Source organism: Dreissena polymorpha, chromosome 6 (assembly GCF_020536995.1).
Source record: "Dreissena polymorpha isolate Duluth1 chromosome 6, UMN_Dpol_1.0, whole genome shotgun sequence".
Classification (NCBI taxonomy): Eukaryota; Metazoa; Mollusca; class Bivalvia; order Myida; family Dreissenidae; genus Dreissena; species Dreissena polymorpha.
Genome location: NC_068360.1, coordinates 40217050 through 40289138, shown reverse-complemented (window position 1 = coordinate 40289138; position 72089 = coordinate 40217050). Strand labels below are relative to the sequence as shown.

Here is a 72089-nt window from a genome sequence, read left to right as displayed (position 1 = left end):
CTTATTGAATGACTATACCCGATATCAACATTTCATCGGGGATTTGCAGATCACCAAGCTGTCCTGAGATTCAACATTGATTTCAAACTCTTTACTGGTTAGTACTCTTTCTTAGTGTTAGTACTTTTTTATCATTTTAAAGTTAAATGAACTGTGTCACAGTAAAAGAAACATTAAGCGAGTGTGGCCAGTTTGGATTTAGATCAGCCTGCAGTCGCGTGAAAGCTGTTTGCTTAAAGCGTTTTTCTGACAATAACAAATAATTTAATTGGATACTGATTTGACTGCGCTTTTCCTGTGACCTGGCTCAAATAATAGAATTGTCATTAATCAAATTATTTATTTCGAACATTAATCAATTGTTTTTCTTGTCCCTCGGGATCAATGACTCCAGCACTTTCCTGTTGAGAATTGAATACTGCTAAAGTAGATGCTAGGGGGCGTGAGAGATGTTGCACCTTCCAGTATCGCTTGATTGTTCATTGTCAGCTCGGGTACTACGTACATGTACCCCGGGTACTCTTAAGTATACTTACATGTATCCCGGGTACAGTGAATATACTAAAATGTACCCGTGAAATTTAACCCTAAATCAGTTGTTGTCGACTTTTTTTTAAATAATTATATATACACATCAGGGCTTAACACTAACTTTTTTTCAACTAGCCCGTTCGGGCTAGTAAATGCAGAACCTACTAGCCCTGACCAATCTTTCATGTGCCCTGACCCAAGTATTATAAAAACCTTTATATTTATCATTCAACTTGTATTTTCTTGTGCTTGGAGATGCGCAATTATGATTAAATCATTCTTATTAGCTTGCCTTACTATATAATGCTATTGAATTCAATATTCATCTATTTAAGACAACTATTTGTAATCTTCACGCCATTTCTGGAGAAATTTTGTTGTTTTTTTATTTCCTCATACTTTTTCTTACTTTCCTCCTTCCCTTTTCTTTTCGTATCCGAGGCACCCCCATGCCCACCCGTAAAGCCAAACTTAAATAACGACATGAACGATAAAACCTTTTTTACATAGATTGCCGGGTTACCGTCTTAAAAGAAATGGTAAGTGAATCTTAGCAAAATAACTAACGTGTTACGGTAGTTGTAACAATTGTACAGGGTTAACTCTCTACTAAAAGCCGGGATCGACCATTATTATTAGTTTTGCTAATTGAATTGCGTAAAAAATATTGTCAAAACACTTCTAATCTAAATAAAGTCTATATCTTCCTCTATATGGATTTATTAATCGTCTAAAGGATGGAATAACTTTTCCATAATGACAACAAATTAAAATTATTTAAAATTGATAAATAACTATTAATTTTATAGTTACTTTGTGTTAATGTCGAGTTTTATACCTTCATCATTCCGGACGATCCTGGGCGATCCCGGCTTTAAGTTTCAAACGTATTTTCATTGAGAAAACACGTCACTTCGAGGAAACCAATCAAAAACCGTGTCTAGCGGCATTCCGTTTAAAAATAGGTACAGACGTGTTTTACCAGGAAAACCGCCGGGGATTTTCTGAATTGTCGGCCTCTTTTTGATTGCAATCAAGGGGTTCCGAATCTATTTCGAGATACGATCCGTTCGTTGTCTCCGAACTCACTCTGGGATTTAATTGTCATCTGATCGTACTGAATCAAGATTTTTGCATCTTTGAAAAGCTTATTTGAAACGCAGTTTATTGATATAGAACATATAATCCCGCCCAAAATACACACGACCAGTCGGGCATGTTCCTGGGACATTGGCTAGCCCGGACCAATGTACAGGCAGTGAATGTTGTTCGGACTTGCCTTAGTGTTAAGCCCTGCACATTTATGTCAATTTTCTGTAGAATGGCCTCTATATTATCGGAACACATACTCAAAAAGCATGTTGATGCAGTGTTTTTTGAAGAGAAGTGTGTTTAAGATAATCGGTTGCGCGTTTTACGACATCGGATTTTGGGCGCGAATACAACTCGGGTACAGTCTAATATGGACCGAGTACAATTACGTTTATTTACCGTACCTGGGGTACATGTAAGTATACTTAGAGTACCCAGGGTACATGTAAGTATACTTAAGAGTACCCGGGGTACATGTAAGTAGTACCAGAGCCGACAATGACCAATCGAGCTCCATTATCCCTCATGAACCGACTCAAAAAACCGAGTCGGCAATATTTGACTTAATTTTTGGTTTGGTTGCTCTCGAGGGATCGAAAATTTCAGAATCTTCCTAAAAGCCCTACGGGTTTGATCCCAAGAAGCGACATTGAAAACTAGCATACTTTGTTATCTAAAAGGCTGCTAAACCTGATATACAATGATAATGTGAATTTTCTCTCACATGATGTTCATCAGTCATATTATATAAAAACTTACAGCACTAGTAAACAACTGCACAATAATTAATGAACGCATCTTTCATTTGTCTTTGACACTTTGATTTTGACATGGCCTAGATTTAAATATGTGACTGGACTTTACTAGAACTCTTGTAACAGAGCTAAAGTTTAAATGTACCATTGAAGATCACCTCAATCCAGATGTGCTATTATAGACGTGTGGAAAGTTTTAAGGGTGTGACAAGTAAGCAAAAATTGGACATTACTTAGAGGCCACAACTGATCTATGACTGTATTAAAACAAGAAAAATCAGTGGCTGATTTAGATTTCCTTAGATAGTTCAATAAAAACTAATTTCATAAGCCTGATAACAGTTTAACGGTAATGCTACCAATGTGTCACACCAGGGCCTTGAATTTGAAATCTAGGACATGCATGGTCATTTCTTCATGAAATCAGTATAAAAAAGTGAAACTCCAGCTGCTGGAGCAGTATTGAATTTTCATTAAAAACAATTAGTTGGCCCTTTATTTAAGGCAAGTGACCGATTGCCCAAACAGTACATTTATTTGGCGAAACCACCAATCTTATAATCACATTAATACACATTGCCAAGTCAACATACATAAAAGAGTAAGAGGCAGCTTGTCAGATAATGGTCTGTAAAAATTCAGTATAACCTGTAGAACTCTCAATTGATGAACATACACGTTTACTTTATAAGTACAGAGAATGTATAAGAATCTAAGTATAAGAAAGGTCTTAAACAAGGTTTCTTAAAAAATAATAAAAACACAATACCGCCACCAGCCTCTGAAGGCTGAAAATATAACAACATCAGGACACAAAATTGTATTTTAAGTCCCTAATTGACCTGGCTATAGTTCTCAGATTATTATAAGCTCAATCAGTATATTTATATCATTATTTATGCTAAATGTGTATTGTAAACATATACACAATCATGCAGTTACATGGTAGCAATAAATAATATCAAAGCTACCCAAACTATAAAGGTCATTGACAAAGCCTATGGTCAAAATGTGAACACATTGAGTGTAATCGCCCTCTCGTGCCAGCAAAAACAACACGTTGACAGGTTGTCATTTTTTACAGTTCTACTTTCACTTTCATTTTGTGATATCAAACTATTAACAATTATGTTGCTGAGAAAAATATCGCCATTGCTTTTTATGCTCCCGGTAGGGTGGCCTATATCAGTTGAACTGTCAGTCAGTCAGTCAGTGTGTCAGTCTGTCCGTCCGCCCGAAAACTTTAATGACCATAACTTTTTTAATATAGAACATAGCAACTTGATATTTGGCATACATGTGCATCTCATGGAGCTGCACATTTTCAGTTGTGATAGGTGAAGGTGAAGGTCATCCTTCAAGGTCAAAGGTCAAATAGAAAGCGTCTGTCTGTCCGAAAACTTTAACATTGGCCATAACTTTTTTCAATATTGGCGTGCATGCGTATCTCATAGAGCTGCACATATTGATTGGTGAAAGGTCAAGGTCATCCTTCAAGGTCAAGGTCAAAGGTCAAATTTTGCAATATTGAAGATAGCAACTCCACATTCGGCATGCATGTGTATATCATGGAGCTGCACATTTTGAGTGGTGAAAGGTCAAGGTCATCCTTCAAGGTCAAAGGTAAAATATATGGCTTCAAAGCTGCGCAGCAGGGGGCATTGTGTTTCACAAACACAGCTTTTGTTTAATATATTTTCTGCAAAAAACTTACATCAATACACGATTTTCTTCGTTAATTCAATCATTCCTGACAGACTTGTGTACATATTTCGCTTACATTTTGACGCACGTAGGTAGGACCGCATTACCGCTTCCGAAATGTGTATTTATACTATTGCCTTCGAGAAACTTATTTGATGTTTGACGGAAAGGACCGAAAATGTGCGAGTGTGGGTTAAGTTCCCCACAGGTACTACTTTCCCGTTCCTCCATTTTTTTTTCCGTACCTAAAATTTTTCGTACCTAATTTTTTTTTTCATCCCCAATTTTTTGTTCGTACCCAATTTTTTTTCGGTCCCAATTTTTTTGTTCCCAAATATTTTTTCGTACCCAAATGTTTTTTCGTACCCAAATTTGTTTTCATACCCAAATTTTTTCGCAATTTTTTTTTACCAATTTTTTTTTTCGTACCAACATACACAATTGTGGTGATTGTGGTGATGTAGATAAACTTAACTTGATGCTTTTATATCCATCCTCTCAAAAGCATCGTCACACCAGTACTGTCAGTAATTTGATTTTAAATCAGTGACAACAGTTTGTGTTCTGTTAAATATAATCAATGATCTTAAACGATTAAAAAAATAATGAAAAAGAAATAAATAATATTTGAAATGATAAACTAAACATAAAAGTGAATAGTAGGTAAGTGGAGAAGCATTATTAAAATTTAATTCGATTCCATTTTTTGTTCAAAGATATGCAATGTATCAATACTGAGGGCTATTTCTTTCCCAATCTGGATTTTTATTTTCAGACGATGTATAAAACAATTAAAATTTGGTATTTGTTTTCTGTATTTCATGTTAAAAATAAAACATTTCATCAATATAAGAATAAAATTCACAATAGTATTACCGTCTAATGACTTACATGAGTTAATTCAAAAACTTACACTTAAGAAGGATAGTTTAACATGTATTTGTTGTTGTTCTCGAAAGGATGTCAACTGATTCCAAATAGGCTAGATGTATCTGCAATCCAAAACTTAATGTTCTGTAATTTCGATTTTTTACCGCAGTAGTCACATAAATTAGAGTTAGATAATTTGCATTTAAAGAGATATTTATTGTTCGCAATTATTCGATGTAGGTATTTGAACTGAAAGGGTCTTGAAAGGAAAGTGTGATGTCAATTGTTGTTTTGTAAGACGAAATAAATATTTGTTTCCAGTTTAATTTACGCTCCTAACGTTTCACTTACTTAATATATTTTGCCATTTTATTATGAATATGGATGATTAGTTTAAACCTATTTATTTTAGCTCGATTGCATCGAAAGCTTAAGCCTAATGCTTTTATAAACGCTCTCGAGTCCGTTTCCTGGGCCTAGAACCAGTACTTGGTGTCTTTTGGGGAGATCTAAAGAAAACTCCCACGGTGGGGATCAAACACATGATCTCCCGGTCGCTAGGCGGATACCATATCCATTACACCACGGCGACCTCCCATTTTGGATGATTTGTTAATGATATTGTTTATTTGTGAATACTGTATAATAGTTCGCTGGGTTTTTGTTTCGTTTTGAGTGTTTCGAGAAATTGGGTTCTAATGTTTTTCGTGTTGTTTGTGTTTATATTAGATTTTATATGTGAAGGAATACTTTTTATTAGAGTGTAATACATCAGGAAGTCTTTTGTGGGGATTTAATACAAGTAGCATATATTATCAAAGGAATAAAAATAGTTTCTTCGGTAATCAAAAAGTTAATCGACATATGTAATGCTCTTTTCAAACCAGTTTGCTATGTTTGTGTTATGCCATAAAATTGTTTTACCATTGCTTTTTCCTTCTTACTTATTTGTGACTTGAGTCCATGCTGATAGTATAATAATGGACATATGTTGTTGTTTTTTTGCTATATCGTGTATTAAAGACGCAATAATGTTGCATTCAAAAAGTACCGACCCACCATATCTGGCTTGTATTTTATGACAAAACAATGCCAATTTACTTCTATTTGCGGTATCATATATAGTTTTACCCAGCTGGATTTGTTGAAATTTATGATGGAATAAATGTTGGATACGTCCCAGCTCTACAGGTAGGTAGTATTAACTGATTCGTTTTATTTTGTCGGCTTTTCCATCTCACAAGAAGTCAAAAATAGACGTTTTTATATCACCGATGATTTTATTTTCTGGGTGTGGCTGAATGGGTATTACATATATTAATATCGGAGGTGCGAATTTTTCAATACAGTTATTATTCAATTAAGGTTAGTTTTCGGTGTTGCCATGATTTATGACAAGTTTTAAATTTTTGTAGTTTGGGTAATATGTTTGTCAAGATTAGTTCATTGTCATTTTTTGTGAATGTTATGCCTACGTTGATGCTTCGCGATGTCTTCGGGTTTTCGGGTACCAGGCTGTATAAGGTCAGTTGTGTTTATTTGGCTCTGTATTTTTCTCACTTTTTTTTAAGTATTAGGGCTTATTTGGCTTTAAATTTTTGTTTCAAACCTGAGTCATATTCTCATTCTTTGCAATAGTAAATTAACCTGGTCTGTGGGATTTCTATTTAGTCCTTAACAAACATTGATAACTTCAGGTTTATAAAAAATCTTTTCAATACACATAGTCGCCATTAGTCTGTTCATGTGTGATTGATTTCTGACCATCACGGATATCTGCTGACCGATTGTCCCATTTAACTGACAATGCTCGAGCAACCGGATTTTGCTTTTCACGAGTTTCTCTCTTCGTAAATACCAGTCACTTGGTCTATCAACAATAATCTTTAATAATAGCGCTGTACATGTACAAGCACAACTTGACTGTTTTAGCTCAGCCGACACCGCTTACTGCCCTTAGTTAGTTCTTAAATTTATGCTAGAATTATGTTCAGTTGTTTTGATGTTTGATTCATGTCAGAGGGCTGAGTTCACACAGTAGTGACAGCACCCCATGTTGCTCGAGTTCATTGCGGAATAGAGAGCCAAATTACACAACGCTTACTATTAGATAAATGTCTTATCCAATTTAGCTGCTTGATGTGTATAAACAAATGTACTATATGAGCAACTTTGTCTCACTAGTTGTACATGTCCCCGTCTCTGCCTTCTTTTTGTGAAGTATATTTAAGTCAAGATGTCAGGTAGCAAGGTCGACGCCTCGACTCCCAAAACGAGCGACGGAGTGATGTCTCGCCAAGATCGGAAGCGCATAAGGCCGGCGATTGGGTCGGACTCTTCCGTCGACGGGGAGCTGTCCTATTTAGATCTGGAAACTGGTCGGGTGTTGTCCGAAAACAAAACAGGGAACATGATGTTATCCTCAACTGCATATGACATGATGATGAGTAAACTTCTATCGTTTGAAAAGGGCTTTGAAAAACTTCAGAAACTTGACAAACTTGACAGCATAGAAATATGTGTTAAAACTATGTCCGTGAAAATGCAGGACTTCGAGCAACGTCTAAATACCAATGAGAAAACAACCAGTGAACTGAAAGATTTTGTTTCATTCATGAGTGACCAATTCGATAAAGTAGCAGTAAGTTGTGCCCAGAACTTAATTAATATCGCCAAATGTGACTCTGATCTGAAAACTTTAAAACACGAGAACGACGAATTGCGCAGTGCTCTTTCAAGCCTTAATGCCTTGAATAAATCTTTGAAAGATGATCTTTTGGACTTGAAATGTAGAAGTATGCGAGATAACTTTATATTCACAAATATCCCAGAAAATTTCCAGATGGGTGATGGTGGCCGGAGATTCGAAGATACAGAAACAGAACTGACTAAGTTTCTAACGCAGAAACTTCAGATAACCGGATTACAGTTCGAACGAGTACATCGGATCACGCCCGCTAGAAGTAACACGTCGAGACAGGAGCCGCGCCCGATTGTTGCGAAATTTACACTCTTTAAGGAGCGTGAACACGTCCGACGCTCTGGCTACAAACTGGCGGGTACGAACTTTGGAATCAATGAACAGTTTCCGGAGGAAATAGAGCAGAACCGCAGGAAGCTCTATCCACTATTATGCCAACTACGACGTGAAAACGAACGTGCAGTTCTTGTTAAGGACAGGCTCCTCGTTAACGGCAAAGAAATCCGACCTGAGGACCTTCCGCATTCTCAGCCACAAGATGCGCCTCCCCGTCCCTTGAGGCAGAATGCGGTCCCCCGCCCCTAGGGGAACAGTGCGGCTCCCAGCCACCAGCGACAGTATACGACCCCCCGTACCGGCCAGAGTCCACAGCGGACTCCAGCTACCCAGCCCGGAAATAGCCAGCGCGAATCCGAACAGCCAGCGTCCATGGACACTCATTTATAGTGTTGCCACGGTGGTGAATATCCGCACAGTGTGACATTTTCCTTCCTTAATGTGTGCGGCTTAAAATCTAAATTACTTATACCAGAATTTTGTAACACGGTTTCAAGGTTCGATATTTTTGCATGCTCTGAAACGAATTTAGATGAATTTGACGTTATTAGTTTTAAGAACTTTAACTTTGTATCTAAAAATCGAAAACAGAAAACTTTAAAAAAAATCCGGAGGTATAGGTGTATTCATTAAAAATCAGTTACAACAAGATTTTAAATTAATTGATACAGATTGTGAATACGTGCTTTGGTTTAAACTCGATAAGCGGTTATTTAACGCTGACGAGGATTTGATCTTTGGGGTAGTTTATGTACCCCCTGACAACACAAAATATTTTTCTAGGGAACTTTATGATAACTTTTGTGATGAAGTAGAACATTTTACATCGAACCATAAGCATGTTATCCTACTCGGCGACTTTAATGGGCGCACTGGTCTTCTTCCTGATATTACTGTTGTTGACAATTTCCTATACGAACAACTTGATATCAATCCTAACGATGTTTTCGACATAAGTATTAACCATATATTAAATGCATCGCATATGTCATTGTTAAGAGCCTCACATGATCATAATGTCAATAGAATGGGTACAAAATTAATTGAGCTCTGTAAATCACATGAGCTTATTATAATTAACGGTAGGGCATTTCTCGATAAAAATGATGGTAAATGTACATGTAAAGATTCCTCTGTAGTTGACTATACAATTGCATCTAAGGATAGTCTCAAATTCTTTACCCATTTTGTGATTACTGAGTTCTGTCCATTGTTGTCAGACGCGCACTGTTGTATAAATTTTAATCTTAAATCACTTTTTTATGATGATGTAAATTCAAAGCCATGTGTTGAAAAAGTTAGACAATGGAATAATGATAAACGTGGAGAATTTTTATCGAATATAGATGTACAAAAAGTTAACTTGATCCAGAATTTGTTAGATAATGATACGATTGATAATGACAAGGAAGCTATTAACAACATAGTTAACCTGATTGGCGAATGCTTCGTCGATTCAGCTAAAAATACTTTCGGCATTTATAGTAATAGTAAAAACAATTGCAATGCTAAAAAACACAAGAAAAAGCCCTGGTTTGATGAAAATTGTAAGATATCACGTGCCGCGTTCCATAGAAATAGGAGAAGATTTATTGCATGTAAAAATGATAATAATAAGGCCGAAATGCTGAACGCGAGTAGACACTACAAAAAGCAAATTAGAGTTGCATCTTTAAGCTATAAACGTTCTTTTAAGAAAGACATAAGAAATATGCGCACAAAATCACCTAAGGATTACTGGAAATATATTAATAGCCTAAGTGGAAATAAAAGTAGGGCAAATTTGGATGAGAAGACATTTTTCAATTTTTTAAGGAGCTTAACTCAAATATAATATGTGATGACGAACCGGAGGCAGAATACCCATCCGAAGTTAATTTTGACAATAACCTTGATAATGAAATAACGGAAGCTGAGATTAAGAAAGTAGTTAAAAAACTTAAAAATGGTAAAGCTAACGGTTTAGATAATATAACTAATGAATATATTAAGGCTTCATGTGACATTTTTTTACCCATATATGTTAAGCTATTTAATAAAATCTTTAATTCTGGAAATATTCCTGAAGCTTGGCTATCTGGTGTCATTGTTCCAATATATAAGAATAAGGGCAGCGTATTATCGCCCGAAAACTACAGGCCCATTACGATTTTGAGTTGTCTAGGTAAATTGTTTACGGCTATTGTTAATGAACGCCTAACATTATATCTTGAAGAAAATGAACTGTTACTTAAAAATCAGGCAGGTTTTAGGAAACAACATAGCACCCTTGATAATATTTTTATATTACAGCTGTTGTCTGAATATTGCAAGCATAAAAAGACCAAGCTATTTTGTGCATTCATAGACTTTCAGAAGGCATTTGATTCAGTTTGGCGAGTAGGTCTATGGACTAAACTAGTAAAATACAATGTAAATGGAAAACTTTTCAATGTTATAAAAAATATGTACCATGATATCAAGTCCTGTATCCAGTTACACGATAAAACAACCGAATATTTTGCATGTGGCAGAGGCGTTAGGCAAGGTGAAAACTTATCGCCTGTGTTATTTTCGTTGTACCTAAACGATCTAGAACAATATATGTTAAGTCGAAATAATTGCAGTTTAAATATTGAAGACTTAGATCTAGAAATTTACTTGCAACTGATAGTTTTGTTGTATGCTGACGATACAGTACTCTTTGCGAAGACAGAACATGAATTGATCTCATTGCTAGAAAGTTTTTCTATGTATTGTGACATCTGTAAATAAGACATAAACGTTGATAAAACTAAAGTCCTTGTATTTGGTGATAGACCCAGAAGAGCTAGAAACATAACTGTTAGAAATCAGCAGCTAGAAGTTGTTGATAGTTTTAAATATCTTGGAGTTCTTTTTTCCAAAAATAGAAGTTTTTCAATGTCAAAACTGCATGTAATACAACAAGCTAGAAAAGGCTTATTTAGTCTATATGTTAAGATCAGAAACCTTAACTTACCACTGGATTGTCAGCTGAAGTTATTTGATAATACTGTTGTATCGATTTTACTCTATGCTTGTGAGATATGGGGCTGTGGTGATTTAAGCGGCATTGAGAAATTACATACAGATTTCCTAAAACATATAATACATGTTAAGAAAAGCACCCCACATGTCATGTTATATGGGGATTTAGGGCGGTTTCCATTAAGTATAATGATTAAGAAGAGAACTATTGGCTTTTGGTTCAAGTTAATTAATAATAATACTCTCTCTGCCATGCTGTATAAGTTTTTTTTTAAACGATTCATACGTAAATGATAACTCATATCCTTGGTTAAAAAATATCAAAAATATACTTGATGAGTGTGGCCTAAGCTATATTTGGTACGACCAATATTTCCTAGGTAGTCAAGAAAGTTTGCAAAATATGGTAGAAGAATCCCTAAAAACGCAATATATACATACTTGGACTAGTACAGTTAATGAATCGCCTAAATGCTATAATTACAGAATATACAAAACCGAACATAACTTTGAACCTTTCTATATGGATTTACCAGAAAATTACTTACAATCTTTTGTCAACTTTAGACTATGAAATAATTATTTACCAATTGAAAAGGGTCGTTGGCTTGGTTTATTTAGACATGAAAGAAAATGTCATCTTTGTAATATGAATGATGTTGGTGACGAATATCATTATATGCTTAAGTGTACTTATTTTGATAGAGATAGGAATAGTTTGTTATCATTTGTAAATTTTAACTCCTGTTATATACATACTTTTAAGAGCATTATGTGTGAGAAAGACATAGACAAGCTTGTTAGTATTTGTAAATATATAAAAAAAAGTTCTAAAATCATTCCATAATAATCACCCACCTGGCAATTCTTAATTAGTTGTTCCTCCCTTGTTTCCTTTTTTATAATAGCAATTTAACTTATTTTTAACCATACTAATTATCAGAGTTAGAAAATTATCCATAGCTTTAGCATACTTAGCATAGTAATTAGTATATATAATTCACTACATTGACCTATACAGCCTGGTCATTCAGTAGTTTGTATACACTTATTAGTACCTCTTATCACATATGTAATGTGCTGAGTGTATGAATAAACTGTTAAACTGTTAAACTGTTAAACGATGTCCAATTGAAGTTCATTTCCGTTTAAAGATGAATGTATGTAATACAAACATGCTGTTTGAAATGTGTGGGGTGTTAACCGATGATATTGCGAAAAAGCTGAATTACATTTGTTGCGACATAAAAATGCGAAATGTTTTGTTTCGCTACATTTAACGTTGGTTTCGACATTCGAATGTCGCATCGACAAGACATGCATTTGACGTTCATTTTTACAAGCCTGACGCAACTAACGCTAAATGTTGAAAAATATACTCGGGCGCATTGTTAGCATACATAACGTTTAGCGTCACAACAAAGGTCGGGCCGATATATGTCATAACATCAACGACCAATGCCCTTTAATCCTTTATAATCAGTTAAACTGCCCAATGGCCGACTTATATCAGAACAGTGATCCACAGTTTACGCCCTCACTGGTCTAGTCTTACGTTCTGTGCCATTTAGAGATATCGGTTTAACCCGGTAAGACTTAAATCACTTGAAAATAAATTTAAGCCCCACAGAAAGTATGGATTTGTGGCTAAAGCATTGTATTTGTCTGTCCGTCTGTACGTATGAAAGTACGTCCAAACTTACATTCGTCAAACATTTCGTGTGTACGAAAACCCTTTTTAAAAGCTGCGTGAATGTCGTCTCAATCTTCATTATTGAATGTTCTAAATGTGCAGGTGATTATGAAGCGAGAAAGTTTGGCTTCACTTAGTTTGGACAAAATTATTATCGTTTGCCTTTAAATAATTAGAATATAATTACGAGTTCCGCGCTCTTGTGTACTCGAGTTCTCTTTTTTATTTTGATGGATCTTGATTTAAATATGTTTTATTGATGAATAATGTACAGTTTGAATTTATAATACATTGTGTGCTTCCTAAATTGAGCCCTTTGTCGATAGTTTTCCAATATCTATAATTACTAAGAGCTGTATCCTAACATTTCGTACCACTAAAAGTTAAGTCTTTAATGTTGACTTACACTGAAATTTAATAGAAATACATTTATTGCAAAACACAATCGGTATCAGGGCAAATACAATACAATAAAGGTTTTATATATAAACCACAATAAAAGCAAATATTCGTTTTAAGGGATTGTCGACAATACATTAATTGAGATTACAAGATCAATAAAGCTGACTTGTAAATTGCTATTTATATGCAGAGAGGCGTAATTGCACTCATCACGGTTTTATTTGCAATTTTAAAAAATAATTAATTATTTATGTGTTGAATATTGTTTCAACATACAACCTAATCTCGTGATCGTAATAAATATCCGCACATGTTTGGTTTTGACAAACCCCATTTTTATTCCAGAAACGGAAAACATAATTCCTCTAATTCCTCTAATAAGAATATTGCTGTATTATCTACAAATTGTGTATTTTAATGTAACAAGAAAGACGGTCTGATGGGAAAAAGCAAACAGGTAATCACATTAAATGTTGCTGATTTTGCATAAAAAATGTCAAACTAACGTTTTAATTTAGGTCCACAGTTAATACATGCAAAAAATACCAAACTTTAGAATTTAAGTCTTGTTCAACGTTAATTAATAGTAGCAGACTAGGAATATTAAGTTTTTCTGTGATGGCATGATAGAAACAAAATTCGAGTAGTATGTTCAATTAAGCATACGTCGATTAAACCAATATTTCCTTTACGTATAAGAGTATTCATGCACACATGCATACTGTTTGCAATAACATATGTGCGTACTTTATAATCGGTATTGAGAAGATTTTGGTCTCCAGTTTGTAATAAGTAAAGTCTTGATTTATCGCCCTCTGTGATACATGCAATGCTTCATTGTGTTTAAGTAATTGTCAAATTCTGCAGGCAGCAGGCAGTTAATGGAGGGGATGCTTGTGATAAAAGTTATATTACATACAAGAACTCGAGCTTTGATGTCGATGGTGTTAGAAAAATAAAATTTTCAAAAATTTAGAAAAATCACAATCTATGCGTTCAATCAATTTAGAAAGAGGGTGTAAATGGAAGGATGTACTAACATTAAAATCAGGACCATATTTATCTTGCAGTTTTAAGTAGTTTTTCTGGTATATCATTTCTAAAGTCAAAACGTACTTCTAACATCAAAACTTATTAACGTTTCTGATCATCTGCAATATGTCTTTAATTATTCGCATTTCTAATTTTAATTTCTGTCTTTAAATTTTGTGCATGTTTTATCTTTTCCAATTGTTTTCTTTTCTTTTAGAGTTTTCATGTCTTTTTTCTTTCTATTAAATATACGATGTCGATTTGCCCCTCATTAGCATAAGAATAATTTTAATAAAAGTTGAAATCTTATTGTTAAATGTTATTCAACATATTAATACAATTATTAGATTTTATAATATATATTAATACAAATTCAAAATACATAGGGTTCTTTGATCTAAAAAATCATGTGATTTATTTCGTTTACATAGTTTTAATGATATAAAAGCGAGTTATTTTGCTTGTTCAGCAAAGTGCTTACAGACATTAAAAACTATAAATTCGTACAAGGTCAAAGTTAGTAGATTATAGCCTTCTTTGTATTGACTTGAATCAAAACTTGTAAATATTGTTGAAAAACCTTGTGAAAAAGTTATGTTTGTCGAAATAGATTAGATCTCCGCCATGTCTACCTCATTAAAGATCGAGTTTTCTTGCGGAAAACATTATTACGATTGTACTTATTTATATTTGTATAAGTATATCCCGAGTCTAAGGATAATGAATATTTTTAATATTATCTAGTCATCAATACAATTTATAAATCTCCTCATACTTTAAAAGATGTCCTTTATTCTTAAAAAAATGTGTATTAAGAACCTATCGTTTATGGCACTCACACATCAAAAAGAACAAACGCAGACCACAAAACGCAATTGATCGGTTGCTCAATGATTGAATTGACTGCCAATTGTAACGTCCAGGCCGTTTGTTTTTTAAATATCAAAGCAAATATGGAAGGCAGCTTTTATTTAACAAAGAAAAATTAATATCGCTACAAAATGTCTATTAAATATTAAATGAAAGTCCCATAAATGACGCGGAACTGATTTGTTTGAATAGCAAATATGCAATGCGCCTGACATTTGCTCGTGAACGAACAGTCTGTGCCTGTAAACGAGTACGCGTTTTGTCGCTGGTAACGACTGTTTGCTTGCTTCAAACATCAATATCACTTTTTTGGATTTATTAATATTCACATATTTCGATCTGATGTGGAGGACGCACTGAGGCAAGTGCAGTGAAATATTTCAAGAAAACACTTATTGGGGCCTTGTGGGCTTTATAAACGAGACTGACTTACGGTAAATAGTACATTTTAAATATTATTTAAATATATTTTCATAAAAAATGTTGGATAAGTATTTAATGTTGCATTTTCATTTAACTGTTTTTGTCGAACATTTTCATGTATAATAGGCTTAACAATTAATAACTTTCATTGCTTTATTTCATTAAATTTATTTCATTGGCCTTATGTATTTCCACTTGGAACGAAAGTAGCCATACACGCAACGTTAATTTCATAATTTGTATCGCTTAATACTTTATACCTTGATAGTAGTCTATAATACTTTGTAAAAGCTTACATTCATTATTTGTCTTTCAAAGACAATAAGAAACCATTATACCGATTCCAATAGTTGTAATTGTTAAGCACTATATAATTTTTGTGATATTGCTTGCGGGGTTTTGTCAAACGTTGAAATAAAATGGGTTAAGCAAACAGTCTCTCACTTTTTTTCCGTTTACAACTTTTACAATTCGAGGTTTGAGCGCGTGAGCATTAGATCGGTTTAAGGAAAACAGTTTTTTCAAAAGTGGCGTATTCTACATTCGATTTGTGTCTCATTATTTCTTTGAATTATCATTGTTCAACCATTTCTCACATGACAACAGTTAAGAAATGTTTAATTAAATGTATGTACATTTCAGATGAGGTATACGTTACTTCTATGTCTGCCGGTGTTTCTTTTCTCTGATATCGGTAAGTAAGTAATTAGTGTTAACCATATTATCTGTATCAACATTAACTATTCTTATTTTGCTTAAGAGAATGTTTGTAAACATTTAGTGTCCTTCTGGCTACGAAAACTAGACACCACATTGACATGTTTTTTGGTTTGAGATCATATTTATCTATTAACTGTACGTAATCCAATGGCAAATGCTCGTTGGATTTTTCTTTAATATTTGAATAATAACACTACCAATTTCATAAAATAATATTTTGATAGAAATATGTATATTCGAAAAATGATGGATTTCATAGATGTTCTATTTGATTAATATAGTTTTTCGCTTAAAATGTATTTTCATTTTGTTTTCCAAGACAATAAGTTAAAATATAAGGCCATCATATTTTAAGTGTTTGCTTTTTAAGACCCTTAGTTTTTTCAGTGGTTCGTATAAATTGACTTTAAATTCGAAATATTTTGTTTTTATAATTTATGTTTAAATAAGCTTTGGTTAAAGTTCGTATGTCACTTTTGTTGATTGTAAGACAGCATAAACTATTTTAAGGTTGACGTAAGGGCTAAATTTGGAAAACTTATTTTTGGGCACTTATACTTTAATGCATGCAAAAACAGACATTTTTATGTCTAACGTCAAAGCAGAATAATATAATCTGTTTTTAAATAATAAAAGTAATATATTTATGTAATTGCAGATACGATAATAGGCTTTTCTGGTTCGTTATAGCTTTGTCGGTCTTTTTCTTTTTATTATGTCTCTTATGTTGCTTTGATGTTACGGTTGTTTCAAAAACTGGTGGTTCTAAACGGCTATCGTCTGTTAAGAAAGTCGTGAAAAAAACATTGGATTATACAAAAGAGATAAAATTTCATCGATAATCATCATGAAATCGATGATCAGTACGTATTTCAACAAAATAAAAAAATACTTGGAAATAAATCAAGAACGTGCCAACTTATCGAAATGAAAGATCAATATGTCCATTAATGTTACAACATGTTAAAATTTAGTGAAATAACGTATTTGAGGAAATTTAAATGTTTTCAGAGTCGGATGCCAAATTTTCATGGACACTTCTTTTACCGATCATCTCAAAGACAATGGCACTTCGATTCCAGATAACTCGACACTTTGTACCAGATAAAACACACTCTATTTAGTGAATCAGAAATGCAGAATTCGCTGTGGAATATTGCTAAAGTAAGCAGGCAATAAATAAAAATGTATGTACTGACGTAAATTAAAAACGAAATACCAAAACATGTTCTTATCCCTTAGGAATATGATAATAAAAGAGAAAGGGAAGTGCTCCCTATAAGCAGAGCTCAATATAAAGGGAGTGTTCCAATCTCTTTTAAATTTTGTGGCTACGCATTAGTATCGTCTTCGTGATGCGATTCTAATGAGCACCAATGACAAAGGATTTTATGAGGTGTATTGGCCGCTTTACATGTAGAATCCTGCTATAAGTTTAATTGAACACAGTCGTGTTGATCCACATTATCCGTTGTATTTTCAATTCTCTAAATCTCAATTTACCACTTTAAAGGGACTTAAAGGGATTAAAGCGTCGTTCGACGCTAATCGATATTTTGGGAAACTACGAGGATTGGTTATATAGCTAAAAAAAATACCTTCTTTTGACGTGAGCGTGGATGGTCGAGTGGTAAAGTCGGGAGAAATTTTACGCCATGCTTCCATGACTCTAGGGGTCAGTGGTTTGAGCCCTGTGGAGGTTAACGTTTTTTCTTCTTTTTTTTTAAATTGTATTCTTATTTTTTACTGGAGATTTTTCGTTCGAATGTTTAAATTTATCAATATAAAGCATTTAAAGCAGTTAATGACAAGCTTTAATTCATGCCAAAATCTGTTGGACGGCCCCTTTAAAACCAGTTGATTATTTAGACAATTGTTTTCGGTCGTCACTTGAAATATATTATTCAACGCATAGATAGATCACTTACGACGTATATTCAGTAATAAGCATTTGAATCTTATTTAAAATTTGCACTTATAATATTAATTATATAAATTAATAGTAATAAGATTTTTTTAAACGAACAAAGCCATTGGTTATATTTTACATGTGTATGTAATTACGTTATGCAAAGGTTCCCAATGTGTCGGGCTTGATAATGCAAATTGATTCGTACTTCAAAATGTTTGGTAAGAATAGCCATAATATACATAAATGCATTTCAGGTAGAAGATAAAACTCGGTTATCAGAGTGCCCAATTTGTTGAAAGTCTCTGTTATCAGAAGTGCCCTATATCGGGAATCAAAGTATCCGCAACTTCATGAATACCACCTACTAAAACATGCTCTAGCTTCGTTTACATTTCATTGAATACTATCAAAATTTTAGTATTTGAAGCACAGTGTTGGAATATCATATATGTTGGAATATCACACAATTTCTTGCAATATTTCTAAGTAGTTTTATTTTGTTGAAATGTTAACTGTTCATTCAGTTTATGCTGTTTTCCGACCGAATTTTCTAAAAAAAAATTTTTTTTGGGGGGGGGGGAATCTACCATTCTTCCGTGATTTTTTCTTTGCAATAGAAAAGGATACACCATTTATAAACTCAACAATGCGCCTTGTCTAAAAAACTTATTTTCATGATATAACTTGTAAAAAAACCCTGATGAACTTACCTCTCGCGCGTGGCTTTTGTTGTTATCTGGTATCGAAGTGCCATTTGTAATCAAAGTATCCGCATACCCAGCGTGATTATACCGGTAGAGAAAAAAGTCTCAAACAAACTCTTAATGTCTTTATGATGTAACTTTCTTAATTGTCATACTTGCGTTTTGCTCTTTATCCTACACATTTATCCACTCGATATCACCATAAAATATCACTCAGATCACTAAAAAAACATTTTACTTCATCTTATTTTGTGTTTTTTTATACCACCGGAAATAATGACAATGATGATGATAATGATGATGATGATGATGATGATGATGATGATGATGATGATGATGATGATGATGATGATGATGATGATGATGATGATGATGATGATGATGATGATGATGATGATGATGATGATGATGATGGTGATGATTATGATGATGGTGATGATGATAATGATGATGATAAGTAACTAAACTATTATCACAAAAAAAAAAGTACTTTATGAAACATAAATGCTTAATTTATATGTCCAATGTTAGTTTTCAAGTTAAATATTCATACCGATGTTCATGAAGATTAGACAAACAAAGAGACTTCTGTGGTATAAACATGCTTTTTGTATATTCAATATATTAACTAATTTTTTAGCTCAGATAGCCCAGTTTCAAATTTGGCTGAGATTTAATTGATACAAATGTTCGGACCAAATTTCATGAAGATTTGCGAATAAATGTGTTAAACAGTGCCTTAGCAAGGTTTCACTATTGCTGTATAAGAAAACTGCCCCCCCCCCCCTCGAAGCCATGTTTTTTTAAGGAAGCGAAACAGTTTTTCAAATTCAACTTTTAAATTTGATGTGCTTTGCTGCATTATGCTATGTAGCAGTTGTACTATTATTACAGAGGAAGGACAGTGGGTCTCTAAAGTGTTAAACTTTTCGTCGCAGTATAATACCGACACGTAAGTACCGGCAGTTTGAATATTCATTAACTCGAGCAATTGTGTGCAAGCCGTAGAAGTTATTTGTATGGCTTCTATGGAGACAGGGCATTTAAATGAAAATATCATTGGAACCAATTGTGCCCTACATCTGAACATATTTTAAACACATACAATAAGAATATGTTATTCGATATATTATTTCTAAATAATATTACCCGTCTCGAATATACGAGTTTACGCAATTATGAATATTTAAGTGCATGCTATTTGAACTATCATATTGTTGTGTTTGTAATTTGTTGATGCGTGTCATTTATGCTGAAACAATATTTAAGCACAATATTCGATGCAAAATGTTGAGGTGCCATGTCCGACTTTGCGTTGTAACATTTACGAAAAACGAAACAAGCTGGTTTACAGGACGTAAAAGGTACATTAAAAATGTATTGCTGATCATCCTCGGTAGAGCGGGACCCTTCATCTGTTTTCATCTGTTTTCATAATCACCCTTCCCCGAAACATTTTTGTTATATGGACCTCACTCTGGGAAAAGGGTCTTAATACATGTGCTTCAATGGTCTTCTCGGATTAGCATTTGAAGTCCGCAATGGGTTATCGGGGAAACTGTCCGCTTATATGTAATTTGCGTTTAAATGAAGTCTCTTTTCTAAACGAAACGAGGTCTTTGCGGAAAGTGTCGTCCCTGATTAGCAAGTGAGAAATGCACAGGCTAATATTGAACAACAATGTAAGCGTATTTTTTTCCAAGAACGCGGCTCATCTAGTGTAATTCGTTTTTCAGGTGGAGTGCGCAGCAAATACTGGGTTTTCCAAATGTGTACCCTTCATACGGGGATCTCCATGGAGCATGGGCCTCAAAAGACAACGACGCAAATCAGTTCTTGGAGGTTGGGAAAGTACACTGTTATTGAGAAATTGTATTGTCCTCCTTTAGTAAGATTTATAAATCAATTTTAAACCAAAGTGGTAACGTCATAGAATAATACCGTTATAGCTTGGAAGTGCGAGATTCTTTTAATAAATCATCACTTTACAAGCACCTGTTTTTCTGCATTGTATTTCTCCGTTAATACAAAACTTACTATTTGAAACTATTACTGTGTCCTTCTTTAATTATTAAAGAAACGCATTATTCAGTGTTTGGGAACTCGTTATACATGTACCATCGTGAAATGTGGTGTTCAGTTCCAGTTCGCAACTCCCGTCTACGTAACAAAAGTCGACGTCTACGAGACTTACAATGCTGGCGGTGTCAAGGCCATTAAGTGCCTCGATGTCTCAGGCACGTGGATAACGCTATGGTCGACGCCCCAAGTATCCCGTATTCAGTATGCGAGGATATTTAGTCCATCGTTTACGGTAAAAGAACGAACAGATAATTTAGGTTAAGTAAGTTCAAACTTCTTAACCGGTTTATACCCGCAATTATTTGCATGGACCATTCGAAGACCCTTGACCCTAGACATAACCATGCTTATTTGCTCTGTCATACTGTTTGTATTGTCTTGTATCTTACATACGGTTAATTGATAACTTGCATTAAATAAAATACTAGCTTCCACTTATTTCTCTTCTAGTAGTGGAACATGAGTTTCATTGTTCTGTTATTTCGTAATAGTCGTGTAGAAAATTTGGAGACTTCATTACTTATCATTAAATTATCGGAAGGAACGAATTAACGTAAATCACAACTAACACAAGAACAGTACAAACTTTTAAAGCGTGGTATTGACATGAATAGGCCTCAATAGTTCGTGACGTCCTTGTGAGGTGGAGGACATGCGCGTGTAACGAACGCTGGTTTCATTATACTACATAATCGAGTCATCAAGGCTGTACTCTCTAAACAAATCAGCATATTTTACTTGAAGGCGTGTTTTACACTAAGACTGTTATTCTGGCTTTATCTTTTAGAGATATTAATGGGTCTGCCCTTCTTAATCCCTGATATATTAAAAAGTAAGAGACAATTCTTATAGTTTGACATTGCACTGAGTAAATTACTATCCACTACAAAACGGCCGGAAAAAAAGAAGGTGAAAAAAATACAGTTGAATTTAATTTGTGTCAAGTTCTTTCTTCGTTTGTGTTATTTGTGTACATGACATGTCTTTTTAATTTTCTTTAATCGATCGATTCAGCTTAGAATGACCTTTAAGTAAAGATATGGTAATTGGGATCTCTATGTACACATTGTTGCATTTTTTTTCGCTTAAATGTGTTGCTTTTACATTGAATTATATGGGGCAAATATTTAGTGTAATGTTACCTGTACACATAAGGCGACTTTACAGTAAGAGCGGTGAATTCAGTCGCCATGCGCAAGAATATCTATCTCACTGCGCTCTTTCTATGTCATCAATTACGTCAGTGCGTTCCGGACGCTGTGAAACCTTCCAGCATTACCGTCCCACATATCTGTCGGGTCACATCACGTTTTCGCAAGTCATCGCCGCATCCTTTGTAGACATGGCGGATGTAGTAAGCACACGCAACTCTGACGTGAAAGAAGTATCACCGCACTATTTTATGAATTCAATTCGACTCATACAAATATGCATGTGGTATATCTGATTTTCTCACAATAATTGTTGCTGTGCTTTCTAAAAACGCTTTGAAATAAATAAGCAGAAAATTCCTTCTCCACCGGTAAACGTTGAACGTGGTTCTATTTTCAGTCTACAATTCCTTGTGTCTCGAACCAAATTCGGCTGGATATAGACTGCACCTTGGCAAACACCTGGGTGGAGATAGACGCTGTGAGGCTGCACGGCTTCCAGGGTGAGTTCGAGATTTGTCATGTTAACAAATAACTGAAATGTATATGCTTTAGTACACGCTTTATGAAATGCTGTGTTTTAATGACATATATGATTGCTATGTGTTTTATGTTCTGCACTGAAACTATGCCAATCGGTTCATTTAAGAATTCAAAATTCACCTCTGACATATCGGATAGCTAGCTATCACCTCGGCAAGCAACAACGTAAAAAACACAAAAAAGCATAAAACAGCCAACATGCAAAACTATATAGAATATAATTGTCACTATTTCAGACGTCCGGCGCAGCTCTGCCGTTTTTTTTCGATTAAATCACAAATAATACTATTTTGCTCCTGCACTAACATTTTCTCAAAACCGGCTTTCCGTACTTTTATTTTTTATGCATCGGATTGCGCAATTTATGACGTATGTCTTGTGACGTAATTTCTCCGTGCTGTAGGTTATATTTATGACACTATTTCAGCTTTAAAAGGAGTCATTAAAAACTTAATTTAGACACGCTTACCTCAAGTTTAACTTCAATCAGATGCTTAAAACAATAAAGTTACAAGGATAGTCACTTTTTTTTTTAACTTTTTCCATCCCTTTCTGAAAATGTATATTAAAAAAGTACAATATTTTGTAATAACATTTGTATCGAATGCTAATCAGTCTGACCCAAGACACGATTAACGAAACCTTAATCCTGTCGCAGCGAGTTAGTGTTTGCCTATGGAAGTTTACATTATGCATGACAAACACACACTCCGAAATGCTTTTGGATTATCATTCGTTCGATGCTTTAAAACATATTTTACTGAAATAAAATAACACGTCCGACTTGTCGTCATTAAAATCCAGAGTTTAAATATTATTTTGTTACACGAGATACGTATTTCATACCATACAAGAGCGAAGGAGACATAAAAAAAAACAAATTGAGTATTAACGACACGCTTATCAAAATTTTAAAATTAATCCAACGCTTCAAACAATAAAGTTACAACGATATGCACTTCCATTTTCTCTTTTTTTTATTCTCTTTTGTTTTTCCCTTTCTCAAAATTTATTTAAAACCACATTATTTTTTAAAAACATTTGTATCGAATGCTAACCATTCTGACCCAAAACACGATTTACGAAACCGTAATCCTGTCGTAGCGAATTATTTTATTCCTATGGACGTTTAAAATATAACAATGAAACAAAGCAAACCAAATACTTATCCCTTTAAGGGCTAAACAATTAATTAATACAATATTAAACACATTTCCATTAAAATTATGCCCCGGGTGATGGTCGTTTCGTGCCACTACCAGAACAATAATTTGCCGCTTGGCCAAGTCACTTTAACACTATCAATATGTCATAAAACAATTTTTTTTTATCAAAAGACAAAATACAAAATTCTGATATATATATATATAATAAAAATTCAGATTTTGATTGTTTGATGAAAAAAGTTGTTTATGACATATTGATACACCCATATTTAAAGTACGGTACGGAATGGCCTTCTTCGTAGACTCAGTATGCGACGAGTCCATGTGCAGGTAGAGGTGCCGATCTGTTGGTTTGGTATATAGGTCTGAAACCAGCCTTCCTCTTCGAATAGACGTCATGGTGTCTAGGAATTCGAGCTGCTCTGTGGAGTAGCGGAGCTCTAGCTGTATTCGTGGATGGATTTCATTTGCAACCGCATGAAATGTCTTTAGTGCCTCCAAACCATGTGTCCACAAGCCCCAAACATCATCAACAAACCGGAAGTAGGCTATTGGATGTTTATTTGATTTTGAAAATAACTCTGTCTCCCAGTCGACCATGTAGGTCGATGCGTAATTCTTTCCTAAGTGCGATCCTATAGCAGTTCCTTCATTTTGCATGTAGTGGTCTCCATTGAATGAAATTGTGTTGTTATTTAGAACAGTGTCCATCATTGTGATCATGTCGTTGGTTGGTACTTCCGGTTGCACTCGCCGATTAAGAGCTTTAATTACTGCAGCACGGGCTTCTTCTCTTGGTACGCTGGGATAAAGAGCCTTTACATCCAAACGAAATATGATGGTACCGTCTGGTAACGGCTGCTGTATCTGTGTTATTTTGTTTAGGAAGTCGGTTGTGTCTCTCACATACGACGGAAGTGACGTCACATGATCGCGCAATTCATTCTCCACTATTTCCGCCATCTTCTCTGTCGGGTGATTGCGGCCGTTTACAATAGTGCGGAGAGGCATCCTAGGTTTATGAAGCTTCGGGTTGCCCTGAAGCTTACCGGAAGTTCCACCGCCGCTGGTGAGATACCTTTTAAGGTCACTGTCGATCGACCCCTTCTTGTATAGGGTATCGGCCACTTTTTTCACTTTGTTTTTCACAATCCTTGTTTTATCAACCGTCATCGCGACGTATGTCTCACTGTCCGACATTTCACACTTCAGCTTCTTGACATAGTCTTCCCTGGCCATTATCACTATCCCCGACCCCTTGCCGGCAGGGCGAATTACTATGTCATGGTCGTGGAGTTATTCTTTGATTGACTGTTTTTCCGATTTGCTTAGACTATACTTAAAGTTTCGTTTTAATCCGCAAATTATGTCGTCTTTGACCGCTTGTATATATGTGTCAAGCCATTTGTCGCGGCCAGCCTTTGGAGTCCACGTCGAGGTCTTCTTTTTGTATTGATGCTCATCTTCTCTGGTTCTATGTTCAGCGTCTTCTGAATATAAATATTCTTTAAAGTGCATACTGCGTTCCCACGCTGACAAGTCTGTAAGTAATTTTCCTTTGTCTATTGTTTTTCTAGTCGGTATGAACTTCAGTCCCTTCGACAGCAGGGATATCTGGGCATCAGTTAACGTCTTCTTTGACAGGTTGGTAACAATACTCATTTTATTTTCGTCATGTTTCGTCTTTGTTTTTTCCATGCACAGTGTGGTTTGCATTTCCTCCGAGGAGAGTGTTGTTTCTTTTGTAATCACGGACGTACGTCTTTCATGCTGCCGAATAAAGTCAAAGTGCTGGTTTTCAAGCCGCATACAAATGAACTATCGGTTTGGCGATTCTCTTTCGACAGGAAATCGCAGCCAACTAAAGCATCCATTGCTGTATTGTTTCACGTATATGTCTACGTCGTATAATGTGGAAGCCGCTAATATTTCCGCCTCTGTAGCCCAAGAGCGAGAGTTGCCATCGCTTTGTTTCATGCAGCTTATGTGTACACCGTAATCACCATCAATATAGTTCTTGTAAGTGGATTCGTTGTCCAGCATGTGATTAGTTACAGAAGTTCTTACAAGTTCATGTTTCTCGGGATCATCGAATATTCCTGCTGCAATACACCGGAAAAAGCAGTTTCATTCTTTTTCAATCAAAAGAAGACACTGCTCGTCTGCACTTATCTTCCGAGTTCGAAGTAATTTAAGTTTTCGTTTTTTAGTTCTGATGAGATCAATTTTCATTTTTAATGAAAAGTCTGTAAGTTCACAAAGTTTCTTGTCAAATTGCGGTTTACTGATAAGCGATGAAAGCTTATTTTCATAGTCCATTTTCAGTTGTTGAGTTTCTTTCAGAACACGGTCACAGACGGCGACACTTTCGGACATCAGAGAAAGCGATGCTTTGTGTAAAATGTCTGATACGCTGGCGGCCTCATAACTATTGGTTTCAAGATCCATTTTCCATTAAATGTCGAATCCCGTAGGAATTAGTTCTGAATTTATACAATCAAGCAGGAACTGTTTATGGCTTTCATATCGACAAATATTTCCAGTTTTTTCTTCAGTCGCGCAAATTCAATATCTTCCGTTTCGGGATATGCCATCACGTTGTTGCATATAATAAAGTCGCTTTTAGCCGTTTATATAAAATAAAACGCTTTTATTAAATTTGCCGTAGCTTTCGACCTCTCGGTCTTCTTCAGCGGCGTTTATTTGTGAATAAGCATATCATCTTTAGCGGAAGTGACGTTATATTATCGCACGTTACATTGCGCGCCAAGTTTAGTATTTTGTGTTTAGTCCATATGGTTTGAACGTCCTCAGTTTGCGCTTCCAAAGTTGTTCTATGGTCTTCCGGTACTCGTCGGTTCCATTTAATTTTTCGAGTCCCATGACCCGGAAGTCTGCCACGCTGTGGCCGTTTGTGTAGAAGTGCTCGGCTACCGGGTCGTTGTGTCGAGTCCGTATCCGGGACAGGTTAAGAAGATGTTGCTGGTACAGGGTATATCCCGTTTCTCCTACGTATACGAAGGTCTTACACCGTTCGCAGTGTACAGCATAGACTAAATTGGTGGATTTGCAGGTGACCTCGTTCCGCACATTGTAGCTTTTGCCGGTGGTGTCGCTGAACTTTTCAGCCTCCATCATGTATGGAGAGATTGCGCACCTCTGTGCCCCACAAGGTCCGCTCCTGTTGGGAACTCGGAAAAACATCCGGTTGTGCTTTTAATGATCCAATATGTCTTGAAGGTTGCAGTCTCTTCTGAATGCTGCTAACGGGGGTTCAGGAAATACGTTTTCCATATGATCTGAAATGTGGAGTGTTGGCAGGTGTTTCCGGAGGATATGGCCGACATTTGGTAGCGCTCTGGAGAAAGTTATAACGAGCGGTACCCTGGAAGTACTTTTTGAAGGCACTTTCGTATGCAGCAGATTTTCTCGCTTCTTGCTATCAACTTTCTACAGCTCTGTCTCGACGAATCGGCCATTGTATCCTCGCTTCTGTAGTTGCTCTTTCATCTCATCTCTGTGTTTTTTGTAGTCCGTCTCTTCCGAACATATTCTTTTCAGCCTCACACCTAGGCCGCACGGAATGGCCTTCTTCGTAGACTCGGTATGCGACGAGTCCATGTGCAGGTAGAGGTGCCGATCTGTTGGTTTGGTATATAGGTCTGAAACCAGCCTTCCTCTTCGAATAGACGTCATGGTGTCTAGGAATTCGAGCTGCTTTGTTGAGTAGCGGAGCTCTAGCTGTATTCGTGGATGGATTTCATTTGCAACCGCATGGATTGTCTTTAGTGCCTCCAAACCATGTGTCCACAAGCTCCAAACATCATCAACAAACCGGAAGTAGGCTATTGGATGCTTATTTGATTTTGAAAATAACTCTGTCTCCCAGGCTCCCATGTAGGTCGATGCGTAATTCATTCCTAAGTGCGATCCTATAGCAGTTCCTTCATTTTGCATGTAGTGGTCTCCATTGAATGAAATGGTGTTGTTATTTAGAACAGTGTCCATCATTGTGATTATGTCGTTGGTTGGTACTTCCGGTTGCACTCGCCGATTGAGAGCTTCAATTACTGCAGCACGGGCTTCTTCTCTTGGTACGCTGGGGTAAAGAGCCTTTACATCCAAACAAAATATGATGGTGCCGTCTGGTAACGGCTGCTGTATCTGTGTTATTTTGTTTAGGAAGTCGGTTGTGTCTCTCACATACGACGGAAGTGACGTCACATGATCGCGCAATTCATTCTCCACTATTTCCGCCATTTTCTCTGTCGGGTGATTGCGGCCATTTACAATAGTGCGGAGAGGCATCCCAGGTTTATGACGCTTCATGTTGCCCTGAAGCTTACCGGAAGTTCCACCGCCGCTGGTGAGATACCTTTTAAGGTCACTGTCGATCGACCCCTTCTTGTATAGGGTATCGGCCACTTTTTTCACTTTGTATTTCAAAATCCTTGTTATATCATCCGTCACCGCGACGTATGTCTCACTGTCCGACATTTCACACTTCAGCTTCTTGACATAGTCTTCCCTGTCCATTATCACCATCTCCGACCTCTTGTCGGCAGGGTGAATTACTATGTCATCGTCGTGGAGTAATTCTTTGATTGCCTGTTCTTCCGATTTGCTTAGATTATACTTTATATATTTTTTGTTGTGTGTGTCCGGAGCCATATATTGAAAGTTTTTGGCCGATTTCATTGCAACTTGGTATGAGTATATATATGATAGGGTATAATTTAGATTTGGGAACAAGTTTAAATGTGATCATCAAAGAAAAGAACCAGCCCAACCCACATACCTCTTTATCTTCATCAGTGTATGCTGCAACATGGGCATTCTGTTCACGACCAGAATTAAAGTTTCATGAGTCCAGCCAGCAATCGTATATCATAGTCATCATTATCATCGTCGTTGTCAGCATCAAAATCCCCATCATCATTATATTTATATTCACCAACTTCACCTTCGTCATTTCATATCTTCAGCGTTATCATCATCACCTTCATTATTGACATAAACATTAACATAAACAGAGCATTGTTTTCTCAGAATAACAATCTTACTAGCATCCCAATGCCCATTCGTTTGGATATGGAAATGTCAGGAATACAAATATATGGATACTAAATTAAAGCCTTGACACATGGGATTAATAAGCACATAATGATGAGGTATACATCGATTTTATATGTTGATAATGTTTATAACATTATAATAGTATGATGAAAAAGATAATACAAATCTTGATGATGAATAAAAAAGAGATAATTGCGATGATGGTAGAATGGTGATGTTTTTGTAGTTGATGCTGTTGATGATAATGGTAATGTCCTGCGGCTGATGATAATGAGGTGAGGATGATTATGGTCAGGATGTCGCTGTTGGAACTACTATTTGAAGAAGAAACCTTACGCAATTATTCTATATAATAATCTATCCTGTGTACCGTTTTATCGGTCCAGTGGCAGAGTGCCATTCGTGCGATTTTACTTTCAAATAAAATAACGTACATTTTTATGATTTTCGGCGAATAAAGCTGAGTATGTGTTAAAACGTATCTTTGCAAAGTCCAGATCCGTATATTGATGATCATGTACCTTTCAGCTTGTGTGGCGGCGCCCTGTCAGAACGGTGGCACGTGTTCAAACCAGCAGAACGGTTACACGTGCGCATGTACGCAGGGCTGGACCGGTCCGAAATGTGATCAAGGTGGGGTGAACTTATGTTAACCTCGTTCTAGGAAACCTGGACTTAATGCATGTTCGCAAGGCTAATCAGGGACGACACTCTCCGCTTGTGTGGTATTATTATTAAAGGAAGTCACGTCTCGCTTAGATCCAATTTAGGCAGAATGTGTCATCCCTGCATTAAGCGCAGTGTCCAAGAACAATACCTATATCATATTGGTAAAAAAGGTGTCTTTTATATGCCGGGTCTGCAACAGCAAAACATGTGGTAGTAGATAATTTTTTATTTTACAGCGCACCGTCAGCACTATTATGCTAATCATCATTGCAATTCTTATAATTGATATCATTTAACAATTATAAAAACCATAATCATCGTTATCGTCTACTACTACTACTACTACTACTACTACTACTTCTACTACTACTACTACTACTACTACTACTACTACTACTACTACTACTACTACTACTACTACTACTACTACTACTACTACTACTACTGCTACTACTACTACTACTACTACTTCTACTACTTCTACTACTTCTACTTTAAGTACTACTTTTACTACACATTTTAATAATAACAATTTAAATAATAAGTATTATATTGTCATTATTTTAATTATTTTAATCTTTATTTTTTAAGACATCAACGAATGCGCTCTCAACCCTTGCAAAAACGGAGGTGTGTGTGAAGACAAGATAAATGGGTATCTTTGCGCATGCATTGGAGACTGGGCGGGAACAAATTGCACTGTGGACGCTAGTAAGTTCATACTATTGACAACGCCTAATAGATATGTTCTATAAACGCCTAGTAATCATTGTGAAAATATATCAAATGAATGTTTGTATGTTTTTATTTTTACTTTCAACATATTGTTCATGTGTTCATGACTGTGTATAAATGGGTAAAAATAATTGTAATGAAAACAGAAAGCGTTTGACAACTTGAGATCACAAAATGTCGTCAATCGTACGCGTGTTTGTTATTCTCGCCGTTTAATTTTGAGCATTACAATGAATGTACAATGAAACACGATTAAAGGCATAACAATAAGCATGTTTTCTTACTTAGTGATTTATTATTGTCTTTATAATACATAATTATTATTCTGATATGTGTACGCCCATGTAAAGAAATAATCGTAAAGTAGACATGATCGTACATTCTTAAATAAAAACTACCATTAGTACTACCGTTGGTAGCGCATACAAACATATGCTGTACAATCCAACGGCTATCAACGCTAGCTAGCTAAAATACAATTCATTAATCACAACTTTCAATAGCCTCCAGCGACGACTGTGGATCATGCGACGGAGGAGTATATTTCCATATTCTTTATATTTTACGTATTGGACTGAACAGGTGTGAGTGTGTTCTTTGAGAGCTTAAGTGAGCAGGACTTTGTGAACGTACTTCCTACCTTCCTTGTTGCTTACTTAAAAAAAATCCGTTTGAATGTGAACAAAAATCAAACAAAATTCATCACTCTCTCAGTCAAACTATAATTTCACAGTATTTAGACCAAAGATAAATATGAAAAACATTTTATTGAAATCTTTAATAATATGATAACAGTTACGAAAATAAAATTATGCTCATGTATTCGACTTAAGGGTTTCGCGGGATGGAATGAGTGGGGAGATCATATACACTTTTCAGCTTTCCGAAAGCAAGGACCGTCTGGACGTGAAACACCAGCGTCCCAATACTATGTAATTCCAGTTCCAAAGCACATACTGCATTAGTTCAATAAGAAGTATTCCTAATTTCGTATATATAGGCATATTCGCAAATCTATGAAAAACAAACTGTGCTTAACAAAAGTTTTAAATAGTTAATTATTATTTTATTTTCCATGTCCTCTGTTTGATGCATATATAATACTGTTACACTATTATATTGAACACGCTATTTTATGTGTGTTCCGGTATGCATTTTTTGTTGTATTGACATAAAAAACTAAAATGGATGTCCATTCTGAGTTACATGAAGCTGTCTTATTCAACCCTTAAATTATACATGTTTCTTGCATAATTGAATTTTCACAACCTTCATTCTGTTAAAGACAGTGTCAGAGTTATTTGGTTAAGTTAGGTACAAAGTAAAGCAAATATATTAATTTTTCTAAAAATGTATTATCCTCTGAAGCCCCCACTGAGAAGCAAACCCAGACCTCTTTCCTCTGGGAAGGAAAGTATTCAATCTTGAAACACAAGGTCGTTAGAGGATAATTAGCAATTTCAAACCTATCAATATACAAAAAATAATTATATGATACTATAATATGAAAACAATTTACTTTAACAATATTAGGAAAATTGCCCCGCCCCCTGGCGACCATGGTTTTCAACGGACTTGAACAATTTGAAACTTGACGTATCTTTAAAACAAATGTTCTGACCAAGTTTCATGAAGATTAGACAAAAAATGTGACTTCTAGAGTGTTAACAGGGTTTATAATAGTCATATAAGGAAAACTGCTCTGCCCTCTGGTGCCCATGTTTTCAAACCGCAAAAATGTGGCCTCTACAAGTGTTAACAAATGTTGACAATGCACAACAGACGACGGACAAAAGGCGATCACAAAAACTCACCATGCGCACTTTTTGACCAGGTGAGCTTAAAATTATTTTCTGGCACATAACAATGAAATTTGATTAGGGATTTAAAAGAAGAACATTTTTTTTCAAATTTACACTGTGTATAGCATAGTGAAAATAAGCCATATTCATAACTGCCATAGTAATATAAGATCACATTTTGTGCAAAGAATACAAAGGATGACTACAAAAATTATCAAAATAAAAATGAAATCCGATTAGGTATTAATATAACATAATGTTGTTCTCTATAATGTAAGTTTGTTTTATTACAATATAAGCGCTGAATTGTAAATATCATAAATAAAAGTGAGCAACAAAGCAAAAAAAATAATCAAAATAATTAAAATTAAACGTAGCACACATTTGGGATGATTAAAATATCGATTGCAACTTAAACGGTAGGTTAGATTGATGACATTATTTCAGTTTTAACAGGGGTCATAAGAGTTTTAACAGGAGTCATAAGAAACTTAATTTAGTATTAACGACACGCTAACCTCAAGTTAAACTTTAATCAAATGCATAAAACAAAACAAGTTACACGGATATGCACTTCCATTAATGTTCTTCCTTCACTTTCTTAAAAGTTTTTTAAAACAACACTACTTTTTAATAGCGTGTTATCGTATTCCTATGAACGTTTGACTTATGCATGACAAACACACAATCCAAAATACTTTTGGATTCGTTTGATGCTTTAAAACATATTTTGCTGTTACGTAAAATCACACATCCGACTTGTCGTCATTAAAATCCAGAGTTTAAATAATAGTATGTTACAAGAGATACGTATTTCATACCATACAAGAGCGAAGAAGACATAAAAAACTAAATTAAGTATAAATGACACGCTTACCTAAATTTTAAAATTAATCAAATTCTTAAAACAATAAAGTTGCAACGATATGCACTTCCTTTTTCTCTGTTTTCCTTCCCGTTCTCAAAATTTATTTCAAACCACAATATTTTTTGATAACATTTGTATCGAATGCTAACCATTTTTACACAAAACACGATTTACGAAACCGTAATCCTGTTGCGAGTTATTTTATTCCTATGGAAGTTTAAAATATGCATGACAAACGCACAATCGGCAATACGTTTCGATTCTTTCGATGCTTTAAAAAGTATTTTACTGTTATCGAAAATAACATACAATTGTCCGACTTGTTGCCAATGTAATCCAGAGTTGAAATAAAATTACGTTACACGAGATACGCATTTCATATCATACGAGAGCGGAGGAGTCATAAAAAAACTAAATTTAGTATTAACGACAAGCTTACCTAAATTTTTGAAATTTAGTAATAACGGCACGGTTACGAGCGCAAAGGAGTCATACAAACTAAATTTAGTATACCTTAATTTTAACTTTAAATCAATGCTTAAAACAATAAAGTAACAGTGATATGCACTTCCATTTTCTGTTCTTCCTTTACTTCTCAAAATATATTTAAAACCACAATATTTTAACAACATTTGTATCGAATGCTTACCATTCTGAACTAAACACGGTTTACGAAACCGTACTCCTGCCACAGCAAGTTATTTAATTCCTATGGAGGTTTAAATTATGCGTGACACACACACAATCAGAAATACTTTTGAACCCTTTCAAAGCTTTAAAAAGTATTTTACTGTTATCTAAAATAACACGTCCGACTTGTTGTCAATTAAAATCCAGAGTTTGAATGAAATTACGTTACACGAGTTACATATTTCATACCATACGACAGCGAAGGCACGCTAAACCTCAATTGTAACTTAAATCCAATAATTAAAACAATAAAGTGACAACGATATGCACTTCCATTTTCTGTACTTCCTTTTCTTTCTCAAAATATATTTAAAACCAAAAATATGTTTAATAGCATATGTATCGAATGCTAAACATTCTGCCCCAAAACAAGGTTATTGAGACCGTAATTTTTTTTGATGCTTTAAAAAATATTTAACTGTTAAATAAAACACGTCCAGCGGCTATGGTAGCCAATACCGGCCATAGGTTTTTGCTACTCAGCCGCAACCTAGCCGCTACTGGCTGACTTTCGCTTCCTCCAAGATACCTATTTCGGCTACCTTTGTAGGTAACGGCTATGTAGCCGCTACCTAGAGGCTAGTCAGCCACTACCTTTTCATTTCTCTAAGGGTGCAGGCTGGACTCAAGATATTTTCATTCTGGTCGTGAACAGAGTGCCCCTATTGCAGCATACACTGATGAAGATAAAGAGGTATGTGGGTCGGGTTGGTTGTTTTCTTTGATGACCACGTTTAAACTTGTTTCCCCAAACCTATATTATAATATATCATATAAGCCGAAACGCGAATGTTAATTATCGTGCTTTATCTGTACTGAGTTATATCACAAAAGTTTATTAGTTGGATTCGAGTCTTTTAGAAAACAAAGATCATATATAGGCACATCGTCATCAGAAGCAGTAATAACGTCATATTTTACTGAAGGAAAATAATTGGTTTCACGAATTTTGATATTTGCGATCATACATAAATTGTTTATTTAAAGAGTATAACTAACACTAATTTGTTCAACACACATGTATACAAACATAATAACTTTATATGAATATATGTAAATTGCAGATTTTTGCTACGGTTGTTCTAACTGGTGTTTGTAAGCCACAGTATACCACGAAGTGGCTTGTCTATCCAATAGTCAACGGTGTGGTAAACACATCAGTACCGAAATATAGAAACGAAACCTCGGTTACAACCACAATTGTTGCGAGGAAAGACACCTATGAAATGGGACTTTACGAGTTTCAGTTCTCCACACAATTTCCAAATGAAGAAAGCGAACCTGAAAACACCGATAGAATGTATTTGAAATACACAATGAAAGACTTGCTGCCCGTGATTGAGGATGGAAACGGAGGTGTTAACCCGGTACAAACCGTGTACAAGGAGTGGAACGTTATCCTGGATGCCCGCCGATCTGTTGATCCGGCTGTTAAACTATCGGCCATAGGTAGTCTTCCTTCAGATTGGTCATGGACCTGCATCACCGCTCCCGCGGCAAGCCTCACGGACGAGATGGTGGCCGACAATGTGCCAAAGGGCAACATTGCGGCAATTATGAGCGCAGTGGAGGAAGCGGGTTGCACTTATAAGATACCTACGCCGGGTAAACACAAGCTGTTTATATCCCTCATATTTTCGTATGGTGGCTTTTTTATGCCATTTGTAAAGGTTTTTTATTTATTTTAATTCTCTATTAAATAACGACATTGCGATGTACATTTCTATACAGAACTTTTTCAACAGATACTTATGTTCGATTGGTCATTGTCGGCTCGGGTACTACTTTCTATTACCCGGGGTACTCTTAAGTATACTTACATGTACCCCGGGTACGGTGAATATACTAAAACGTACCCTGGAATTTTTTACGCTAAATCGGTCGTTGTAAGCTATTTTTGTAATTAATTATGTTCACACGTATGTCGGATTTTTTGTTATATGGCCTATAGATTATCGAAACTCATACTCATACAGCACGTAGATGCACTTTTTTTAAGAGAAGTTTGTTTAAACAATATCGTTTTGCGGTAATCGGTAGCTCGTTTTACGACATCGGATTTTGGGCGGGAATACAACTCGGGTACAGTCTAATATCGACCGCGTACGTTTAGTATATTTACCGTACCCGGGGTACATGTAAGTATACTTAAGAGTGCCAGGGGTACATGTAAGTAGTATCCGAGCCGACAATGAACAATCGAGCGATACTTTATCATTATATATACTACTGCACGAATGTTAATCGAATAGGAAAACTTATCGTTTATATTTTGAAAGTTCGTAATACTTCTTTATTGGTTTACAGCATTTATCCCATTTACCAATAAATACGGTACAAAGCTCATGTATGGTACAGTAAAAGTTATTATATTTCCGTTCATATAAAATTGGTGCACATTATATAGATATTACATTTTCTTTATACAAAACGTGTAAATCAAAACGTGAACAATAGACTTAAAATAAGTGAGTCAGTTGTCATTTGAATAAAAGACACCAACAAAGAGTTGGTAATTATGCTTTATTTTATGTATGTCATATATCTTGATTATTTAAATAAAATGCTCCATATCGATTTCTTTTATAAATCTTTGTTAAAATGTATGTATCTTTTCCTGTCAGTGCCTTTAATTTTACAAACACCAACGATTCTGTTCCTTTCAGGAAGTAACTTCGTAAATATTAAGCCGACCGGTAACCTCGAGATCGGTCAGTGGTATGTGTTCACTTTGACCTGGACGAAAGGTCAAAGGACAGCAGTCAAGTCGCAAGCTATCAAGGTTATAGAAAAGGAGCCTCTGAACTCGAAAATCGAGTATGTGATCTTTTCTTAAACGACGTGATTACTTGATAGTGTAACAAACAGACCATCATGTTTGTTTTTTTCTTTTCAGCATAAGTTTTGGTCGACGAAAGGAGACTTATGACTTTATAAAGACTGTGAAAATCCTAAGCTTTTTTCGAAATTAAATTTTATTTTTGTTACAGAAGTACCAAATGAGTATGTGAATATAGTTCATTATAATTTATGCAATTTGGGTTAAAGCAATTGTTATGTTAAGCCACAGTCCACCCTCATTTAAGTATAAGTCGTAGAAAAGAAACATGCATCTCTGCAAATCTGAAATGTTAACTTTGGCACAACTATCTGGTGGAAAACTCGACACGTGTTAACGTTTGCAGTTACCATGAAAGGTGCATACAATAAAATGTAGTACAGCCCATTGTACAAACAATAATTACCGATGTATCTTAGCCAACAGTTTTACAATTGTTTTTTTATAATATGGGGAAATATATTCACAATTGTTCTACTACTGGCTGCATGCCACATAAATAAAACCTTACGTACATTGAAGATTCATCAATTATTTTTGCCATTTAAGATGCATTGGGTCCAACTGCCGGCAGGGAAAATATGGTATTGTGAAACTGGCGTTGCAAGACTTGACTGTAAACGTGCGAATCCTTACAACAGACGCCGATAACAGCAGCGCGACTTACTTCTGGAAGGTGGAACAAAGCCCTTTTGGGGCAAATTACGCAGAAATCACAAATCCACTTATTGAAAGTGAGTTTTCTTTGGTGGTGGTGGTGGTGGTGGTGGTGGTGGTGGTGGTGGTGGTGGTGGTGGTGGTGGTGGTGGTGGTGGTGGTGGTGGTGGTGGTGGTGGTGGTGGTGGTGGTGGTGGTGGTGGTGGCAGTAGCAGTAGCAGTAGTAGTAGTTGAAGTAGTAGTAGTAGTAGTAGTAGTAGTAGTAGTAGTAGTAGTAGTAGTAGTAGTAGTAGTAGTAGTAGTAGTAGTAGTAGTAGTAGTAGTAGTAGTAGTAGTAGTAGAAGTAGAAGTAGTAGTAGTAAAAGTAGTTGTAGTAGTAGAAGTAGTAGTAGTAGTAGTAGTAGTAGTATTTGTAGTAGTAGTAGTAGTAGTAGTAGTAAAAGTAGTAGTTGTATTAGTGTAGAAGTAGTAGTAGTAGTAGTAGTAGTAGTAGTAGTAGTAGTAGTAGTAGTAGTAGTAGTAGTAGTAGTAGTAGTAGTAGTAGTAGGAGTAGTAGTAGTAGTATGTAGTAGTAGTAGTAGTAGTAGTAATAGTAGTACTAGTAGTAGTAGTAGTAGTAGAAGTAGTAGAAGTAGTAGCAGTAGTAGTAGTGGTAAAATCGCGCGTGTTCATTTATGACGTTTTATTGCAGAAAGAGGGTCCGGCCTAAAGGTTTCTGTTTCAGTCATTAATGATATGGCACAGAATATCACGATAAGGGTGTCGTGCACTGTAACAATCGACGGGAAGTACGCAAATACGACGGCTTTGGCCGTCTTCTACAAGAACTTGCCCCCGTATGGAGGCACGTGCAAATTCACCAACAGGAAAGATGTCGAAATCACTTCCGGTATTACATTAAACTAATTTAGTGATTGATAAATATTAACCTCTTCCTCGAAGCATCTATTTTCTGCATTGTAATTGCATGGTTTTATGGATATTTAACAATATAACACTTAAAGTATGCACATTCTATGAGGGACGACACTCTTTGCTTTTATTGTATTTTTCGTTTAAAGGAAGTTTCATCTTAAAGAAATTCCACTTAATGCGAAAATTGTCGATACTGACTAGCCTGTGCAGACTGCACAATCTAACCAAGGGCGACACTTTACGCGCATGATTTAAACCCCATTTTCCCAGAACGCGGCTCATTTAGTGTACTTGAGAAGCATCTCGCCAGTAATCTCGATGTGTTCCATACCGTTTGTTTGCAGTGAAAGCAGGCATCGACCCAATCTGTTACTACTACAATGGCTGGCGGGACGAACGACATGAGGAATACCGCTCAAACACGGACACCGGGGACGCGCTCGAATACGTCCTGTGCCAACTGTTCATCAACAATACAACAAACGAGACAGATGTTCTAAAAACCATCTGCAACGCTAAGAAAGGCACTCGATCTGTTTCTTTTTTGTATTCGGTTCTGTATTGTTTGCAAGAAACACTCAATTAGAATCACTTACTTTGCCTACGCTTATATGTCCAATCTTTCGTAACACAGTCAGAGGCAAGATAAACCTTCGCTATAGTTTTATTACATTTGGTCCGTGCTCTGTAAAAAAGGGTTTAATGCATGTGCATAAAGTGTCGTCCCAGATTAGCCTGTGTAGTCCGCACAGGCTAATCAGGGACGACACTTTCCGCTTTTATTACATGTTTGTCTTAAGAAATTTTCTTCTTACTAAAATCCAGTTTAGGCGGAAAGTGTCGTCCTTGATTAGCCTGTGCGGATTGCACACACTTATCTGGGACGACACTTTACGCACATTCATTAAACCCACTTTTCACGGAGCATGGATCATGTTTATATTATGCTTTGTAATAGTTTCAAATATGCTGCATAAATGATAAGGCGTCACACCTAATTGTCATGATCCTTTTCGTTTTTATACCGAGAAACTTATATATTGGGCCTTTTTTTAATTGTGCCCGATTGTATTGACATTTCTTGATAATAAAACCTACCTGAAAAATATATCGATAAATATTATTGTCTTCGATTGTTGTTTAACCTTTGCTTAATGACCGCGTCGTGCGAAATCTGTATGATGCATAATGTGGCCAGCATACCTCCAGAGCAGCCTGCATACTCGCGCAGTCTTGTCAGGAGCTACCTGGTCACCATACTGTCGTGCAATATTTCATGGTCCATTTAGCAGACGGGACAGCTCCTGGCAAGACTGCGCGGATGCGATGGCTGGGCTTCAACTACGCTAAACGCATTTGGCGTAAAATCCATTTTCTCATCACGCGGGTCAAATATATCTCATAGTGGACAAGAAGGCGTGCTTCGCGGTTAAATATCCAGAACAGAACTTCCGGTCTCGATTTGAAGTGAGGATAATGGACGAGTTCATGGAACCCTACTCTGAAGTGACAAAAGACATAACGGTACGTTAGTTTTGTTTTTTTTGTGCCCACTTTTGATCGTCCATATTCTGTTAAGGATTTGTATATGAGTTTTACACCAGCTCTAGGTCAATGTCACACTTTATTAATTTTAGTGTCCATGCTCGCGTCCTGTTGTTTCGTACCTGTTTCAGATCAACAATAACCTTTCAACAATTTACATCAAACTTTACCGAAATGTGGTTCTCATCGAGACCATGAACATAACTCAGCTCCTCACGTCAATTCAATGTCAAGGTCACCCTTAAAGGTTGGAAATTGAGCCTGTATTTTATTTCACAGTTCTATATATCCGAAGACGTTAAATGATGCAATGTGCAGAAGACGCATAATGTAGTCACGCCACTTAAATGTCAATGATGTCACTCGTAAGATGAAACGGATAAGGGCTGCGTATACAGTTGACCCTTTGACTACATAGTTCTTGTTGTTTTTATATAAACAATTCCAAGTTTGTATAACTATGTTTATACATGTTAAAATGAAAACATAAAATATAGATGTGCATATTTGCTAATCAAGTAAGCACAGCACATGTACAAATAGGTTGATTATGCAACGAATCAGCCGTTTTCTAACATAAAATAAACAAAACATGTTGTAGACAAACGGAAATTTCACTTCTGCCTTTTTATCATAGTGATCTAATCATAGGTTTCAGCTGCCGTTGATCCTTACGAGACGGACCAAAACAAGATTGCTGCTGACCTAACCACACTGCTTGCCAACAGCACGTTTGCCTTGAACGTAAGCACAGAGCAAAAGGACTTGAGCACTTTGGCTGCGATCGTCGCGTCTTTAGTCTCCAACATTCCAGTTGAGGTAACGAAGGTAAATGGGACGCTGTAGGCGTGAGTCTACTAAATGTTAGTGGCTATTCTCCAATATGGCATTCGCACTCAAAGGCCTTGTTATTTTTGCGTACGTTCAGATGAGACACTTAACAATGTGTCTTTTAATTCCCAGTGTTAATCGAATGGTATTTAGTCCACACATTTAGTTGTGCGTCTATTGCAATGGACGAGTCTAAAGTCGGTCGGGTCGTCACCAACGACCTTTTTGTAATAATGTTATGGTTTGCGGTTATACTAATGCATACATTAGCTTTAGAAAGTCCGCTTTTCGACTAAGATTACTTCAAAAGTCCGACAACGAATTAAATTGAAACACAGTGATAAAATACACTATTCAATAACAAACTATAATATGAAACTGAAGATCGTTTAATTTACAGTTTATTGATAAATATTTGTATCTAGACTAGACAGTGTAGAAAAACGATGCGTTTTAATCTAACATTGTGCCAATGCAATCTTTTTATGTTTTTACGCCATATTCTATTTTCATTTTAAAAAGCAGTGTATTGTCACAAGACAATAACTTAATGGCAAATACTTATCATTCGTTTGTTTTCGGTAATCAGGAGGTCTCGATATATAACAACGATTCGTCACTGAAAGTGGATCTGGGTATCAAGATCACATTGCCTCCAGTTGGCGGGTCATTTAACGCTTCGGAAGTCAACAAGCTGCTTGACAACGCGCTGGCGGAAGCCAAACCGTCTCCAAGTACCGAAGCTGCGCAACGGGTTAGCAACGGGAATAAGTATGGTCGTTTTTTTTACAAATCATGTACTGTGCACGCCAGTGTTTTTGACTTCGTTTTGTGTCCGTTAAAGCCTTGTGGGAGGTGTTATTCATATGGCTCGATTTTCTTGATATTAGGATCTAGAAAAACTTGGACCAATACGAGAAAAATCTCATAAACTTCATAAGAAAAACAGAATATTCAAACACATGATTTGTGAAAATTCAGGTACTTTATTGATAAATTGATAGCAACAAAATGAATAAGGGCAATAAACTAGCGATGCATAAAATCAGCAATCAAATTGCATTATAAAAAATCAATAACAAGTATGTTGGCAACATTGTTTTTCAAATTCACAAATAGCTCGAGAAAATCTTATGAAAAAAAGATTCTTAATTTTAAAACATGAACACCAATGTTACCTCAATACAAGTTTACAAGTGATTAATTTATTACTACAATCAGCATACACGTACATATGCGATAAAAGGCATATGGACATTTTTTACAAAAATGATATTTATAAGCGTGTAATTGTTAATTTTCAAATATAAATATGAGATACTAAAGGTCATTTTGTTAGAGCGTTTCGAAAACTGTTTTGTCAAGAATCATACAAGTCCTCACATTAAAATAGGAAACTTCGAATAACAATGTACCCTCTCCCGGGTTTCCACCAATGGAGCGTCAATACAGATCTATCGAAATGGAAACAGACTGACATATTGTCGAGAATGGCTGTTAGTTTGGTTACTGTTAGAGCCAACGATCCATGTATATTTCACTACTCTATTCAAAAGTTTAACATTTGTTTAACATTAGGTGATGTCCGTTGCGACTACGACGTTGATGAACTCTGTGATGGAGCAGAAGAAGCAGCTCTCCAGACGCCCAGACATTGCTCTACAAGTGATCTCCGTCGTCGCCACCTTCGCTGATCAACCTCAGAAGAACTTCAAAACGGACACACTCGTACGTATACTCAAGTGCCCACGTGTTAAACTGTGCTTAAGTAACTGTTTTACGATAATTCAGAAAAGGAGAAGCCATGCCTTACTGTGCAATAAGATGTATTTTTATTGTGTAAAAGCATTATTAACTAGACGATTACCACTTGCTGAGTACAGTTTAAAATTAATGTAACACATTACAACACGCACGCATGCGTGCGCGCGCACGCACTCACATTGTATAACTTAGATTAATTATCTTTTTATACTTTATTATCAAGTAGCTAAATTTGCTTTAAGTATTTTCTTTCTGTATAGTATATGCCGTCAATAAATTAAGTAACATTTTCTTATGAGGTCAACACACACAACGTATAATAGCATATCGAATTATATACTTTAAAGGATGAGCTGTTTATATGCTTAAAAGCATCTCTTTATTTCATAATAAACACAGAACTTTCAATTCCTATTTCTCGCATACATTGGCCACATAAAATTTTGACGGACAAGTTATCATTAATCTTAATTTGATTTGGCATGTTTACATTTGATTTAATCTATGTGTGTTTATTAACAAACAGGACATCGTATTACGAATCATCAAGCCAGTTGTAGACTCTTCCGTGAATTCTAAAGAATGCTCGCTCGCGACAGAAAATCTAAAAGCAGGTACACTTACATTTGGGTCTTGTAGTGGAAATCCGTGTTTAATGTTTGCGCGTAAAGTGGCGCCCCTGATAAACCCGGGCAGTCCGAATATGCTCCTGAAGGGCGTCATTTCCGCTTGCAGTCGTTTTATGGGTTTCTACCTCATCATCAGGATTCATTCTTATTGCTTATAATGTGTTGATGTTTTGTTTTTGTTTTTTTGTGTGTGTTTTCCTCTATTTAGTTCATTTCAAGTTTGAAGTATTTAAGAAAAACCATATATTACTTTAAATTCCCTTCAAATTGTACATCTGCAATAAGACAAGTCGTATTATACCGAATATATTTATACGGTTTTGATTTTGAGCATTATAGCTTTAGTTGGCGTAACAAATGTAAATTTGCATTTCAATTTAATTGCAACAGTTGCGCCGCTCAACAATAGAAAGCTGTCACGTACTTATGTTTATACTTTATACAACTGTGACATAAAACGCCGAACTCACTTATTTCCAGCAATCGTCAACGTGTTCAACAAAATGGCTGCAGCTGCTGTACCTACAGAAACAAAGGTGTTCCAACAGGCAAGGAAATATTTGTTTATATGAAAATCGCTCTGTTCAAACGGGCTTAAATGCATGCGCGTAAAGTGTCGTCCCAGATTAGCTTGTGCAGTCCGCACATGGTAATCAGCGACAACACTTTCTGCTTTTCCTAGAGTTTCGTTGAGAAGAGACCTTGTACCGATCCGAGGAACGTAGTAAAGGAAGTTGTACTGAAATCACCACGAACGTCCGTCCGGTTGTATGTCCGTCCACCTGGTAGACCCTAGTTTGTCATATGGCCGTTCTCTGACACGTTACAACATACAACATTATAATCAGCAGGCATTGTTTGTCATGATAAACAGTTGAGTCATTTTTATCATCGTTTGTTAAACATAACAAGGGGTAAGTTTTTCATACAATTTATATTAGCTGAAGCGGGCAAAACATAAAACAAATACCGGTTTAAATAACATTTTGGATAAGGCCACAAGCAATGACTATATGTTCGTCGGATTAGGCAAAGCTACAGTTCGTAAAAAGAAATGAAAACAGATGCATGTTTAAAAAAAGCCTACAGCGTCCATTTAGCCTCTCAACCGATTTTTAAAGAACACTGTGTAATCACTATAGTTGACCAATAATATAATACGACATAGATTTCTATTTTTCTTTTTGTTTGTGATCTAATATCAAAATGAGAAACACACAAATAACCTTGAGCGTTCACAATTATTACTAGGTATTCGACCTTCAAGATGCGCGTTTTATAAAGGAAGCAGAAAAGGAGTTTTACTCTGATGATCAGCTGGAGGAAACAGAAAACGCCCCGTTCGGGGACGATGTTAAGAACTTCTTGTACTACCGAAGTCAGAAAATTATCGAGTATAAAGCTAAAAAAGCTAAATTGGAGGTATGCATAATTTCTAGTTTCTTTATTTGACATATTTCAAGGCATACGCTGTCGATGACAAAATGAGTAAACACAGCGTTTTCATTCTATTTCTGTTAATGCAACCAACCTGATTTTAGTGAAAAGAGCGCGCTCATTCTATTTTAATTAAGGCAACCAAAGTCTGTAAGATGTAAAACGCTGTCATTCCATTTCTTTTTAGACAATCAAACAGTGGAGGCTTAATAAAAATTGCATTTAATACATGGTTAGGTAACCAAACGCAGCGTCGTAAAGAACGCTTTCATTTTATTTATCATAAGGCAATCGCACTTATTAAGCGAAAAGCGCTTTTATTTCATTTCTGGTAAAGCAACCATACTCGGCGAAAAGCGCTTTCATTCTTTACACATAAGATTGAAAACCAAAATAAATGGAATAAATAACTATTTCTTTCTATTGCTTTAAAGGCATCTAAGTAAGATTAAAAGCGCTTTAAATCCATTGCCGTTATGGCAATTAAACACTGTGGGGTAAATGACGCTTTATTCTATGTCTGTTAGATAAAAAAAGCTGAGAGAAATAAAACGCGCTTTCGTTATATTTCTATAAGGGAATCCAGACTCGATCAAGTAAAAAGCATATTCATTCTAACTCTATAAGGGAGTCAAAACTCGGTGAAATGAATATTTCTTTCATTACATTTCTTTAAGGGCAGCCAAATTCGGTATGTTGAAGGGCGCTTTCGTTAGTACAGCCAACTCGGTAGAGTCAGGAGCGCCAACTTTCTATTTCTATTAACGCAACCCAATTAGCTTTTGGAAGAACGCTTACAATCTATTTCTATTAAGGCAACACAAATTAGCTTTGGGAAGAACGCTTTTAATCTATTTCTATAACGGCAACAAAATAGCTTTTGAAAGAACGCTTACAATTTATTTCTATTAAGGCAACACAAATTAGCTTTGGGAAGAATACTTATAAACTATTTTCATAAAGGCAACACAAAGTAGTTTTTGGAAGAACGCTAACAATCTATTTCTATTATGGCAACACAAATAAGCTTTGGGAAAAACGTTTTCAATCTATTTCTATTCAGGCAACAGAAATTAGTTTTGGGAACAACGCTTTCAATCTATTTCTATGACGGCAACACACATTAGTTTCGGGAAGAACGCTTACAATCTATTTTTATTAAGGCAACACAAAGTAGTTTTGGGAACAACGCTTACAATCTATTTATATTACGGCAACACAAATTAGTATTGGGAAGAACGCTTACAATCTATTTCTATTAAGACAACACAAATTAGTTTTGGGAAGAACACCTACAATCTATTTCTATTACGGCAACACAAATTAGTTTTGGGAAGAACGCTTACAATCTATTTCTATTAAGGCAACACACATTAGTTTTGGGAAGAACACCTACAATCTATTTCTATTACGGCAACACAAATTAGTTTTGGGAAGAACGCTTACAATCTATTTCTATTAAGACAACACAAATAAGTTTTGGGAAGAACACCTACAATCTATTTCTATTAAGGTAACACAAAATAGTTTTGGGAAGAACGCTTACACTCTATTTCTATTTAGGCAACACAAAGTAGTTTTGTGAAGAACGCTTACAATCTATTTCTATTAGCGCAACACAAAGTAGTTTTGGGAAGAACGCTTACAATCTATTTCTATTAAGGCAACACAAAGTAGTTTTGGGAAGAACGCTTACAATCTGTTTCTATTAAGGCAACACAAAGTAGTTTTAGGAAGAACGCTTACAATCTATTTCTATTAGGGCAACACAAAGTAGTTTTGGGAAGAATGCTTACAATCTGTTTCTATTACGGCAACACAAAGTAGTTTTAGGAAGAACGCTTACAATCTGTTTCTATTACGTCAACACAAAGTAGTTTTGGGAAGAACGCTTACAATCTATTTCTATTAGCGCAACACAAATTAGTTTTGGGAAGAACACCTACAATCTATTTCTATTAGCGCAACACAAAGTAGTTTTGGGAAGAACGCTTACAATCTGTTTCTATTAAGGCAACACAAAGTAGTTTTGGGAAGAACGCTTACAATCTGTTTCTATTACGGCAACACAAAGTAGTTTTAGGAAGAACGCTTACAATCTGTTTCTATTACGTCAACACAAAGTAGTTTTGGGAAGAACGCTTACAATCTATTTTTATTAGCGCAACACAAATTAGTTTTGGGAAGAACGCTTACAATCTATTTCTATTAAGGCAACACAAAGTAGTTTTGGGAAGAACGCTTACAATCTGTTTCTATTACGGCAACACAAATTAGTTTTGGGAAGAACGCTTACAATCTATTTCTATTAAGGCAACACAAAGTAGTTTTGGGAAGAACGCTAACAATCTGTTTCTATTACGGCAACACAAATTAGTTTTGGGAAGAACGCTTACAATCTATTTCGATTAAGGCAACACATATTAGTTTTGGGAAGAACACCTACAATCTATTTCTATTACGGCAACACAAAGTAGTTTTGGGAAGAACGCTTACAATCTATTTCTATTACGGCAACACAAATTAGTTTTGGGAAGAACGCTTACAATCTATTTCGATTACGGCAACACATATTAGTTTTGGGAAGAACGCTTACAATCTATTTCGATTACGGCAACACAAATTAGTTTTGGGAAGAACGCTTACAATCTATTTCGATTAAGGCAACACATATAAGTTTTGGGAAGAACGCTTACAATCTATTTCGATTACGGCAACACAAATTAGTTTTGGGAAGAACGCTTACAATCTATTTCGATTACGGCAACACAAATTAGTTTTGGGAAGAACGCTTACAATCTATTTCGATTAAGGCAACCTTACTGAGAGGAGTGAAGAACGCTTTGATTCTATTTGTATCAAGGCAACCAAACTAAGTCGAGAGCAGAAGGCTTTCAGTCTATTTCTTTTACTTTAACTAAATTGAGTTGAGTAAAGAATGCTTTCTTTCTATTTCTATTCAAGCATCCAAACTGAGTTAAGTGAAGAACGCGTTCAAATTATTTCTTTTAAGTTAACAAAGTTCGGTAAATTGAAGAAGGCTTTCAATATATTTCTATTAAGGCATCCAAACAGAAACTGAGTGAATTGAATTTATTATGTTGTTAATTCAACCAAACTGAGTGGAATGCTTTCGTTTTATTTCAATTAAGGCAACCCAACTAAGTTAAGTGAAGAACGCTTTCGATCTACCGGTATTTGTATTAAGGCAACTTAACTGAGTGGAGCTTAGATTGCTTTCATGCTCTTTTTGATAAGGCAATCAAACTGAGTGGAGTGAAGAACGTTTTCAATCTATTTATATTAAGGCAACCAAACTGAATGTAATTAGGAGAGAGTTCGAGCAAGACCTGGTCGATGACAGTGAGAGTTTGGTGTGTGACGGCTGCACGAAGGAGTACGGAGAGGGCGGCAACACGGCAAAGCTCAAGACGGACATGGCTACCGCTTTGCTGAAACAGAACCTGGAGTCAGCGACCACGATCATCAACATGGAACATATGTCATTAAGTTCCACTAGCAGGGCTTCCATTGTCGTAAGTGCATGAATTTCCTCGTATCACGCAGAAGGGCATATGTGCATTTATACAATCTGAGTTCCATGTATTGTGACACACATAACATGATTTATAAAGCGGAATGATGTGGTCCACAGACTTAACGAGGCATATCTGGCCTTAAGAAAAAATGGTATATGCCAGAGGGTTAACATAATTTTGCTCTTTTGTTTTCAGTTACAGTTATGAATACTGACCGAATGTTATGTTTCTATTGATGCTGGAACGTTTATTTCAGCTTAGCGAGCAGACGTCAATGCTCATCGATGACAGCCGACCGTCTGCGTTTATAGGAAAGCAGAAGTCGCTCATCCTAAATGCGCCCGGCGAATTAAATGGGCGGATAACTTTAACTCACAAGGTAACAAACTTAAACAGTCTTTCAAATAACATATTCTTTCATGGATATAGGTTTTTGAAGAAAGAACTGGGGCACATTTAGTCAATACTCGTCAGAAAACGTTTGTACCGTGAAGTTATTAAACCTAACGCTATTTCAGATTTTTTCTGATTTTTCTTTTCTGGTGTAAATATTAAATAATCGATACAGATTATACATTATCTGAAAAAACTAATAACAAACGTGTGTGAATTTTATAATGGCGAGCTATTCTTCGCACAGGTTGCTAGCGCCTCATTTACGAGGATAAACGCTAGCGCTCTGGTGCATCCGGAGGACGCTTCGGGGATGTTCACCTACCACAAGGTGCTCATCGACGCCCCCGAAGATGACCTCTACATTAATCTGCGACCCGCCCCCGGCATACAGTCTATCACGGCGTATCTGGCATGTGAGGTAGGAGTCACGTGTCGAACAGAGCCCGGCGACTAAACTAGAATGCACTTAAAGTGATTCAAATGAGACGCGTTCTGTGAAAACCGGGCTTAATGCATGTGCGTAAAGTGTCTTCCCAGTTTAGCATGCGAACGCCGCACATGCTTATCTGGCACAACAGTTTTCGCTTAGACTGGATTTTCCTTAAAAAGATACTTTCTTTAAATGAACAAATACATAGAAGCGGAAAGTGTTAGCCTCTGTGAACTGAACAGGCTAATCTGGGACGACACTTTATTCTCATGCATTAAGGCCAGTTCTCCCACAGCACGTGTCATATTTCTTTTATGTTTTTTGAACATAATTTAAATAGTAAGCAGCTAATACAACCTCTTTGAATATTTTTTTAATGTGGCATAAATTGCCAATATTTAAGGTGATATTTCCACTCATTGAAGATATTTGAAGTTTGGAATCGATGCGTATGTCATATTTGCTGATATTTCACACACATACACAACTCCCCATTCCTAGTGTTTATTTTTCATCCCACTCAGATGATACTATTTTTACTTCTATAATGCTGACCACGTTATCAATCGCTCTGATAGGGCTTCTGCAGTCGGGTTAACTATAACTCCAAGAAGGTCCTCTCTGCCCCCAACTGGTCGGCGAAGTTCACTCCGGAAGAACGTCAGAGTAGCGCTAGAGTTTGCAAGCTGTGTCTGGGACTGGAACTCTCAGGTACGCGTAGATGCAGTGTGCGCTGTCTGGTACACGTAGGCTGCAGTGTGCGCTGTCCGGTACACGTAGGCTGCAGTGTGCGCTGTCCGGTACACGTAGGTTGCCGTGTGCGATGTCAGTTACACGTAGGCTGATATTTGCTTTCATTTTCATTTTGCCGGAACCAATATTATTGAAATTGTGTTTATTGTTATGGAAAAACGAGGTTTTATACTTGTGCGGAAAGCGTCGTCCCAGATTAGCCTGTGCGCTCCACTAAGGTTAATCAGTGACGACACTTTCCGCTGTAATGGTATTTTTCATTTAAAGTAAGTTTTTTATAAGCGAAAATCCAGTTAAGGCGGAAAGTAACTGACTATGCGAACTGCACATGCTCATATGTGACAACACGTAACGCAAATGCCTTTATTCTCCTATTTATTCCAGGCAATCGCTCCACTGACGCCACGAACGTAAAACTAACGACATTCGACATGTCCGTCGTGGCCGTTGGTTGCATCATTTGGGACGAGGTTAATTTAAAGTGGAGCGGAAGGGAGTGTGATGTAAGTTATGTTCTTTCACGTACACTCAGCATATTGTTAGCCACAAAGTTAGGGGTACATTAAAACATCAAGACTACATACACGCATGATATACATATCCTTAGATATGTTCACTGAACATTTGTTGCAGAAGTCACATTCATTTAATCAACATTTTAAAGTATGCCATCATCCAAATCGTATATTTAACGGATACGCTGTATAGTTCTGTAAAGGATCAAATAAACGTCTGCCTTTAATACGGGTGAGTATCAATTAGTATCTACATGAATAAGTTAATTCTCTCTCAGAGCGATTACTTCATCGAAATGGGTGATCTTGAATGCAAATGTAAAGCCATGAAGAAGATGACGTTTTCCAACTCCTTCCACGTGCCTCCCAATAGCATCGACTTTAGTTCAGTGTTCTTGAAGTTCTCTCCCCTTAACCAGGCCGCCGTCATAGCAACGCTCATCCTGATCCTGCTCATTTACGCATTTGTCATCATCTGGGCCCGGCGCCAGGACAGACTGGATGTGCTGAAGGTAAGAAAGGCATAAATGTTTGCTCTCATTCTCTTATCGGTTTAATTGCGCCTCGCTCTGGAAAGTCCGGGTTTAAGGCATATGCGTTTAGTTTCGTCCCAGATTATCCTCTGCAGTCCACATAGCGTAATCAGGGACGACACTTACCGCTTTTAAGGAATTTATCGTTTTAGGAAGTCTCTTCTGAATGACATGTCTGTCAAGACGCAAAGTGTCGTACGTGATACAGGCAAACCTGGGACGACACTTTTTGCACACATGTAGGCTAATCTAGGACAACACTTTTGACACATGCATGCTAATCTGGGACGACACTTTTCACACATGCAGGCGAATCTGGGACGACACTTTTCACACATGCAGGCGAATCTGGGACAACACTTTGCACACATGCAGGCTAATCTGGGACAACACTTTGCACACATGCAGGCTAATCTGGGACGACACTTTTCACACATGCAGGCTAATCTGGGACAACACTTTGCACACATGCAGGCTAATCTGGGACAACACTTTGCACACATGCAGGCTAATCTGGGACGACACTTTTCACACATGCAGGCGAATCTGGGACGACACTTTACACACATGCAGGCTAATATGGGACGACACTTTTCACACATGCAGGCTAATCTGGGACAACACTTAAGACACATGCTAGCTAATCTGGATCCACACTTTACACACATGCATGCTAATCTGGGACGACACTTTGCACAAATGCAGGCTAATCTGGGACGACACTTTACACACATGCAGGCTAATCTGGGACGACACTTTAGACACATGCTAGCTAATCTGGATCTACGCTTTACACACATGCACTTAACCCAGGTTTTCAAGAGAGCTACTCAATGTTAATCATTGTTTTTGAACGGTTTGTCTTTATTTGCTTTGTGACATACTTGACATAACATATTGCGTAATGATTTCTCCAGTGTATGGACAGTTTTAGATTTCACTAAGCAACCGAACGTACGTATATTCCAACAGCCAAATTACTTTTTAATGTATTTGGCATTTAATTAAAAGGATCATCTGATCAGTGGAATGAAGAATTGCTGGTATAATAAAAGGACACTTAGATTTTTATCTATCCGGACATTTATTAAGGATTCGATATATTCTTCATTACGTTAATATGGATGTATTCGAAAACATTTTTTGCTTAAAGCATACAATGTAAACAATTTATTCGCTCATTTAAATGTTAATCCAACATGCATTTGTAAACGAAACTTTACATCACCTATCGGTGTATTAGGCACATGCAGTTATATGCACAATCCATAGACTTTCATAACTGTTCACGCATTGTTGCGTTTTCTGAAGTGTGCTTCAATTTAAAAGACTTTAGCCTATTAACAAAATGTTGAGGTGAAACAAACAGTAAAAGAAAAAAAATCCGAAAACATTTGCCCCCAACGAGATTCTAAACTGATTTGTATGGATTCAAAAGGTTACACCACCACACATCGGCCAGCCCCGAATATGGAACGCCAATGCTTCCTTCTGATGGCACTGGTCTTTATGTTCTGTGCATTTACTAAGTTGGTTTGTGTTAACTACATTTTGTCCTGTAGAAACATCATTTTGTTCTGTACATTTTTCATTATGCTATGTGCATTTGCAATATCGTTTTGTACTAACGACATTTTGTAAGGTGCATACATCATTTCTTTGTGTGCATTCGTCATTATGTTGTGTACATTTACAAACCCGTTTTGTACTAACGACATTTTGTTATGTGCATACATCATTTCGTCCTTTGCATTTGTCATTATGTTGTGTGTATTTACTTACTCGTTCTGTTTTAACGACATTTGTTTAAGTGCATGAATCATTTCGTTGTGTGCATTTGTCATTATGTTGTGTGCATTTGTCAGTCATTATGTTGTGTGCATTTGTCATTATGTTGTGTGCATTTGTCATTATGCTGTGTGCATTTGTCATTTTGTTGTGTGCATTTGTCATTTTGTTGTGTGCATTTGTCATTATGTTGTGTGCATGTGTCATTATGTTGTGTGCATTTATCATTATGTTGTGTGCATTTGTCATTATGTTATGTGCATTTGTCATTATGTTGTGTGCATTTGTCATTATGTTGTGTGCACTTGTCATTATGTAATGTGCATTTCTCAATATGTTGTGTGCATTTGTCATTATGTTGTGTGCATTTGTCATTTTGTTCTGTGCATGTGTCGTTATGTTATGTGCATTTAGTAGCTTGTTCTGTACTTACGACAGTTCGTTCTGTGAATATGTCATTTTGTTATGTGCATTTACTAATTCGTTCTGTACAAACGACATTATATTTTGTGCATTTATGTAATTATTTCCTTTTGTGCATGTTCATTATGTTATGTGCATTTACTAATGCGTTCTGTACTAACGACATAATATAATGTGCATACAACATGTTGTTATGTGCCAACGTTCGGATACATTACACTGGGCAATAAAAGAGATAACACCGGTGCGAAAAAAATGGTGGAAAATGTAACCACGTTGAGTATACGAAATAATCGTTTCATGTAGGGCTGTACTCTCTAAAAAAATATCATAGTTGACAGGAAGGCATGTTTTACACTTCAAACTATTGTTTGGGTTTTATCTCTCGGAGATACTAAGTCCCTGAAATATGATAAACTTGAAGACTAAAGTAAAGCATTGCACTGACAAAGGTTACATTCCACTAAGAAACGGCCGAACAAAAAAAGCAAAAACATTCGATTTTGATTCCTGTCAAGTTCTTTCTTGGTTTGAACATGACATATCTCTTTTATTGCAAAAATCGATTCCGCTAAGAATGGCTTTTAAGAAAAGGTATGGTTATGGGGGTCTCTATGTGCAAAATATTGCATTTATTTTCGCTTAAAGTTGTCACTTTTACATTGAATTATATAGGGAAACAATATTAAGACCTGGAAGGCGCTTTCGCAGCTGTTGGCCTTAGCGCCATTTTACAGAGATTGATAAGCGAAGAGATTGATTTCAAGATAATGAAAGAAATGTTTGATCGTGAATTTAGTAGAATCGGAGTGGAGACCATTGGGGATCGCTTCAAGGGGCCTTTCAACAGTTTGGTAAATTGACAAAATAAAAAAAGTTGTTTCAGATTCGCAAATTTTCGTTTTTGTTATGATATTTTTTAGGAAATAGTAATACTGACCATTTACCATGCTCTTTAATATCCATTATATGCATTTTTTGACGATTTGAAAACCTGAAAATTATAAAGCGACGTGCGACGCGAAACGATTGAATAATTTGGAAAGTTCTGTTGTTGTAGTTATATTTTGGGAAACTACGAGGATTGCTTATATAGGTAAAAAATACATCCGCTCTAAGCTAGGGCATGGATGGTCGAGTGGTCTAGGCGGGATACTTTTTACTCCAGGACTCCAGGGGTCAGTGGTTCGAGCCCTGTTGAAGGTTACTTTTTTTCCTTTTTTAAAATTGTATTCTTGTTTTTTTAATGGAGATTTTTGGGTTAAATGTTTAAATTTATCAATATAAAGCATTTAATGACATGCTTCAATACATGTCAAATTCTGTTGGACGGCCCCTTTAAGGTTGCGACAAATAGCAACTGATGGTAGTGATACAGTTCATACAAGCCACAGTAGCACGCCAGAACCATCAGCAACAGGTAATTGTAATCAAGATAAATTTTACGAAGAAAATTTAAATTTGATCTAAGGATATTATAATTATTGAAAAAACAACAACTTCTTAACATAACATTTAAATGTTCTTCGTCAATTTTATCTTGATTAAAATTACCTGTTGCTGATTGTGCTGGCGTGCTTCTGTGGCTTGTATGAACTGTACCACTACCACCAGGCGCTATTTTTCGCAACCTTAAGCGATCCACAATGGTCTCCACTCCGATTTTATTAAATTCACGATCAGACATTTCTTTCATCTTGAAATCAATCTTTTCGCTTATAAATCTCGGCAAAATGGCGCTAAGGCCAACAGATGCGAGAGCGCCTTCCAACGTGGTTACATTTTCCGCATTTTTTTAGCTCGACTATTATATATGAAATATATATAGTGGAGCTATCCTACTCACCCCGGCGTCGGCGTTGCCGTTTGCGTGAGCGTGCAAATGTTAAAGTTTGCATACTACCCCAAATATTTTCAATGTCCCTTGGCATATTGCTTTCATATTTTGTATACTTGTTAACCATCATGACCCCAGCCTATTAACAAGAGCAGACAACTGTATCAAGCATTTTGACAGAATTATGGCCCCTTTTATACTTAGAATATGCATATTATTGATAAATCTATGTTAAAGTTTGACAAAACAACACTTACCTGACCTACCACAATGCACTCCACCCAAACCATCCCCCAAGCCTCCACCCCCAGAATCCCCCACCCCCCCCCCAAAAAAAAGACCATCTATTAAATGATCACACACCCATATTATACCCCCTTTCCCCCCCCACCCCCACCCCCCACCCCCAACATTTTTTTTTGTTTTCTTATTTTTGAAAGATCATCTATTAAATGATCACACACCCACATTATAACCCCTATCCATGATGGCTTACGTTATTCTGTCAAGCACTCGAATGGTCGTGCGCGCTGCCTTTGACAGCTCTTGTTTCGCACCGGTGTTATCTCTTTTATTGCCCGGTGTAATGTATCCGAACATGATAACGACGTTGGCACATAAAGAAATGATGTATGCACAAAACATAATGTCGTTAGTATAGAACAAATTAGTAAATGCATAACATCATGAAAATGCACAAAAGGGAATAAGTATGTACAAAACATAATGTCGTTTGTACAGAACGAATAAGTAAATGCACATAACACAATGACACATTCACAGAACGAACTGTCGTTAGTACAGAACAATTCACTAAATGCACATAACACAATGACAAATGCACACAACATAATGACAAATGCACACAACATAATGACAAATGCACAAAACATAATGACAAATGCACATAACATAATGACAAATGCACACAATATAATGACAAACGCACACAACATAATGACAAATGCACACCAAATAATGACAAATGCGCATAACATAATGACAAATGCACACAACATAATGACACATGCACACAACATAATGACAAATGCACAAAGCATAATGACAAATGCGCACAACATAATGACAAATGCACACAGCATAATGACACATGCACACAACATAATGACAAATGCACACAACATAATGACAAATGCAAACAACATAATGACAAATGCACAGAACGAAATGACAAATGCACTTAATGAAATGTCGTTAATACAGAACGAGTTAGTAAATGCACACAACATAATGACAAATGCACAAAACGAAATGATGTATGTACCTAACAAAATGTCGTTAGTACAAAACGGGTTGGTAAATGCACACAACATAATGGCGAATGCACACAACGAAATAATGTATGCACCGAATAAAATGTCGTTAGTACAAAACGATATTGCAAATGCACATAGCATAATGTAAAATGTACAGAACAAAATGATGTTTCTACAGGACAAAATGTAGTTTACACAAAACAACATAGTAAATGCACAGAACATAAAAACCAGTGCCATTAGAAGGCAGCATTGGCGTTCCATACCCGAATGTATGAGATTACGATTTGATTCCATGTATGCGATCAAAGCGTTGACAGCAATTTAACAAAACATCAAAACGTTCTGATTAATGTAATCTTCATATTTTTCAAATGGTTACAAAAATCTCGATTCCATCAGATATGTACTCGTTAACTATATGGTATCTCGTTTAGTTTATTGATGTGTCTGTCCTATTGTTTTGCTCCTTTAGATATATGTTGTCTGTTTTTTTAAATATTGGACAAAATCGGAAAATTACTAATTCGTTAGTCTGTAAAGAGGTACCGTCAAGATAAAATCAACCTAATTTAAGTAGGGATCTGCATAATTGTATTAACGCACAGTGGCCCATATGTCTTCCGGTGTACCTTCAGTGGGGCTTGACGCCGTTAGCCGACAACTTCTCCTCGGACAACTACTTTTATGTCATCAAGGTAATCACCGGGATTCGCCCAGGTGCCGGAACGAGATCTCGCGTGGGTTTCGTTATCTCCGGCGAGGATATGGACACAGAGGTCCGGGAACTCTCCGATGGTGTTAGAAAGGTTGGCAATTCTTTAGCCTTGCTCCGAGAAAACGGGGCTTAATGCATGTGCGTAAAGTACCGTCCCATATAAGTCAGTGCAGTCCGAACAGGCTAGTCGGGAACGACACTTTTCGCTTAGACTGTTGCATTTTGTTAAAATAGACTTCCTTTTAACGAAAATTTCATTAAAGCGGAAAGTATCGTCGGTGATAGACTTGCGCGGACTCCGCAGGCTTATCTGGGACGATACTTTAGGCTTGCGCGGACTTCGAAAGCTTATCTGGGACGATACTTTAGGCTTGCGCGGACTTCGAAGGCTTATCTGGGACGATACTTTAGGCTTGCGCGGACTTCGAAGGTACGATACTTTAGGCTTGCGCGGACTTCGCAGGCTTATCTGGGACGATACTTAAGGCTTGCGCGGACTTCGCAGGCTTATCTGGGACGATACTTTAGGCTTGCGCGGACTTCGAAGGCTTATCTGGGACGATACTTTAGGCTTGCGCGGACTTCGAAGGCTTATCTGGGACGATACTTTAGGCTTGCGCGGACTTCGAAGGTACGATACTTTAGGCTTGCGCGGACTTCGCAGGCTTATCTGGGACGATACTTAAGGCTTGCGCGGACTTCGCAGGCTTATCTGGGACGATACTTTAGGCTTGCGCGGACTTCGCAGGCTTATCTGGGACGATACTCACAAGCATTAGACCCTGTTTTCCCGGACCGATGCACATGTATATTATTACATAAAGATCATGTATAGGCGTTCTCAGTCATTGAATCGTTGATTTTGTTGCTTTACAAAATTTGTTTCGTGTATGTGCTTCTGCCCATTGCCTTATTTTGGACGAATAACTGTGACGCAATCAGAAGTTATATATGAGCGTACCTTTTTACCCTAACCTTGAGTGTTTGTGTTCGTTCGTTGCAAGACATACGCTTCTCATTCTGCATTTTCGAGATAATACAAAATTGACATTTTCCGTATATTAGAAATTTAATAAAACATATTCGATTTATTTCTTTGAAGACATTGTTTTCTTAACTCGATCTCGTAAATTCCGCGGTAATAGCACTTTAAAGACATAGACTTATGAATTACTGTTTATAAATGCTTGTTATAAGATTACATTTCTGAAAAGGTGTGTTGCTGATTTAAGGAATTTGCGAACGGCAGCGTCATGAACTTCCTGTTGTCGACGACGGTGTGCCTGGGAGACCTGGAGTACATCCGGATCTGGCACGACAACTCGGGCGGCGGCAAGCACTCCGGCTGGTATCTGAGTCGCATAGAGGTGCAGGACGTGCAGAGAAACGAAACGTTCGTATAAGCGCTTACAATATTCATAGGAGCTTCGATCTTGGAAAACGGGGTTTAATCCATATAAGCAAAGTGTCCTTCCAGATTAGCTGTCTGTGCAATCTACATAGGCTAATCAGGGATGACACTTTCTTCCTTAACTAAATTTCCGCTCAGCAGAGACTTCCTGTAATCGAAAAATTCAATAAAAGCGAAATATTTCGTCCCTGATTACCGACCAGCACAGGGTATTCAGTCCTGTTTTCACAGAATTCGGCACATATTCAACAATAAAAGCCATACATTAAAATTGAAGATTCTTCATTGACATTATATACTATTGACAAATAGCTTTTGATTGTTTATGTTGTACAAAACTATTGTGGCCGAATTATGCCATATCATTCTTGTGGGTTGGCGGATATGAAAAAGTTCCCCTCCCCCCCCCCTCCCCTCCCCCCCCCCCCCTCCCCCCCCACGTCTCTTTACTCTTGGAACGACAAAAAAGGGAGCCGGAATTACATTAATGCATTTAATAAAAATGTGTGTCGTTCTGGTAAATAAATGTGTGGATCTGGCGCGCTGTCGACCTTCAAACCCGCTAATACACTAGATCTATTTGTCAGGAATAAGCCACCGTACACAATGAGCACCGCATGGGAAACATTAAATTTTTCGGGTAATGAGGTGCAGTGATCGGACAGTTTGATCAAAAGAAAGTTTCCCCTATGTATCTTTGAACTTCCACTTTTCAATAATTATTTTGACTCGAATGAAGAAAAGCAATTAAGATAGACCGTGCTATGTGAAAAAGGGGTTAAATACATATGCATAAAGTGTCGTCCAAGATTAACCTGTGCATTTTGCACAGTCTAATCAGGGACGACACTTTCCGCTTTTTGATATTTTCTGTTTGAAGAAAAACTCTTTTTAGCAAAAATCCAGTTTAGGCGGAATGCACAGGCTAATCTGAGACGACACTTTACGCACATTCATTTAAACCCCTTTTTACAGAACGTGGCTCAAATTCTTTTGTTCGCAGATTCATATTCCAGGCGGAGCGCTGGATGGCGCTCGAGAAAGACGACGGCTTGCTACAGTGCTTACTTCCGGTGTGTAAGACGGAGAACATTAACCAGTTCAACCAACGCTTTATTAGGAACGCCAAGGAGACGCTTGCCGGTAAAACAATATATGATCCTCGCTCTGAGAAAACGGGGCTTGAGGCATGTACGTTTAGTGTCGTCCTAGATTAGCCTGTGCAGTCCGTACAGGCTTATAAGAGACGATACTCTCCGCTTTTGATGTATTTTTTTTTAAATATAAGTCTCTAATTAGCGTCCTTATTCTGGGACGAAACTTAACTCACATGCTGTCAACCCCGTTTAATCCCTTTATCGCTTATTGTGAATGAATTACCGTAAATATGCTTTACTTCTGAATATCATAAAATTACAAGAGAATGTGTTTTGGTGTGATTATTTTACCATAGAGTGTCTGTTTTTCTGGTCTTGTGTATGTGTTATCACACAGCAACAAGAAAAAAGTCCTCCTAGACTGTTTACTGTCCTGAATTATCATTTTTATAGAGAAAACTCTCTTCTACTTCTTGTACTGTACTTATACTATACAGAGTTACGTTTTCTTATCTGCTTAAAATGCTCATTCAGACAGAAAAGAAAAGGAGCTTTGATATTGTATTGCAATACATCTCAATAAGTAATTGTGAAATTAGAAAAGAAAAAAATCAGTATGTTGACAGACTAAAGTCCTTCATGCAGCATCATTTATCAATGACAATAATAATAGCACATTATTTCATTTAATTATGCAATCAGCATATATTTTAGTAAAATTAATAAAATATTATTGTACTGAAAATTGTGGTATCACAAATCTCAGCAATTGTAGAATTCCCATAATATAATCATCTGACATTTTCATTGCAGCAAACTGAGCACGAATAAATGACAATCTATTTAATTGTATCTCTCCGTAAGCATATTTTTGGTAAATACAATTATCAGACCTCGTTACAGTTAAATTCGTAGCGTTAATTATTGTCTATATCCCTGCCTGCACGATGCACAGAGAATCACATGTGGGCGTCTATCGCATACCGGCCGCAGTCCAGCAACTACACGCGCTGTCAGCGGATTTCCTGCGCCCTGGCATTCATCATGCTCAGCCTTATTGCCAACGCCATGTTCTTCCGGGCAGAGGGCAAGGATGGAGACATCGAGGGCGGCGCGGACATCCAAGTTGGGCCTTTCCGATTTTCGTTGAAACAGGTTTGTTCAGTGGATTTATTATTATTTTTAGGGGGGGGGGGACAAATTGACTACACAGGCTAATCTGAGACGACACTTTACGGGGATGCTTTAAGCTCAGTTTTACCAGAACGAGGCTAAATTATATTATCTTTGCAGGTAAAAATATCTTTCATCTCGGCGCTGATTGTTACGCCGTCCAATATCCTCCTCATCTACCTCTTCAAACTCTCCAAACCAAAGCCCGTTGACTCGAACACGACCTTGTTCAAGCCCTGTGAAAGGTCTACAAAGATCCGGGTCCCGATGGTCCACGACTGGCTCCAAAAACAGCACCAGCGCAGCGTTCAGCTGGAAAAGTGTCTTGTCCAGAAAGGATACCCTTCAACACAGGTTTGTATTTTACCCCTTTTCTTGTTAACGTCTGTAGTTTGTTTATACTAGAGGTAAACACAAAATAAGAATCGTGATATGGTATAACACAATCGCCCCTTCATATCCATGTACACTGAAATATTGAATTTAGTAGAATGTATCAACGCCCTTGAAGCTGAAATAGCTTATTTGTCTAATTGGTTTGTTCCTCGTGTTTATAATTCACCTGATAATTGATATCAGACAGTGACCAATAGCGAGCATGCAGCGCAACTAGAAAAACTACTGACAGTCAGTAGATGGCGATTATCAAGCACTGACGCCTTAAACGGAATCTCGACATTTTAAAAATAAGCAATGATAATTGTATTTACCGTTCTTTTATATATCACCATTATCGTGGTTTTACTTCTAAATAAATATCACAAGATGATGGTTAGCAATGTTAAATGTGAGTCTAATATCTTTGTCGGCCAATGAACAGCCCCTTGCCGTTGTCATTACCGGCCATGAAGCCACTCGGAAAATTTCAAAATTGTAGCTTACTGGTCGATCAATAGCGATAATACAAACACAAATCCGAATGCCCGAAACGGGGCTTTATGCATGTGTGTAAACTGTCATCACAGTTTAGCCTTTGCAGTCTGCACAGGTCGATGAGGGACGACCCCTTCCGCTTACATGGATTAATTATTTTTAATGAGGTTTCTTCCAAACGAAATTCCAGTAAATGCGGAATGCGTTGTCCCTAATTAGCCTGTGAAGACTGTAAAGCTTATCTGGGACGATACTTTACGAACATGCGTTTGCGCTTGTTATCAGGGCCTGAAACTGCCGTACCAGTGCACGTACCTCGCCTGGTTCCTGGTTGTCGTCATATGGTTCCTATGCGCGTTCTTCATTATGCTCTACAGCATGGAATGGGGCAAGAAGAAGTCAGAAGAATGGCTCACCACCTTCTTCCTCTCCTGCTTCCAGTCCATATTCTGTCTTGACCCCGTCAAGGTAACCATAGCCTAGGCCGACTTCAAGCACACTTCAAGTGGAAAGTGTCGTCCCTGATAAGCATGTGTGGACTTCACTGGCTTATCTTGAATGACACTTTGCTCAAATGCACTTTACGGTCAGACTTGATGTACCTGGTCTTTAATATTGTTTTTTGTGTGTACATGTAAGCGTTCGGCAAGTTTTTCTTCAAATATTTTGAACATATGTGTCTGTCGATAGGTCTGGTTGGAAAACATTAATCAAATATGGTTTAAAACTTCAGCCTTGATGAATATGTTTTTTGTATTTATTTGTTCCAAAAACTATTAAGTTCGCGCATTATATACGTCAAAAAGCGCATGATTAAACTGATCTTCAAGCACTGATTTTACACTTTCCGCTTTTATTGCGTTTTTTGTTTAAAGGAGGTTTCATATAAACGATAATCAAGTCAATGCGGAAAGTGTCGTCATTGATAAGCCTGTGCTGACTGCACACGCTGATCTGGGACGATAGCTTACGCACATGCATTTGCATACTGCAGGTGTTGTTGATGACTTTGGTGTTCACGATCATATTCCATTCGAGGCCCGACCCCAAGGCGATCATCGACAGAAGCACCATCATTAAGAATTACTCGAACAGTCTCAGGGGGCGGTCTGGTAATCTTTTATTTTAACTTAAATTATCATTTAGATATTAGCTACACCATGTTATTAACAATACATTTGACACCATGTTATCCTTGCCTTCAATACTGTCTGCATGTGGCACCTTGTTCTCTGTTATTTACAATGTTGTCTGCCGGCGTTATTATGCAAACGCGCGCGTAGTTTTATTCCAAGCATCATAATTTCAAATATTTGTATTTGTCGATAAACAACGGAAACTTTTTCCAACTGCGGGAAGAAAAGTGTTATCTATAAATACAGCGTCGTGTACGTAGCTTATACTTTATCTATAGATCTGTATACAAGGTCGTCGGCATGCCGCACCGTGCAAGCACAACGTTTTCTGCAGGAAGCTTTATATTTTAAAGATCTTTTTTTTTTTTATTTAATATAACTAAAAAAAGCAAACATTATACATGTACATACATTGCAAACATTTTTTCCTTCAAGAAGATAACAATACCGTTATGGGTGCATATGCACGTACAATAGAATGTTATTGTTTTTTTAAAATATTTTTTCTTCAAAATATACCCACTCCGCATGGAGCAATAGTGATAATTGTGGTTTAACCAGAGGTTATTATTTATGTCTTTTTGCAATATGAAGAGTTAACAAAAGAAAAAAAAAGTAAGAAAGAAGTATAAAAAAGGAGAAGCTGGAAGCTCAAAACTGACCGTCAAGTAATCTCTGATAAATTGTATTAAATTGTTCAAGATTATCGTTTTTTAGGACTATTTCTTGTTCTATATCAAAGCGTAATTTTAGGAATGTAAGGAAATTGTTGAAATCATATGGTTGGTGCATTGTTTTCAATTTAAATATATAATATTTCATTAAATAAATGATGAAATTAATTGTTTGCATGTTTTTATTATATTCCATCTGTCCAAAACAAATTAATTCGTAGTTAAAATATAATAAAATGCCTTTATCATACATGTAGTCCGCTTATCTGTTCCATAAATGTTGTGCTACCCGGCATTTCCAAAACAAGTGTTCAATATCTTCGTCGTATTCATTGCACAGATCACATAAGTTAGAGTTAGTTAGTTTGCACCGGAAGAGGTATGTATTTGTAGCTGTTAAACGCATAATATATTTATATTGGAAGCATCTTAAATTTGTGTCCGTACAAGTTTTGAACACTAGCGTGTATATCTTTGCCCAATTTAACTCTTTATTTTGAAAAATATTTTGCCATCTATTTTCCGCATTCGAATTTGTATTTTTTATTTCAGATAGCTGAAGATTGTATAAAAATTTATTTGGTTGGTACGAAGTTTATTTTAAAGATCTACCTATTTTCTAAAGGTAGCTTTATTTTCTAAAGATCTTACTGTTTTCTACAGGAAACTTTACTTTTTTAAAGATCTAACTAGTATGTATTTTGCAAGCGATACCATGCTATTAATAAACAGCGTCGTCTAAAAGCAAAGTCGTGATACCTATTAAAAGCACATGGTGTCATCTGCATGTGAAACCATGCCATCCATATAAAACAATTCCATACGACACCGTGTTCATACAATGTCGTCTGCAGGCAATATGCGAGATTGTGCTCATACAATGTCGTCTGCATGCGGTATGCGCACCTTGTTCATACAATGTCGTCTGCAGGCGGTATGCGGCTCGCAGCGCCCCCTCTGGACCAGGGGCATCTGAAGAAAGCCAAGCGTCTGCGGCAGAAGGAGCTTCAAATGAACAGGGCGATCCGGGACACCATACTGAATCTCCTCATGTGCTGGATAATCTTCAGTATCGCCTACAGTAACCGTGACGGACGCTCCTACCTTATTTACAAGGAAACTATGGATGCATTCATTGCACCTCCCAATAAAAATTACCCAACTCCTCATCAAACTGAACATGAGTTACCGAAATTTACTGAGGTTGGTACATATATTCATTCGTGAGCAGTATGCCTTCTTATTGTTACAGACTTAAAATTAGTCATACGTTTATTTGCTATGTTTTTTTTTATTTTTTAATGGATCTTTTTTTGTTTTGTCTTGAGTGTTCATCCTATTTCATATAAAATTCGATTTATAAATCGCGTTTTGTGCATTGTGTTTCTGACAAACACATCTCTTGTTTTTTTAATGTTAATATCCCGTTTTATTACTTCTGGCATATATCATGAAATTTGTAGTCTTTAAATATTGCCACCTCCATGTGTAAATATTAATCCTAAGGAGAGAAACTATATAAGAACTTGCTTCTTTCGTTGCAATCCTTTTCTGCTTATATTGTGTAAAATCTGTATATATTGTACATGCCATAAGAAATAAATATGTTTAAACCAATCGCGTTATATGTAGATATCTACAGAGATAGCACATTTAAAGTCACGAACAACGAGACTTGATGAAATATGTGTATTGTAGATAAAAAAGCAACAGGATTACTTTGAATGGCTCAACAAGACCGTGCTGCCCCGGATGTTCCCGGAAGTGGATATCAATAACGAGACGCTTCACTGGCGCTTACAGCAGTTCATTGAAGGAGGGACTAAGTACAGGGTCGGTCCACCTCGAATGCGACAACTCAGAATTAAATCAGGTGCATGTTCACTGCTTAGCTTCCATTGCTATAGTTTTACAACTACGACCATCACTTTTCAGACAGCTAAATACAGACTCGAGTATACAACTTTGACGGCTCAAACATTTTACAGCTGAATGAAATTTAATGTATTGATATCGATAAGAAATTATGTTGGATTGCACAAAATCTGGCTGAATAATAACCATTATAGTTTTTTTTCCTCTGTGGAATTTATAGAAGATTATAGAAGGATAAAGGGTAATTTATTTGAATAATCAACAATATCATTTCGTAGTGTATACATACAATCGTTCACAATTTCAGATCGCTGTAAAAACGAGTACATGGATGAAACAAAATGTTATAAGAACTATAACGAGCCGGACGAGGAAACAGGTGCCTTCTGCATCGGTTGGAAGGCCGGGCCGTGCGACGACAAGGAGAGTATTTACGATTTCTCATCCGCTGCCTGGAACTTCACGTCGGCGTTAGATATCTGGGGAATACCTATCGCAGGGAGGAACAATGTATGTGGTGGAGGAGGATACATCGCGAAGTTGGACGTCAATATGCTAGTAAGTCAGAAAATTGTGACCGAGCTTTACCTGAATTCCTGGATTGACCGTCACACAAGAGCAGTTGCCCTAGAATTTACCCTTTACTGCTTACAAGCCAACATCTTTACGTACAACATGTTCTTGGTAGAATTCCCGGAGACAGGCGGCGCGTTCGTCTACTATGGGATACATCCCATGAATGTGTACCAGCACGTCGGTCCCTTGGGCCTTTACACGCTGGCGTGCGAGCTGATATACATTGTGTACCTGGTGGGGTTCACGGTTATGATCATCGACATGATTGTGGAACAAAAGAAAGCGTTTTTCAGCGACGCGTGGCAGGTATATGATCTTGTTTTTGTAATCCTCGGATACGTGGCCATTGCAATGTATTTAGTTCGACACGTGATGACCAGTCAAACCATGTCCGTATTCAAAGGGGACAAGAAGGCGTTTATCAACTTCTATCACATCGCTCTATGGAACGAAATGCTCGTGCTCCTGCTGGGAATCCTCTGCTTTATGGCAACTCTTCGACTCCTCAACATGCTCGGCTACAACAAGCGCATCGGCACAGTGGTACGGGTCTTCAGGAAGGCCGCCTCGCAGCTGATCTGGTTCGGTCTGTTCTTTACCGCCTGCTTCACCATTTATTGCATCCTCGGCTGGTTGCTGTTTGGTGCCCATCTCGAGTACTACAAGGACATCTACTCCTCCCTGCAAACCATGTTTCTCAGCATGATCGGCAAGAACAGGTTCACGGAGATGGATAACACGAGCCCCTACATGGCTAAGATCTACTTCCTGTTATTCATCGGCTTCGTGGTCTACCTCGTCCTTACGATGTTCCTGGCGCTGCTTAGCAAGGCAATCGATGATGTGCACGATGAAGCCAAGAAGGACACGGGCGATGAAATGGTTGACTTTGTATTGAAGAAATTGAAAAGACTCATATCGGTCGGCAAATCCGTTAAACGATTAGGTACGTTACAATCATTGATTTTTTTCCGTTCCCTGTATGATGGACCTACCTTTTCTTGTAAACGTTATAGTTTAGTAGTGTTTCCATATATATTATGAGACGATATGGATTTGGAAATTCAGCAACCGGTAAGGGCGGTGATTTATTGGTCTGAATGTTTCAGTCAAAGATGATGAGTCAAAGCATCCGGCTCCGCGGAGTAACAACGCACGGATCGTGTACACTTACAGGAGCGCCTTAGAGGAGATCCGGAACGCGCTTCAGTGCGCCCTCATATCCGACCCTTGCGGCAAGTAGTGCTCATTTGGTCGTTTTAGGCTCAGGTGGTACTTCTAAAAACCCAGGGTACTCTTAAGTATAGAACAATGTACCTCGGGTACGGAAACTAACATTAAAGACACCTGGCCATACTTCTGGGTACTTTTTAGTATATTTTCCTTACACCGGTTACTTTGTGGTATACTTAATATTATCCGGAATACTTTAAGTAGTACCTGAGTCGAAAATGACCAATTGAGCGCAAGTAGCGTCTTGGCCAAGTGATTTGAGTCAATCCTTCAAATAGCCATGGCTTTGTGATAGTTTTCGTTTGCATAATGTCCATTTTTCGTGTGATAGACAATATTCGAGTGTTTCAAAAGTAAGTGCTCCATTCAAATAAGTTTAAATAGCTTGTATTTCTAATTGCTTTCTGTAGAATAACACGACAACTCAATGTGTGTATTTCAGATTTTTCGGCGCCGGTTGCCGACAAACGAGCGAAGGTCAGGTTTCGTAAATGAACACAGCATCGGCATTTTGACCTCCAGTGTTAGTAACGTTTTGTTGCGGAATGCTATTTTAAAAGATCACACTGTACTGCAGTCTGAGAAACTTTCGAAAAGCACACTTGACGATGTAATAAATTGTGTATCTACGCTGTTGTGTAACCAATATTCTATATTACGAGTAATATCGGTTTATTTGATAGCATTTAGGATTCAATGTAATATCGGCATGCAGGGCATGTTGTTCATCCGGTGTGATTTCTGAACGACATTTCCGAATAATATATTAGCCGTGCTCAGTGAAAAAAGTGTTTAATGCATGTGCGTAAAGTGTCGTCCCAGATTAGCCTGTGCAGTCCACACAGGCTTATCAGGGACGACACTTTCCGCAAAAACTTGATTTGTGCTAAGAAGAGACTTTCTTGAAACGAAATATACCATTATAGCGGAAAGTGTCATCCTTGATTAGCCTTTGCGGACTGCACAGGATAATCTGGGACAACATTTTACGCAAATGCATTAAACCCCATTTTCACAGAGTACGGCCCATATATATATATATACATGTATACCGATCTTTATTTTGCTAATCGTTTTTCTTCTTTTTGTTGACGTTGTTTAAGATAACGTTTACACCAATGTTGATTGCTGGCGTTGTAATTTCTCAAAGAACGTTGCTTTCTTTGATAAAGCTGATTCTTATTGTTGTCTTTTTTCTAATACGATCGATCACTTATTAGGACACAGCGAATAGTTATATTCTTTAATTTTTGTATTTGTAAGAAACTTCAAAATAAGTTATTGTCCTTATATTAAATACAGTATATTTATTTTATATTAAAAGGTCCTCGCATGTTTAATTAAGTTTGTGAATGTAATGAGATGAAACAACATATATTTAGGTAATACATGTTCTCGTCAAAACAAAAAAACAGTAAGCTAACTTTTGAATGTATATACCAAAGCAAACTATTCACTACTGTCAGCAACTGTAACTTCGATACAATGCTTCATTTTACACGTATGAGGTAGTTATTCTGTATATTGCAATGTCAACGAGCATATGCTTCTTGTATGCCAATGGCTTGGTATTCAGTCTGAATTTAAAATCAAGCTTTCATAATGTTATAAATCCATTTTGTTAGTTTTGGCGTAGCTGTCTAAGCTAGGCTTTGACCTTAATTTGTTCTAATAATTACATACGACGGAAACATTTATTGTCAATAGAATTGCGATAATTTTTATGTTTTCGGCAATGCAAACTTACAGAAATGGTGTTATGTGTACCAATAACTGTTGAACATTAAATTTACATAAGCTATTTTAAAAACATGTAAAAGCAAATTATAGACATATATTCGTGATGTAAAAACATTTGCGAACGATTTTAATGATCGCATGTAATTATCAGCAGGAAATATTTGTTCTCAGAAACCAAAACACTTTTATACAAAAACAATACACAGTCAACGTCGTTTCAATTTTGCAATGAACATTATTTGAACAAACTTAGTACATGACACTATACAATGTCGAACACCAACTATTTAATCGTAACCCTTTCAGTTTAAGAGGATAGGATGTTTTAATTTATTTTCTTTGTCATTTTACTGAAGTCACTATGAGCGCATGGGAAAAGATATGTCTAAAAAGATAATGGGACATTTGATTCAACAAATTGTATCGCATGTTGTAACTTTCCGAACCGCAAATCTAGCTGGCGAGTTAAGAACCTCGAACAAAGAAAGCGCGCGTCTGTACGCATTGACCTTGTGTTTTAATTTATTTTAAATGTGGTCGCGTTGAACGATTTAGTAGACATATTTTTAAGGGCACCTTTATATTTGTTTTGTTTAGTAAAATTGTTGTGTCTCGTGCTTTTAAGCTGTTTTGCGCCTTTTGGCAATTGGTTCCTTACAACGTGCTACAATAAGGTTTCTCTTCTGCGGGTGAAGCCGAAGTTTCACTTTTTAATACACTTTTTATTCGTCGACATGTAATCAGGTGATTAAATGACAGGTTTTCAATACAAAAGAAACATATAAGCTATTGTTAAATCAAAGTACTGACAGTACTGGTGTGACGATGCTTTTGAAGAGGATTGATATAAAAGCTTCTATTTAAGTATATCTACATTACCACAATTGTGTATGTGGGTACGAAAATTTTGGGTAGGAAAAAAATGGGTACGAAAAGTTTGGGTACAAAAATAATGCCAAAACAAATAAGTACGTAAAATGACTTGGTTTCGAAAAAAAATTTGGGTAGGAAAAAATTTGGGTACGAAAAAAAAATTGGTTACGAAAAATGAAGGGTACAAAAAAAATTGGGGGTACGGGGAAGTAGTACCCGTGGAGAACTTGATCCTTTCAGCGAAACTGGGAGGCGGGTTACATTCTCGATCAAATATAACAAGAAATATCTTAAAAAAGGTATTCGACGTGTATTTTCTGTACTACTTATATTAAAAAACTGTCTGTTACAGTAAAACGTGTGTGGGTTATAACATTACGTTTCAGCATATAAATTCAAAACTTGACATGCTCTTTAATTACACCATGCTCTTTAATTTCACATGTATATCATACCAAACTTAATATTTCGTTGTTTCCTTTCCTAAGTTAATGATACTATGTGTACGGACGTGATTTCACAATCCCATGTGCATGATCATATACTTTTTCTCTTTTGATTATTTTTCTTTTTCTCTGACTCAATAAGCTTAGGCATGTTTGTTCGTTAAGAACGGCAATAATTTCATGATGATTTCCGATCGAAAGTGGGTATGAGCACATAGTCGTAAGAGCACTTGAATACGTGAGTTCGCCCATGAACACATGGTAAGGTTAACTAAATCTCCGCGATATGACCTAATATGTGTTTAAAACAGCAAACAATTTCCAACAAACGAATGAATTGTCAAACATAGTATGTGCACTGATGTGGCTCTGTAATTTATGTTTGAAAAGTTTATTAAAAATGCAAAATGAGAAAGCACGCAGAAGTGCGAGAATCACAGACATGATACGGCTATTATGCTGTTTATATACCATAGTCGCTACAACGTTTACAAATGGCAGATTCGAAATAATTCGTTTTATTTACACTCATGATCGCGTTGAAAGTTAATTATACACGTTTTAATTCGCAATTTATTTACTGAATCACGACAAATGTCAAATACAATACAGAAAATGCATAGTTGTTTCATTGATCTATAAACATATAATGGATTGAATATGACTGATTTAAAATTAACGTTTTCAAACTATTATTAAATCTTTTCCCAGAATATGCTGTCCTATTTATAGCTGAGCTTCCTATACCTTTATCAATGATAATCAGCGAGGTATGCCGATTAGAATAATCGAGCTATCTCAATCGGACTGGCTCGGTCTTTTACAAAGGTTGCCATTATACTTCGCAGCATCGTCAAAAACTAGACCTTACTACATGTGTCTGGTTTGCAATAATTTCCATTTGCGCTTGCTATTAATTTCTAACAATATTAATTTGACACTTCATGATTTATTTTTTAGTATTGCAGTATTTAGGTTATTTTCAATAACTGTAATATTGAGTGTTATTTGATCGCGTTATTCACGGTAAAAGTATTAATTATGAATAATGATTTGTCCGAATAATATATTGTTCGAGAAGTCTCGTGAATAGGTAGGGAGCGAAAATCATGAATCCCAGAAACACGTAACTTATCATTTCTGTCAAGCTGTATATATTTTTTGTGTTCAAAAATCGGAAAAAGGCCGAATATCTTTCTTTAGGACAAATCATGTCTATGTTTAATTTTTAGACACATTTCTGTTATTGTTTATGTTTTATGCAAATTGTTATTGTTAATATGTTTAGCTAGTTAATCTCGATAGTTGTGTGTTACTGAATACCTCTTTCAATATCTTGAGCATAATAAACTTTCCTTTATAAAGTGTTTGTCATATGAATTTGTTTAGAAAAAAAGTTAAATGCTCTTTCACGTAAAATAAAATGAAATGCATGTACAGCGAGACGCTTACTACATTTCTTTGACTCACAATGGTCACACAGAAATAAAGCAATATGATTACTCATGTTTATTATTTAGTGTAGCGCACACGTATAGTGCACTAGCACACTTTGATGTTCATGACCATTTGCAAAAAGATGAAGATTTGCGTATATATATATTTGTATGGTTACTGCAAGAATGTACTTAGGCGTCTACAATGTTAGAAACGATTTCAACCTTAGAAAATCTGTATCACTTCAATACAATAGTGTCCAATATTTTTCTCGTACGGCAGTGACCGTTTTGCCTTCATCAGGTCCAAGCGAGTCTCGATTGAGAGCAGGTCGTTGTGGTTATCGATCTGAAACATCAACAAGCAAATTTGTTGAATTGATATCCCCCGCCAAATAAAGTGTGTTTATGGACCGGTGAAAAGCCTTTGATTTACGGTATTATCATTAAAATAAATAAGTGTAGGGGTAATTGTTTTTATGCATTGAAATTCTCCTTATTGATATCTTTACGAAGTTTCGTGTTGAAATCTTGTAGGGTATCTGAGATACAGCCTTGTCAATTACATCATAAAAAAACAACAAAGGGCAATAACTCTTAGTTAATAAAGTATAGGGTTATGATTATTGTGCATGGCACTAATTCCAATTGCTTTCTACATACACATGAAGTTTCATGATGAAATGTTGTATCGTATCTGAAATTTAGCCCTGAAATTCCCATCATACAAAAACAACAAAGGGCAATTACTCTTATTTAAAGTTTACCTGCCACGGTTTTAAAAACCCGTAAAACACCTTTATTTATCGAATTTAGTGCATATCTAAACTATTTCGCACCTCACTTCATTTCAAATACGGTGTTATTAGCGAGAACGAATAGAACAAAGTCGCGATTTTTCACACATTCCGATGTTCTCGCCATTTTCATTCAAACCGGAAGTGACGTCACAGGCACTCAATAACGACTCAATTACGAGCCGGCATTATAAATGGCTTCGGATAAATTATATCTTGCAACTTTAGTTAAAAAATTGTTGAAAAATGGAAGATGATAGCGATAACGATGAGTTTTCCGTTCAACCGTATATGTATGAGCCAGAATTTAGTGACAGTCAATCAGATTTTTCTGATTCTGACTCGGACAGCGAGGAAAATTTTGCCGATGCCCAAGACGACCATCGTGTTGGGAATACGGATTGGTAA

At 36.6% G+C, this 72089-nt stretch overlaps 2 protein-coding genes across 2 annotated transcripts; one reads left to right on the top strand and one right to left on the bottom strand.

The window, feature by feature from the left end:
• Positions 1-27125: 27125 nt before the first annotated feature.
• LOC127835615 (uncharacterized) lies at positions 27126-28220 on the bottom strand. The gene is made up of 2 exons (XM_052362052.1): positions 27883-28220; positions 27126-27774 (listed from the first exon to the last, which is right to left on the bottom strand). The coding sequence occupies exons 1-2, from the start codon at positions 28218-28220 to the stop codon at positions 27126-27128; spliced, it is 987 nt and encodes a 328-aa protein (XP_052218012.1).
• Positions 28221-34831: 6611 nt separating this feature from the next.
• LOC127835614 (polycystic kidney disease protein 1-like 2) lies at positions 34832-66399 on the top strand. The gene is made up of 25 exons (XM_052362051.1): positions 34832-35120; positions 36182-36332; positions 36904-37088; positions 37736-37900; positions 38271-38450; positions 39332-39450; positions 40123-40299; positions 40892-41056; positions 41881-42030; positions 43947-44117; positions 47441-47668; positions 48312-48485; positions 49076-49303; positions 50044-50277; positions 56262-56432; positions 57574-57734; positions 58756-58895; positions 59805-60004; positions 60143-60376; positions 61181-61363; positions 61890-62007; positions 63637-63908; positions 64404-64578; positions 64888-66102; positions 66266-66399. The coding sequence occupies exons 1-25, from the start codon at positions 34832-34834 to the stop codon at positions 66397-66399; spliced, it is 5619 nt and encodes a 1872-aa protein (XP_052218011.1).
• Positions 66400-72089: the final 5690 nt, after the last annotated feature.

Excerpts from the sequence above, each read along its gene's own strand:
- LOC127835615 (XM_052362052.1), bottom strand. The coding sequence starts at position 28,220 with ATGGTGATAATGGACAGGGAAGACTATGTCAAGAAGCTGAAGTGTGAA. Across the intron at positions 27,775-27,882 it reads CATGTGACGTCACTTCCGTC|CGTACCAAGAGAAGAAGCCC; the intron begins GTATGTGAGAGA and ends TCTTTACCCCAG.
- LOC127835614 (XM_052362051.1), top strand. The coding sequence starts at position 34,832 with ATGAAAGACTTGCTGCCCGTGATTGAGGATGGAAACGGAGGTGTTAAC. Across the intron at positions 38,451-39,331 it reads CATCTGCAACGCTAAGAAAG|TGGACAAGAAGGCGTGCTTC; the intron begins GCACTCGATCTG and ends TATATCTCATAG. Across the intron at positions 58,896-59,804 it reads CGCCAAGGAGACGCTTGCCG|AGAATCACATGTGGGCGTCT; the intron begins GTAAAACAATAT and ends CACGATGCACAG.